Source organism: Equus quagga, chromosome 5, assembly GCF_021613505.1.
Source record: "Equus quagga isolate Etosha38 chromosome 5, UCLA_HA_Equagga_1.0, whole genome shotgun sequence".
Classification (NCBI taxonomy): domain Eukaryota; kingdom Metazoa; phylum Chordata; class Mammalia; order Perissodactyla; family Equidae; genus Equus; species Equus quagga.
The window spans coordinates 15,246,221-15,318,309 of NC_060271.1; the positions used below are offsets into that span (position 1 = coordinate 15,246,221).

The 72,089-nt window shown below is 40.3% G+C and overlaps 1 protein-coding gene and 1 pseudogene across 1 annotated transcript; one reads left to right on the forward strand and one right to left on the reverse strand.

The window, feature by feature from the left end:
• The first annotated feature begins 11,066 nt into the window (after positions 1 to 11,066).
• Positions 11,067 to 12,005, forward strand: LOC124238908 (olfactory receptor 2D2-like). The gene has a single exon (XM_046660134.1). The coding sequence runs from the start codon at positions 11,067 to 11,069 to the stop codon at positions 12,003 to 12,005; it is 939 nt and encodes a 312-aa protein (XP_046516090.1).
• Positions 12,006 to 25,950: 13,945 nt separating this feature from the next.
• On the reverse strand, positions 25,951 to 26,944 carry LOC124239220 (olfactory receptor 2A12-like; annotated as a pseudogene).
• Positions 26,945 to 72,089: the final 45,145 nt, after the last annotated feature.

The following is a 72,089-nucleotide window of genomic DNA, read 5'->3' on the forward strand; positions in this document are numbered from 1 at the left end:
ATGGTTAACTCTCGCTCTGCTGAATCTCGGGTCTGCAGTCGATATCATGGGGTCCACTCTCTCACGTGATTCTTGGCAGGAGTCTGTTCCTCAAGGGCTGTTGGACCGATGGTCTCAGTTCCTCACTGCCTGTTGCCCAGTGGTCACTCTCAGTTCCTTGCCACATGGGCTTCTGCATAGGGCAGCTCACAACAAGGCAATGTACTTCATCAGAGGCAGTAATTGATAAGAGCCAGAGAGACAGTTCAAGGAAAATGGAAGTCCACAGTGTTTTATAACCAAATCTCAGAAGTGATACCCAATCACAGTTGTCCCATTCTAGTCATTAAAAGGAAAATAGCAGGTCCAGCCCACATTCGAGGCTGGGGAATACACACAGGTGTCACTACCAGGAGCAGGATCGTTGGGGTCCCTCTTAGAAAGCTGCCAGCCTAGGAGGCACGTGAATGGAGATCAGGCAGAAAACGGCAAGTTGGTAATCATGAGCATGTGTGGATGGTAGGTGAAGTGATAATATGTGATGACCTTTCCCAAAGGAAGTACACACTCATTGACCTCTAGGTTCTTGATCTCATTCTCACAATAACCCTGTCCAATACATTAAATTACCTGTATTTTATAAATGAGGCAGAAAGAGCTAAACTGACTTGTTTCCCACCCAGCAAGTGTCAAAACAAGACTCAGACGTCTCTGTCCAGTCTCAAAGCTTGTGTTCCCTTTTCCATTGTACATGACTACCTGTCATTGCTGTCCTTGGACCTCGTTCTTCTCCTCTTCCAAAGTTTGATATTTGCCAGGATGGCTGGCAAACTTTTTGGCTTGGTTTTCAGTTTCCTCATCTGTAAAATAGGGACAGCAACTCCTGCTCAACATTGTAAAAAAAACATATTTCAAGTGTACCCTGTGGATATTTGCTTGCTGTTGGTCCCATCTTGTCTTATCTTCCCTATTTCTCCTAAGTTTTCTGGGACAGCACTGATTTGGGTAATCTTATTCTTATTGATACAGATATTTTGTTACATGCACACTATAATGAACTTTGCATATTTTTGTAAAATATTTCCTATTTTTATTTGCTTGTTCACATTCTGCCTTCTTTCAAAAAGGAGTTGAGGCAGCTGTTTTCCATATAAATAACTTGGCTTATCAGAAAAAAATTATCATTTGTCGAGTCATTTCTCTGGGATTTTGGGTAGGAAATCATGTTTGCCACCTTTATGGGGTTTGGAAGGGAGTCACCCTTGGGGAGCAAGTTACAAGGCTGAGTACAGATGTCTAGGAATGGGCTATGGACCTGAGCCATTACTGGTGCCCACAGGAGGGCCACTGCACAGCTGCAGGTGTCCTCAGGGACTGGAGATCTAACTGGGAGCCCTCAGTTTAGCCAAACCTAAAATTCAAAACTGTTCCTCTGATGCCTACCTTCTCTCCGCCCCCTCACTAGGATGCCTTGCCCCATGCATAACATCTCTCAAGCTCTGTTCACACTGGACACAGTGACAGAACTTTCCGCCCTCCAAATGTACCATTTGGTCATTTAATCACTTAATACTTTTTGATGGCTCCTCTGTGTCAGGTTCTGTACTAGACACTAGAAATACAGACAAAAATGACACTATCACTACCCTCACATGACCGGAAGGGGGGAATTCACGGCCATCTTCCTTCCTTCATCTGTATCTTTGCACACACTCTGGATACCCTGGATAGCCCTTCTCTGCCTTCGCGATCTATCAAACTCCTATTCTTTCTATTCTTTTGAGACCCAACTCAAATATTGCCTCTTCTGTGAACACTCTCCTGCATCCTTCAGAGAAAAAAGTCAGCAGGACCCTCCTGTATGTTTGTACGTAATTGTTTGTGTACCATTCCCCATGCACTAAGGACACTTGCTTCCATCTCCATCTCCTCAAGCAGTCCACAGGCCAGCATGGGCAGGGTGAGGGCCAAGTCTTGTTCCTAATTTTGTCTTCAGTGACCAGCAACATCTGATACACTATCAGCACCTTTGAGTGTTTGCCAAATCAATCAGTCAATCAATGAAATCATGGCACAAATAGAGAGGAACAGAATGAGCAAAGGACTGTTCCCATGAAGAAAGAGCTGACAGGTAGGCATGAGAGTGTCAGGGAGGAGCTGTGAAGGGCATGGGAGTGGGTGTTTTCCAGGGAGCAGGCTGTGGCAGCATCCTACGCTGAGGCAGCAGCATGAGGAGCAGCTTGTCTGGGGATCTATGGGTGGTTCAGACTGCCTGGAGTGCAAGGTGTGAGTCAAAGGACTGCAGGAGGGGAGGCTGGAGAGATGGCGGGAGTCAGCTCAGGAAGGGCTTTGGCTGCTGGACAGAGGATCTGAGTCTGAATTCCACAGATGGGAACTGTTGGCCAATTATGAAGTAGACTCTGATAGACTTAAACGAAAAGAAGTTTATTTGGAGTATGTTAGGACTGCAGCCCCGAAACACAGATTCAGGTAGCATTTGAATCATGTTCTGGCCCTTGAAGGGAGAGGGAAGGGCTTACAGTCATGGCTAATAAAGACAAACAAAAAAAGAGGAAGGAATTGATGCTGAGCAAGGGCTCGATCTGCTCGCTGTGGGACAAAAGTTAGTCCGTCAAGATGCGAAGCAGTGGAGAGAGAAAACTTTATTGAGCAATGAGCTAGCTATCAAACGATGGCAGACTAACGTCCTAAAAAAAATAAGCCAACTTAAAGGGGAACTGATTTGGAAATGACTTAACACAAGGCAAACAGGGTTGGGGCGAGGGCTCCGGAGTGTCAGGTGTTGGATGACCGCAGAATGCTGGGTGCCTCTCTGTATACAAAAGTTTCGGATCCACTGAATGTGACATTCCTGAGGAATGTAAGAAAACATTAGTTATTTTCTTATGAGAGAGAAGAAACAGTTTGGGCAGAGGACTTAAATATTCTGCTAACAAGTCATTCTCTCTCCTGGTTACTGATTAGCTTGCTTACATGTAGTTCTAAGCATTTCGCTGAAGCACTCTGTGAGAATAAGACAAGAGTGTGGTTTAGACATGGAGTCTCTCATGCCAACTCGGTCTCAGAACGTCTTTTAACAAATTCCAGGTGCAAGGTAGTCATAGGGAGTGTCAGTTGAAACAAGCCATTAAAACTTAGGAATGTAGAAGATGACCCTGACAGGAATGAGATCTCTATCCCGATAATGTCATCTTCTTTGAAAAGACCTGCAGATGCATTTCAGGCATCTAATGAGTTCAAGAGTTCATCCTGAAGGAGGAATTTGTTCCTCTCTTCTTCATGTCCACCTGGCTCCATTTCAGTTCCTTAACATGAGAGACTCCATCTTCTTCAAGTCCACAGAACCAAGGAAGGTTCTGAGCAGGGGAGGAAGAAAGTCAGAGCAGCAGGTTAGAAAGACGATGCCAGCAGCCGTGTGAAAGCTTATTGCCTATAGAGCCAGTGTGATAGTGTGTGATGTTATGATTTATAACAAGGAATATATATTTGGTCTTCGTCTTGCTTCTGGCACAAGGCTCCTAAAACCCTTGGAATTTCCTGAGTGATGAGAACCATAAACATGTCTTTTGTTATGTCAGTGAGGTGACTTTCCGAAAGTCCCTAGGTAACCTAAGGATGGGGGCTGGTCACCAGTGGAGCCAACCCTGTGATTAAAGGGTGGGAACTTTCAGTCTCAACACATAGTGCCCCCACTACCCCCACCACCACCTCTTGGGAGAGGAGAGGGGCTGGAGATTGAGTTCAATTGCCAATGGCTAATGATTTAATCAATCACGCCTATGTAATGAAGCCTACATAAAAACCCAAAAGGATGGGTTTGGAGAGCTTCTGGGTTGGTGAACATGTGGAGATGGGGGGAGAGTGGTGCACTTGGAGAGCGCATGGAAGCCCCACCCACCTCCCCACATACCTTGCCCTATGCATCTCTTTCATCTGGCTGTTCCTAAGTTACATCCTTTTCTAATAAAATGGTAATCTAGTAGGTGAAATGTTTCTCAGTTCTGTGAGCTGCTGTAGTAAATTAATTGAACTCGCGGAGGGGGTTGTTGGAAGCTCCAATCTATAGCTGGTGGGTCAGAAGCATGGGTGACAACCTGGACTCCTGATTGGTGTCTGAAGGGCTGGGAGGAGGGACGGTCTTGTAGGACTGAGCCCTTCACCTGTGGGATCTGACACTATCCCCAGGTAGATTGAGTTGACTTGTAGGACACCCAGCTGGTGTCAGATAATTGCTTGGTGGTAGGGAAAAAAGCCCACATTGGAATTTGCTGTCAGAATCGTTAACCTGGTTGTTGAACTCAGGCCCTGCCGCCTGAGAAGGGAGGTGGATCACAGACCTAGAGTCCCTGAGTCTCAGGGTAAGCAGCCAGGGAGAGGGCGTTCCAGGCTGAGCCAGGGAAATGCTGGAAAAGAAACAGCCCCCCCAGAGATGTGAGGAGGCCCCTGGGATGGGAGCTTCCCTGTGGGGCAGGAAAAGAACTCTAGCCTTGAGGGTCTTAGACGGAGCCGAAGTCAGAGTTATCTGGATGTGGACACCACCAAATCCTGAGCTCCCCTCGAGTGGAGGACGAGGCCTCTGTGGGTCGGTCAGTGCTGCAGGGGACTCAGTGCTGGGGTCAGGATCAAGAGGGCAGGAAACAGGAGATAGACCTGTCACCGAGGAGGAAGTGCCCAGCCCTCAGGTGGCCAGAGGAGTGGCCAGCAAGGAGGAGAGACATGGGCCTTCACCCATGGAGTGTAGGGCGCAATGAGGCTCCAGGGGCCCCAGCTCCATCTTCCCACCACCTACCACACCCAGGAGCCAGGCTTGACTGAGCCCGGGTGGCCCAGCCTAAGGAGCCCTCCCATCCCAGAGGCCAGGCTCTTGGGCTCAGCTCTCATCAGCCCGTCCCCTGTGTGGCTCCCGACTTTGCCCAAGCCCCAGTGTTGCTCTTGCAGGCACATGTTGGGCCAAGTTCCAACTGAGCCATCTGTGAGCAAGTGGCCTTGTGGTGCTCAGAAAGGATGGAGCCGCAAGTTTCCTTTGCCCTCCAGGCAGACTGGACTCCTCCCAGCCTTTGGACAGAGGCATCCAAGGAGAGGCCTCCAAGGTCTTCTGCCTTCCTCTGTCTCAAACCTGCAGGATGCATGTTCTTTCTGTTTCCTGTCTTAAGTCCTCAGAGCTGCAGTTCTGGGAACGTCTCTCCATGAGAAGAGAAAAGGTCCTCACCAAGTGATCTGAAATGCCAGAACACTCTCTCCAGGGGCTGAGACCTGAGAGCCACTGGGCAGGTTAAGACCTCCATGGGCACTGTACTTTATAAGATACATTAAAATGCACCCACACCCCACGTTACATACGATTAATACATCACTTACTATATAACTATGTGAGAGCTTAATGAGTTGCAGTTGACTAATAAAATGTTACATTTAATAGTCATTTAAACATTTGCTAACTTTTATTTTTCAGAATTCCTAGTTTTGAGCCAATAATCTTTTCTTTCAGGTCTCCAAGCTGTCTGTAGACTATGAAAGCTCAAGGACCTCAGACATTTGCTTATAGCGCCTACGGAAAGAAACAGCCCTGGGGATGCCACCTGGCAGGAGGAGAGGACAATTTCTTGGCCTTCATCACCCTTGACTTCCCAGGATGCCTCATTCTTGTTGTTCCTGGGAAAGGAGGAGCACCTGAGAAAAGACCAGCCCTTACAGCCCTGTGGGAGCGCCAGCACACACCCTCCCCCGCATCCGCACTCCTGTCCCCAGGCTCAGACACCCCCAGCCCAACCTCCAGAGGGCAAGGCCTGAGCATCCTTGGGGAGCGAGGTGCCTCCTTGGGAGCCTGGTGCTTCCTCCCTGGGCAGGAAGGCGGCTACAGCAACTGTCCTGCTAGGACCCTGGAGCCACGTGCCACACAGGAGTGGCCCCTTGAGTCTGAGGGAGCCCTGCCCACAATTCCCTTTCTGGCAGGGTTATAAGCTCAGGGTTATAAACTCAGGAGTGCCCCCAACTATTCTGGGGAGCAAGCGAGGCTCCTGGCTCCCCCAGGCCCAGCCTCACAGGGAGCTCTAGGTAGGAGCCCAGCTGGGTCCACACTTCCCACTCACTGGCTGCCTGTCTGTCTCTGCTCTGTCCCTTTCCCCATGTCTGTGTGAGGGTGCTCATGGCTGCCTGTCTCTGCCTCTCTCTCTCTCTCTTTCTGTGTCCATCCGCTCCTTTTCTTCCTCTGGTCTGTTATTATCTCCCTTTCTCTTTCTTGCTTTCCATCCTTCTCCATCTGCCTCTTTCTGCCTCTGTTTCTGTTTTCTGCTCTGTGTTCTGCCTCCAAAGTTTGTGTCGCATCTCTCCCTCCTCTTTCTGTGTCTCTGGCTCTGAGGTTCTCTGACCAGGTCTTCAGCCCACTCTTTCCTTTCTTTCCCTTTTGACTTCTCTGAGTCAAGACTTGACTTCGCTCTGCTCCTGGATTTGCCTGCAGCGTGGTCCCTCTCTTCCATCCCTGATTTTCCCCTCTTCTCCTCAGCCTGTTGCTGTCCCTTGGATTCGCAAGGATTTCTGCCTTGCAGCATTTCTCTGGGTCTCCGCCTTGAACCTGGTTCCCTGCCCATCCCTCCTCCACTGTTGCCAATCCCCTTTCCCCTCCCACTCCCTCAGACTCCACTGCTCCGTCCTGCTCTACCTTGTCTACAGTCACCCTATTTTCTTGATCTTGGACTTTCTTCCATCTCTTCTCTAGCTCCAGGAGACTGGATTTGCCCTGCCTCACTGCACCTCCCCTGATTGCCTCTGTCTCTCTCTGTCTGGTCTCTTCAGCTCTTCGTGGGACCCGTTGCCCCTTCTTAGCTCTCCTGTGTCCCTTTCTCACAGCCCTGGCTCACACCCCACCTCCCCAGCATCTCAGGCATTCTTTCCTGTCTCCTTTGTCTCCCCGCCTCAGTCTGCTTTTGTGCCTTCACCTTCTCCGTCCCGCTGACTCCCTGCCATTGGGTCTCCACATCTCTATGCCACTTTCCTTTCATCTTTTTTCCTCTCCTTACACAAAAAGAAGAATAAATATTCTTCCTCCTGAGCCCCAATCCTCTTCCTCCTGTTGATGTCAATTGTGCTCCCAGCATCTGCTCTTCTCTCTTCTTGCCTGTGTCCCCAGATTCTTCTTCTCTGTGCCCCTCTCTGCCTCCTTGTCGCTTGAGTTTGTGCCTCTCTCTTCCTTCTGGGGCATCTCTATCTTCTTCCATCCTTCTCTCTACTTTTCTTGCTTTCTAGTTTTACTGTTTCTCTGGATCATTCTTAGCCCCTGCTGGTCTGTGCTGACACTGGGGAGTGTGTGTGTGTGGGTGATAAGACAGAGGGTGGGAGAAAGAGGAAGGGAGGAAAAAACATATATTTTCAGAATCTGACAGAATCAGATGTCATTGCAATCAACCTCCTGTTTTTGCAGATAAGACACAATTACCTTCTCACAGTCAAGGCAGTAAAGAGCCAAAGGGGAAATTCAGAACCATCCTGAGTCTTTCATCTTCTAGCCTGTGCTGCAGGTGAGTATATATGAGAGGAGGAGATAAAGATGAAGGCCCAAAGTGAAAAAGCAAACAATATTTCTCTGCTTCCTGTTACATCCTAACAAGGGTCCAAGGCTGGCACCCCAGCCCCCAGCTCTGGCCAACGTGGAGACTAGAGGCTGACCCCCTACCAGGACCTTGCAATCACACAACCCGTTTCTGTCTCCTTCTTGGTAACAGGGTATCATCAAACCTGGCTGTGGCAGGGTCAGAACCCGAGGTTCAGAGACGCCAAGCAACTGGCCATAAGACACACAGCCAGCCAGCCAAGGAAAGTGAGAGTGGAAACCAGTCCCAAGGCTCCGCTCTGAACAAAGACACAAACCCATCAAAAGGCAAGGAGTCCTGGGGGTCAGAGGCCTGTCACCCGCGTCTTCTCTGCTTCCTCTGCCCTCAGCCTACGGGTACAAGCTGGAGGTAAGAACTGGCTGCCTCTCGTCACCATGGCCCTTGTATAAGGGCCTCCATCTCTCAGGAGCTGGGCACAGAATGTGGTTGGCAGCATCAGGTTCCCTGCGTCCCTAAGTCCCATTTCCTGGCTCACGGCTCATCTCTGAGATCAGCAACTGGCAGTGTAAGAGCCTAGACTAGGTGTCAAGCCACTTGGGTGCTCACTCCACTTCAGACACTCTTGCTGTGTGACCTTAGGGCAGTTACTTCCCTCTCTGGGCTTTGATAAAATGAGTGGTTATCAAACTGAGCTTTAAGGAGCCTTTAACTAGCAAGAGGAGCCTCGGGGAGCCACACGTGCCTCAGTGAGGAGGGTGTGAGTGGAGTGGGTTCTGAGCTCCTGCAGAAGTCTGCCTTTGACAAAAAGGTTCAAGGGTTTTTAAAAACCTGACAATGTATAACTCTGAAACTGTAAGACTCCATTCTTGCTCTCCAACACCCACCCAGTCCAACGCCCATTTCCAGTTCTCTTCTCAGGGAGCAGGCCGTCTAGAGGATGGTGTCCCCTCAGACATGCACGCCTCCTCTACTATTTCAGCCTTGAAAGTCCTCCTTGGAGGACGTGTAACCACGGTCTAGCCCAGGCACCTAGGGAGGGATGGGACTGGGGACACTGTCACCCGTTGCTCTATGTCTGCAGCCCCACCCCTGACCCCATTCACCTCCAAATCTAGGCATAAATAGAAAAGTGTTGAATGTCCATCCTAGAGGAGCCATTACAGATTATCTACCACCCTCGTTTGATGGATGAGATCACAAGGGCAAGGAGGCTGAGTGACTTCCCAAAGCCATAGAGCAAACTAGTGCTCCCATGAGCACAGGCCTGGCTCTTATAGGACGTAGAGGGGCAATGGCCAGGTAAGTTGGTCGGTCCCAAGGGTGACGGCCTTATATGTACATTAGGAATTCTGGTCTCTTTTATTATTAATAATGATAAATGACCTTCCTGCCCTAGCTGGATGGCAGGTGGGCGTGTGGGAGAGGGTGGGATGTAAGCTGGGAGTAGTAGACAGTCTCCTTCTGGTCTTGTGCCCACTGGCTTGAAGACCTGCAGCTGGGGGCAGGGCATCTTGCGAGGGAGCCTGTGTGTGCCTCTATGGGGCCCAAGCCAGGGTGAGCAGCCAGAGCTCAGAGCAGGCCTGGGCTCTCTCTGCCCGTGTCCACCCATCCCTGTGCGTTGACTTCCTCCTCTCATCGGCTCCAGCACTCTTTGGGCTCATCATAGCATGAGGCAGCATGCGAGGCAGACAGAGCCCTGGAAGTGGAGTCGAGCACACCTGGGCTCCAGGAGCAGCTTTGATGTTCTTGGTGTATAACCCATGCAAATCACATCACCTCTCCGAACCTGAGCGTCCTCCTCTGTCCAGTGGAAACTCTACAGGGTGATTTCTTTTCTATATTTCCAAAAATATTCATCCATTCCTTTACTGTTTCTTTGTTTTTATGCTTATGTGAAAGCAAAAAAATATTGGCATTGAGGAAAAAAATTAAGGGGGAAAACTAAGCAGGTTGGACATAATATGGACACAGAGAAATTGAGAGAAAGCCAACTTTCTCTGCACAGTTGAGCAGATCACTGGTTCTCAAAGTGTGGTCCCAAAGGCAGGCAGCATCTGCATTACCTGGGAACTTGTTAGAAGCGCAAATTCTCAGATTCCACTCCAGACCTACTGAAGGAGAACTCTGGGTGTGAGGCGCAGCAGCATGCGACAAGACCTCCAGGTGATTCTGATACAGGATGAAGCTTGAAATTACTGAGAGAGAGGAAGTGGGGTTGGTGGCTGGCTGCCCAAGTGAGAGGAATAAGGAGTCTTAGGGAAGGGAGACAAGGGGAGATGGGAGGAGGGTCCAGGAGGGAGAGCAGACACCAGTAACATGACAGCTGGCTGGGAACCAGAGAGGAAACACTGCTGCAGAGATAGCTTAGAGACTTGACAATATTAAACACTCGGTTTTCATGGTGTTCTGTTCTGCACTGCCCTGTGAGTCATCATGCCTATAGGAAGTCTTACAAATGACAGCCTTGTTTTGGGGAGGTTTGGGGCATAAACGAGAAAGAGAATAGGGATGAACCATTGAAGAGGTCAGTCCCCTCAAAGGTAAGGCAATGAGCAAGGTCAAGGATTCAATGAGAGCAGGGATTTTAGAGGAAAGTGACCAGGATGCACAAGGACCCTCCAAACTATTGGGGAAACTATTGGACTTGTTACAGCAGATGGAATGAGGAACTATGTTACTTTATTTGCATATTAAAGGCAAAGGTGTCATCACCATGAGGCTGAAGGATTTGAGGTTTGCATAAAAGGCCTTTCTTAATCCAATCATAAAATAAATTCACCCATATATTTTCTCCTAGGCTGCATTATAGTTTTATTTTTTGCATTTAACTCTAACATATTTAGAATTTATCTCGGTAAACAGCATGAAATCACTTTTTCCACCCAGATTATTTATAACTCTTTGTTGCCCCCCTGGTTTATAATAAATAGCAAACATTTGGTAAAAATATTTTGAATGAATGTCTTTGTTGATGAATATGAGTGAAGTCTCATTCATCAGAAAAAGCTAAGTCTTAAATATTAAGTCTAACTTTTATCCTACGTAGCATTGCTTTAATCCCCAATCTAACCTTAATCCTAATCCTAACAGTGGTAAAAACCTGAACCCAAATAATGAGTATAACCACCCTAACCCTGATCCTAATCTTAAATGAAGACATAGCAACGTCTGTTGTCCCAAGAGAAAACAGAAAATAGGGTAAGTAATAGAGAGAAAAGCGAGGCTGTGTTAGGAGGAGGAATAGGCACCTACAGGCCAGGATGGAACGCAGCACACAGCGCTTCCCTGACTCGGCCTTCCCCACTTCCATCACTGTGACCCTCCACTAAATCCTGAACCAAACCCCAATACCACTCAAACTACCATGGAAACAAATCCAGTGGTACCTCCATCTGCCAATCCAAACTTCCTGTTAGGAAATATAAAGGAAACAATGGGTGTGAAAATTCCTTACATGCCCTTGTCACAGACACTCAGTAAATTACATATCCCCAAAACTCTTTAAACAGGCAGATCACAATGAAGGAACTCAACCAGTCCACTGTGACAGAATTCATTCTCTTGGGCTTCGCCCCCAACCCCAGGGCCAATCCTCTGCTCTTCACCTTCTTTCTAGTCTTTTACCTGATGATCCTTGTGAGCAACAGCCTCCTCATCACCCTCATCCACCAGGACTCGCGCCTCCACACGCCCATGTACTTTTTCATCAGTGTCCTCTCTGTGCTGGATGTGTGCTACACCACCACTACTGTGCCTCAGATGCTCGTGCATATTCTCAGCAAGAAGAGGGCCATCTCTTTTGCTAGGTGTGTAGCCCAGATGTACATCTTCCTCCTCTTTGAGATCACCGAGTCCTGGCTTTTCTCCATCATGTCCGTGGACAGGTACATGGCCATCTGCCACCCTCTCCGATATAAGGTCATCCTGAGCCGCTGGGCGTGCCTCCTCATGGTGGGCATCTGTGCAGCATATGGTGTGGTGGGTGGCCTGTGTGATACCTTCTTTGCTATGCGCTTGCCCTATTGTGGTCCTAATGAAATTGACCACTACTTTTGTGAGGTTCCTGCCATCCTGAAGCTGGCCTGTGCAGACACATCCCTCAATGACTTGGTAGACTTCATCGTAGGGTTCAATGTCATTGTGGTCCCACTCTCCCTAGTTGTCATTGTCTATGCCAACATCTCTGCCACCATCATGAAGATCCGCTCAGTCCAGGGGCAGATCAAGGCCTTCTCCACCTGTGCCTCCCACATCACCGTGGTCACCATCTTCGCCATTCCCTGCATCATCATGTACATGAGCCCTGGCTCTGACTCCTTGTCAAACAGTGGCAAGAAAATGGCCCTTTTCTATAACGTCGCCACAGCCTTCCTCAACCCTGTCATCTACAGTCTGAGGAACAAGGATGTCAAAAAGGCTTTCCTCAAATTGATGGGATGGGGCAGAGTGAGATTTTAAAGCTGAAGACCTGGGGAGCTGAACAAAGCAGGACTCACCCTCACCAACTCCCTGAGGTGTTGATTCCATAAAGCTGGAAGAGCTGATTCCATAATGCCTACTCTTCACCCTCGCCCCATGGGAGGCAACAGGGTCCTCGGACCACTGCAGTGTCTCTGGTGATGTGGTTGGAACAGAGACAATTGTGAAGATCCAGCACACTGGTCAAGAGGCTGGATTTAGTGCCAGACAGAACAGGAGGAGAGACTTGCTTTTTCCAATTACTAGAAACTGTGAATTTCTGCAAGTCATTTTACTACTTTCAGGAGTAAAGTACTTTAAGTATCTCTTCCTCACAAGGAAGTTGTAGGGATTAAATATGACAATATATGAAAAGTGCTTAATACAGAGCCTGGCATGTAGTAATTTTTCAACAAATGTTAGTTTTAATTTTTAAAATTTACTACTGAGGGATGAACTATCCACTGGGAGTCAGCCATGATCCTCCTGGGCTGTGGAAGTGACAGGAGCCCTAGAGAGTAAAGGAGAAAAAGGGAGGGAAGGTGGAAGAAGTAGAGACTCAAAACTGAAAAGTGGAGAATCTCAGGGTGAGAAAGAGACTTGAGAAGGAGGAAATGAACCTGTATCCACCCATCTGGCAACTGTGTCAGTTAGAGCCCCTGAGGTTGATTGAAATTATCTTGGGAAGGGGAAGAATACTGTTTTATGACCATTCATTTCTGTTCTTTTGTATTTTTATACCTCTTGATTTCCCTTTTCTCCTTGTTTCTAATAAAGTTCATTTTGGAAAACTATATCCTGTCTTGGCTGATCTCAAGAAAAGGAGACTCTGTCCACTTAAGGACAAGCGAAATTAGAGAGGGACAGTGGGCTTAATGTTACCCCAGATGCAAAATTTAGGGACTCCAGAGAGAAGTTAAAAACTCAATGGGGGTTTTTTTGCTCTGTTCCCTCTTGCTTGAAAATCTGCTTATTCCTCATAGAATCTTTACAGACATAAATTGTTTTTTCCCAGGCTTCTCCAATCTGCGCGGTCATGTTACTTAGCATCACTCATATTTACTGGCTTTTGCCTCTGCTTGCTGCCGCAGAAACTCCAGCACCCAACAAAGCAATCCCATTAGGTTCTAGAGACACGTTCCACAAGCTAGCATGCAGCCCTCTTGGGTTCTTCTTTCAGCCCCTTTGCTGATGTACATTGCTTGTGAAACTCCTTGCAAAAAACTCAGCTAGGCTCGGCGGAAAATTTTAACAGGAATGCCTGTGCCCTCCCTGAGAGGCCAGGGTGCAGGTTCACAATGTCCTCAAAGGTGTTACCTTGCCCCACCACCCAGGAGACAGAGTGTTGCATAAATAATGAATGAAAATTAAAGGCAAATAACAAAACAGGGCATATAATTGCAACATACTTACAGACACGTGGATAACATCATTGACATAGAAAGAGCTCTTGCAAATTGGTAAGAAAAATACAAACATGCCAGCAAACTGGCAACAGATATGAACGATTCCCAAAAAGAAATCCAGACCATCAGTAAACATTTGGGAAAATCTCCTCCCAGTAGCTACCAAAGAAACGCAAATATCAGAGATATCACTTTTCTTCCTTTGAAACTGGCTAACAGCTTTTTAGACAATAGAGTTGGAGGTGGCCAGAATACAAAGAAACGTGGCCTTTCATACGTGCTAGTGTGAGTGTAAATTGATCTTTTTGCAAGATGATTTGACTTGATGTATCAAGAACCTTAAATATGTTCATAGCCTTCAACCCAGTATTTCCACTTTTAGGACACTTTAGGAAATAGACATTAGAAATGCTGGAAAAGTAACATTATAACATTGCCATAACAATTCTCATTGTGCCACATATGATAGGAGCAAATTGGAACCAATTGACAACACTACTGAAATAGTGAGTGATTTAAACATATTACGGTAGGGTCACATAATGGTCTACTGTATAGATGTGACCAGGGAACCAGGCAAAGAAAGGATTACCCAGAATCTGGTTAAAACAAACAATCTGTCCAGTGTTTTTCAAGCAAGAAGAAACTATGTGGTTTGTTTGCAGAAACGGATGTCCCCGTTTTGCAGATGTTGCTGTTTTGCAGAGAAATCAAACCACAGCTGTTCCAACATCACACTTTCTAAAGTTACCTTAATTCATTAGCTTCTTAAATTCTCCTTCTCTGGGAGGGTCCTGATAAGCATTTTTAGATCATGTGATGTATGTAACAACACGTATACATGCTATGTATGGGCCTTAGAAGAACACAGTTGTTACACAGTTGTTACGCAAATAAACCCAGATCTTCTGCTCTCTTTAAAGTCTCCACCGGTTGCACTGAGCTGGGGGAGACTGCTTTGGGAGTTATCCCTGGTGATCCCCGTTGCTTGCGCAAGCAATAAACCGTTCTTCACCTATTTCTGCCTTGGTTGTGCTCTTCGGCTCCGCACTCACCAAGAGACGATCCCATTGCATTTGGTTACATAGCCACTTAAAATGTATTTTATAAGGATATTTAATGGTGTAAATGCTTACAACTTGACGCTAGGTGAATAAAAGCAAGAAACAGCTGGTGAACAGCATGTTGTTACCAAACCATTAACTCTTGTAAATGCCTTTTCACCCCTGAAATCAGACACTAAAGCTTAGAATATGGGAGAATTAATCAACTAATTTAGGCAACCGACCTTATGTGTACTTTCACACTCATTCACTTGCTCCTCTCTCTCACTCCAATTTAATTTTACCTCCAATCACAATATATCCAGACATCTGGAAATTAGGAGCTTCCAACAATCCAATCCACTCTGTGAACCTCTTCTCTTAAATTCACACTGCAGGGCTGAAATCATGCCAGGACTCCCAGGAAATTCCAGTAAACCCAGAGACACAAGTCTGCTTTGATAATCTCTGGCATTGTTACAAACACTTCATTTTTTTCCAAAAAGGGCAAACCTGTTCAATCTCTGGAACAAGTCTTCTCCACTGAGCGATCTCTGTCAGTTCCATCAAGAGTATTTCAAATTTCTCTATCCTGATATCTTTGGGTTTTTTTTAAAGATTTTATTTTTCCTTTTTCTCCCCAAAGCCCTCCGGTACATAGTTGTATACTTTTAGTTGTGGGTCCTTCTAGTTGTGGCATGTGGGACGCCACCTCAGCATGGCCTGATGAGAGGTGCCATGTCCGCGCCCAGGATCCGAACCGGTGAAATCGTGGGCCGCCAAAGCTGGAGCGCGCGAACTTAACCACTTGGTGGGGCCGGCCCCAATCCTGACATCTTACTATGTCTATCCACTGTGACACGGAAACTAACCCCTCATCCAAATAGCTTCAGGTTACTGTTTATTTCTAATTTCTACTTCTATGTTAGTCAATGCTGGCAATTTACATTTTTCTTGAAAACTTTTCATTTTATCTTGGTTTTCAAATTTACTGGCATCAAGCATTTTATAATGTGCAGTACACGTAGTTCTGTACCTTCTTTTGATTCTTCATACGTATTTGTTTCTTCTCTCTTTATTCTTTGATCAGTCTTGCCAAAGGGCCATCTATTTTTGTATTTTCAAAGTTAGAAATTGGCTTTGTTGATGAACCCTCTGCTACATTGATTTTTGCTTTTGTCTTTATTACTTTCTTCCTCCTATTTTCTTTAAGTTTAGTCTATCCCCTTGAGTTGAATGACTAGCTCATTTTTCAGTCTTTCTCATTTTGTAATACATATAAAGCTATAAATTTCCATCTAAACACCATTTTCACTGCATCCTACAAAGTTTTGCTATGTAGTGGTTGCACTGTCATTCAGTTCTAATTGTAGTCTGTTCTGCTACAATGCGTATAACCATAACTGAAATTAGCCCAAATCAACTAATAAATAGGGGAATAAAGTCATTGTAAGTGACAGATCTCATTGGCTCATATACACTTTTATCCAACATATTCATGTTTTGCACAACCAAGTAGTAATCAGCCCAGGTCCTGATTATATGACAATCAGAACTTTCCCAAGGCCCAGCCTGTGGCCAGAGCATTGCAGGGAAAAATATTTATTTCTATGCAGCCAACCATGTTCACATTCCAGGTTTTCACATCCCAGTCTGAACATGTGGTCAAATGGGACATAAGTCAACTGAAAGCAGGAAAACCAGTAAAGAGGATTTCAACTCAGTCCCCGGAAGTACTCATACTTGGCAGCAGGTTGCCAAATGAGGTAGCAGAAGTAGGCATTCACTCTAAGCCTGGTCATCAAGGCTGTGGAAGACCTCTGATACTGCTTCCAGTTCTGAGGAGCATGATTACAAGAAATTTGCGGAGCAGCGGTACCAGGCACATCACCCCTTCCTACGTTACTTCCCTCTTGCAGGGGGTTCTGATGAAATGTTCTGCCTCTAGCTTTTCCCAGGGTGGTTGGTATCTACCAGACTTAGTGGTTCTTACAGAGTCCTCAGCGTCTCTAACGGGGTACATATGGATCTTCTGGCTGCTAGGAGCTGATGGGGGTGGGGACCACAGAAGTGTTGAGCTCTACTTCCCATGGACACAAAGGATCCTGTGTCTACACCAAAGTGCCACTAGTCCTGAGTAAGTGGTATCTCATGGCCAGGCTCCAGTGACCCGCAAGGAGCTCGCAACCAGCTCCTCCAACTCACAGTCACAGCAGCTTTGTAGGATCAGAAGCACTATACTTTTCATTAGATCCAGTTGTTTAAGGCCTCCACCAGGTAGAAGAAGTGGATGCTCTAGGGCCATGCTGGACAGGCTAGCCCTGAACCAGCTCGCTATTTGTAGCAGTCATAGTTCACTCAAGGAAGAGAGCTCTGCACATGTTACAGATAAGGGATTTACTTTAGAAATTAGACCGTACACGATCGTAGCAAGAACTGGGAAAGTAAATATCTGAAAAAGGCATTGGCATTGAATATGGCATTGAAAAACCATAACAACCACGAAGAGGAGCACAGATTTGGAATTTTCTCTAGTCCCCCAGTGACATCAAGTTTTGAGGACAACAATATTTAGATCTGGTTTCCCCATCCAAGATCTGGAAGGATTTGTCTTCAAGCAGTTGGAAGGTCCCTTTGTTAGCTACCCTAGCAGCCAGTTTGACCTTCTGGGAGTCAGTGTTCTCAGGTCACGTTCTTGGTTCAGAGGATGCATTGGAGACCACAATTCCCACAGTGGCCCAAGTCACTAGCCTTGCCCCTAGTTGGGTCTTCTAAAGCTGTTCAATGAGCAGGAAAGGTTTTCTAGAAAGAGAACATCTCAGCCAATCACAGTACCAAAAGAGACTCTGTTACCATGGGGGTCTTAGGAAACTTCAGCTCTTGGGTCAAGGAGGCTTGCATCCAGCCTAGAATATATTGGTCCCAGTGGTCCTCGGTGGTTCTCCCTACATAGTGGAAGTTAGGGGCTGTGCACTCTTCTGAATGTGTGGGGATGGTGGAAACACCCATCCTCCAATCTGCCTCCCGTCTCTCCAGAGCAGTCGTGTGGGATGGTACAATGACTCACTGTCAGGGCACAGCATACTTTTGGGCCACATTTCCAGAGGGCCACAAGCAAAAGGAAGCTGGATCTAAGGCTTGCTGGGCAGAAGTGGATAGTTATGAGTAGTGCTATATTTAGTGTTTTGTATATCACTCTCACATATACAACGCTGTACCTGTAGTGAACAATAATGTATCACACCCTTAAAATTTGTTGAGATAGATCTCATGTTAAGAGTTCTTACCACAATAAAATAAAAAAAAGGATGTCTACAAAAAACTTTCTGCTAATGTCATACATAATGGTGAAGGACTAAGTGTTTTTTCTAACATCGGGAATAAGACAAGGAACTTGCTCTCACCACTCCTGTTCAAAACAGTACTGGAAGTCCTAGCCAGTGCAATAAGGCCAAAAAACAAAAGATTTAAAGGGAGAATTAAAACTGCCTCTGTTTTCTTATTTTCAGCTGACATGATTGTCTATGTAGAAATCCCCAAAACTTCTACACAAAAAAACTTCTTAGAACTAATTAATGAATTTGCCAATGTTGCAGGATACAAGGTTAAATAGATCACATTTCTATACACCAGCAATAACAATCAGAGATCAAAATTAAAATGTAATACAATTTCAATAGCTCCATAAAAATTGATATGTGCAGATATAGCTTAACAAAATGTGATGAAAGAAATCAAATAAACCTAAATAAATGGAAAGACATACCATGTTTATGGATCAGAAGACACAAATAAAAGTCAGTTGTCAATTCTCCCCAAATTTATCTGTAATGTAATTCCCCCAAAAATTGCTACAGCACTTTTTGTTGATGTGGACAAGTTGATTGTAAAATTTATCTGGAAAGATAAAGGACTAGAATAACTGAAAGACATTTGAAAAGAAGATGGAAGAATCACACTATTCCATATAAGACTAATCATTTAGCTTCAATAATCATGACAATGTGGTATTGGTAAATGGATAGACTTATAGATCCAGGAAACAGACTAGAGAGTCCAGAATTAGACCCACACAAGTGTAGTCAACTCATATTTTATGAAAGCTCAAAAGCAACTTAGCAGTGGAAGAGCAGAGAGTTTTTCAACAGACAGTGTTTAAACAGTTGGACATCTAGAGGAGAAAAAAAGAACCTCAATCTAAATCTCACGCTTTATACAAAAAGTAACTAAAACGGATTATAGACTGAAGTGTAAAATGTAAGGCTTTTTTTTTTTTTTTTAGCAAAAAAGGAGAAAATCTTCATGACCTAGGTTTGGGCAAAGATTTCTTAGACATTTAGACCAAAACATAATCCATAAAATCAAAACTTGATAAACTGAACTTCACCAAAATTGAAAACTTTGCTCTGTGAAAGACCCTGTTAAGAGGATGAAAAGACAGGCCACAGATTGGGAGGAAATATTTGCAAATCGGATATCTGACAAAGAACTTGTATCCAGAATATATATAATACTCTCTAAATTCAGCTGTAAGAAAACAAATAATCCAATTAGCAAATAGATATATTTGAACAGACTGCTCAACAGCGGATGTTTGGATGGCAAATAAATGTATGAAATGATGTTCAGCACAGAAACTATTAATCAAATGCAAATTACAGCTATAAGGAGGTATCACTACACTATTACATTGCAGGCTATTACAAGCTAAAATAAAAAATATTGACAACACACAATGCTGGAAAGTATGCAGAGCAACTGGATTTCTCATACATTACTAGTGGAATGTAAAATTGTGCAGTCTCTCTGGAAAACTGTTTGGTATATGTCTTTTAAACAAAATAGCTTTATTAAGATATAATTGACATACCATAAAATTTACCCACTTAAAGTGTGCAATTCAATGGTGTTTATTATGTTCACAGAGCTGTGTAAGCCTCACCACAATGTAATTTTAGAACATTTTCAGCACCCCGAAAACAAACTCCATACCTATTAGCAATCACTCTTCGTACCCCCATCTTATCCCCAGGTCTACTCAACTGGTACTAGTGTACTTTCTATCTCTATAGATTTGCCTATTTGGGACATTTCGTGTAAATGGAAATATGTGGACTTTTCTCACTGGCTTCTTTGCTGATTTCAGGGATCATCTACGTTGTAGCATGTGACAGTATTCCATCCTTTTATTGCAAAATAATATTCCCCTGTATGGATATACCATTTTTTATTTTTCCATTCAGTTGATGGACATTTGAGTTAATTCCACTTTTTGGCTATTATGATAATGATGTTAGGAACATGCATGCACAAGCTTTTTGTGCAAACATATTTGTATTCATTTCTCTTAGATGTATATCTAGAAGTGGAATTGATGGGTCATATGATAACTCTATTTTTAACATTTTGAAGAACTGTCAGGCTGTTTTCCAAGGCAGCAGCACCATTCTACATTCCTACCAGCAGTGTATGAGGGTTCCAATTTCTCCACATTCTCACCAATACTTGTTATTGTAAGTCTTTTTATTTATAGCCATCCTAGTAGGTATGAAGTAGATCTCATTCTGGTTTTGATTGGAATATTATTATAAGCATCGCATATTATATGACCCAGCCATCACATTCCTGGGAATTAATTCTAGAGAAAAAGAGAAAAATAACTTTTTTTCCAAAAATCTTTACTTAAATATTCATTGCAGATTTATTTGTAATAGTCAAGAACTGGGAACAACCTAAATGTGCTACAACAGGTGAGTGGATAAACAAACTTTGGTACCTCCCTACAATAGAATACTACTCAGCAGTATAAAGGAACAAACTGTTGATATGTGGCAACAACTTGGATAATCTCAAAGGCATTAGGTTGTTTTAAAATAATTTAGCCTCAAAAAGTTACCTACTGCATGATTCCATTTATGTAACATTCTCAAAATGGCAAAATTAAAGTAATGGAGAACAAATCAGTGGCAATCAGTGCCAGGTTAGAGTTATGGGATTATAGATAATGTTTCTTTCCAGTGATCGAACAGTTTTGTATCCTTATTGTGGTTACATGAACCTGTGCATGTAATAAAATTTCCGAAACCATATACAGAAAAAAAATGAGTATATGTGATAAATGGTGAAACCCTAATAAGGTCTGTAGTTTAGTTAATAGCATTGTGCCAATGTCAATTTACTGCATATGATAATATACTATAGTTACGGAATATGTTAATTATCGGTGGGAGCTGCATAAAGGGTGGTACTTGAGAACTCAATTTACTGTTCTTGCAACTTCTTGTGAGTCTTAAATTATTTCAAAATAAAATGTTGGGTTTTTTAATAGCTACTGTGCCCCGGTAGAGACTGAAAACGTAAGTATGGGTCACCACATGTCTTGGTAAACACCCTGACCAAGGCTGAGTTGGCCCTTGCCACTGCTCTAAGCCAAACGCCGGTAGCAGAGATATTGAGTTGAGCCTTTGACGTGGTATAAGTCCCTGGGGAGACCAGTCAGTTACCTGGTGACAAATAAATTATATTAGATCCTTTCCATAGTGAAGGGGCAGTAAGTCCTCCTAAGGATAGGCGCATATTCAGGTTTGCCTTTCCTGCATGCAGTATTTCTGATAATGCTTGATTAATGGTCTTATAGAGTATCTTATCCATTGCCATAATATCCCGTGCAGTGTCATCTCCAACTAGGGACACACTTTACCTCAAAAATAAACCATGATGGTCTCCTCACAGTCACAGAATTCAGTGGCTTCCCATTGTGCCTTGACACCCAGAAACATCTGGATCTGATAGGATGGTGGAATTATGTATTGAAGTTTCAGTTATCGTGTCATTTGGGAGACAGCGTTTTGCAAGATTATTGTGCCGTCCTATAGAATGCAGTTTATGACTTATACAAGTAGTCACTATATGGCTGCATCTTCTTCTGGAAGAGAAGGCACAGATCCAGGAACCAAGAGGTGTAATGGGAGTGGTCCTTCTCGCTAATATATGAAATATGCTCCAGAGAAATTTTTTCTCTTCTTATCCCTGCAACTTTGGGCTTGTGCTCAAAGGAGGAATTTGTTCATTAGGGAAGAGATCTACAGGTCTGATGAATCAGAAGCTGGATTGCTTGCGGGCCACTATTGCTAAACCAACAGGTAGAGGAGGGTACCGGCTGCAGTAATTGATCCTTATTACCAGGGGAAAATTGGTTTGCAAAGGAGGGCCGGTGGGACTATGTATCTTGTACTCCCTTGACAATTAGAAATTGTAGTAAATAAGTAGTAAATAAGCCCTGGAGATCTAATGCACCCTATAGTGAATATAGACATCAATATTGTATTATAATAATCAAACTTACTAAGAGACTAGATCTTAATTATTCCAACCACAAAAAAGAAATGATAATTATGTGATGTGATAGACGTGTCAACTACCATTACAATGGCAATCATATTACAATATATAAATGTATCAAGTCAACACCTTACACATTTTAAATTTATACATTATATATCAAATATATTTCAATTAAAAATACATAATGAAATAAAAATACTTCTCTTGAAAAGAGAGAAAAAAGAATAGGGCTTTAGTACTCAGATCTTAGAAGAATGCAGGTTTGAGACATCAAATGAAGCACCCCATCCAGATGAGGTGTTGGCCAAAGGTAACAAGAACATGGAATGGATGTTGGAAGAACAAAGTCATGATTATCAACTAAGGCGCTAAGCTGAGCTACAGAAGTACAGACTAAGGCAGCTATGCTTTATTATAATTATTTATCCCCGATCCATGTTTTTCCCTTGTTACCTTATGTGAAGAACACTGGTGGTAGCTAAAATTTTAGGTTTTAGGTTGAAATATGACGAAATTGTCATTTTCCCAACCTAGTATGGAAGCTGAAGGGAATGAATTTTGTGCTGGTGAGAGGAATTTTTATTCCATACAATGTACACAGGTGGATATGTAAGGACAAAAGAGGAGAACTGTGCTGAATACCTACTGTCTGATCCATTCTCATCCTTCTGCATCCTATTATGCACTCTGGGAAGCTGCCCATACAGACAACAGCAATGGACTCTCTTGCCCTCTTGCTTTCATTTGAGTGTGGCCAATGAGAAGAAATTGTAAAAGACAGAGGACATAAGGAGAGTAAGGGAGGAGGATTATGCCCCTGGCTGCCTCCCCTGCAGGTTTCTGTCCCCCTCTACTGAAGGTGATAACTCCTTTCAGGTAACACTCTCAATACATCTTGCTCTCTCTCTCTCTCTCTCTTTTTGCCTCTCTCTCTCCATCTGCGTGTGTGTCTCTTTCAATAACTATCTCTTTCTGGTTTTTTTTTCTTTTTTTTTTCACTGAGGAAGATTGTCCCTGAGCTAACATCTGTGTCCAATCTTCCTCTATTTCATATGTGGGATGATGCCACAGCATGGTTTGATGAGCGGTGTGTAGGTCCAAGCCTGAGATCCAAACTCATGAACCCCGAGCTGCGGAAGTGGAGCACGTGAACCTAACCACTATGCCACGGGGCTGGCCCCATCCATCCCTTTCTCTTACTCCTTCAAAGGTAGGAGTGGTAATGGACCCCTGCAGTTACCGCCCTGAGGTACTGTACCATTCCTTGGTGCTTTCATTAAACACTGCCCACACTTTAATAAGTAGTCTCTTTATTAAATGTGACTCATATTACCCAAATTAAGTGTTCTGTTTTTTTGCCAGGATCCTGATAATTACAAAGTAAATTTGAGATTCTACTATACATCCTGGTGGAGATGTTGAATAGTTAATTAGATATACTTATATCTGTATTTGTGTCTGTATCTAAAGATAAGTAGATATATCTCCAGGAGAGCTATCCAGGCTGAAGATAAAATTGGATAGTCAAAAGCATATAGATGGTTTTTAAAGCCACAAGACTAGATAAGGTCAACAAGGGAATGAACGTACAAAGAAAGGAAAAGAGGGACAAAGACTGAAACTGGGCATTTAAAAATTAAGAGGTCAAGGGGCCAGCCCGGTGGCATAGTGGTTAAGTTCACACTCTCTGCTTTAGTAGCCCAGGGTTCGCAGGTTCAGATCCCAGGCATGGACCTACACACCTTTCATCAAGCCACACAGTGGCAGCATCCCACATAAAATAGAGGAAGATTGGCACAGATTTTAGCTCAGTGACAATCTTCCTCACATACACACACACACACACAAACACACAGATACACAATAAGAGGTCAAGGAGAAGAGAAACCAGCAAAAAGAGACCAAGAAGGACTGGCCATTGAGTAGGGAGTGTGGAGTCCTTGAAGCAAGTGAAATGAGTACTTCGAGTACGAAAGAGCGATCAAACATGTCAAATGCTGCTGATGGTCAAATACAAGGACTGAGAAGTGACTGCTGCAGTTGGCGACACATAGGTCATTAGTTACCTTCACATGAAGTAGTGGTGAAGGAAGGGTTAGTAGTGTAATGAGGGTGAAACCTGACTGGTGTTTTTCAGAGAATATTGTAGGACAGGTACTGGAGACAGAAATACCAACAACCCTTTCTAGAGGAGAGCAAAGAAATGGGTGGTAGCTGGCAGGGAAAATGAGGACAAAAAAGAGCTATTTTTCTTTGAGATAATATAATGAAGTATTAGTATTTTCTTCCCTTTTTCTTTCTGCCAATTCAAGATAACTGCGTGATTCTCTTTTTCATTCTCCTCAACAAAATAAAGTGAGAGTTTACTAACAAGGAGGCCAAAAGTCAAGTTCCAGTTTTCCTGAAGATAATCACAGACAGTGTCAGACAGGAGACTCACTGCAGACGGCAAATGAGGTCACAGAGACAAGAGAATCTGATGTCAGTCTCACCTGAAACCCTAGAGCCAACCCTGTGTCAAAGAAGTTTGGGTTTCTCCTCTTGATTTTTCTAAAAGTTGTATTCACTACTGAACTTAATAAAAAAAATTTTAATTAAAAAAGCCTGGAGTTTATGCTACAGATCCACTGACACAACGTGGTGTGATATTGTCCATGCGTTGTTGGCTAAATCATGGTCCTCAAACTTAAAAGTACATAAGAATCACCTATAGAATCTTTCAAATGCAAATTGAAATGCCAAGATTCTACATTTCTTAACAATTCCAAGATCATGCTGGTGATGCCTATCTACAGGCCCCTCCTTGAGCTCAAAGCGAGAGTCTAAATCACAAGGGAGAAGATTTGCATGAACCAGTGACCCCTGCAGAATAATATTCACACCCTTGGGTAATCCCCTCCCCTTGAGTTTGGGCTGGACCTAGAAGTTCCCATCTCGTGAATACCTCAAAAGTGGTGGGAAGTCACTTTCAAGATCAGGTTAGAAAAGATCCTGGCTTCTGCATTGCTTGCAATGGCTCTATTACTCTCTTGCTTGCTCCCTCTGAGGAATCCAACTGCCATGTGGCAAACTGCTCTAGAGAGAGGCCCACATGTAAGGAACTGATGGATGCTCTGTATAACAGTCAGGAAGGAAATGAGACCCTCAGTCCAATAGCCTACCAGGAATTAGATCCTGGCAACAATCAAGTGTGCTTGAAAGCAGATCCTTCCCCAGTCGAGCCTTAGGATATCTTCAGCTCCACCTGGTACCTTCATTGCTGTCTATTCCAGAGGACCCAGCTAATCTTCACCCACATTCTTGACTCACAGAAACTGCAAAAAAAAAAAATCTTTGTTGTTTTAAGCCAGAAAATTTGGGAGGTAATTTGTTACACAGCAATATATAACGAATACAGAGGAATTGCAAAGAATCACAAGGAAACTTTTGAGGATGTTATAATGATCTTGATTATGATGGCAGTATATAAACATTTCATAACTCATCAAATTGTGTACTTTAAATGTCTACAGTTTATTGTATGTCAATGTACTTCAATAAAGTTGAAAATGCATTATGAAAGTGTCTGAGTTGGGGGAGATTTTCACCCCATTACTAGGAGATTGTGCTGCCCGCTACAAATATCACTTCACTAAAACAGAGCTCCTTTCTTTAGTGGCATGAGGGTTTATATCCCCTAAATTCATACTCTTCTAGTAGTACTGGAGGAAAACTGACCTGTATTACTTCCCTAAACTCTATTTTATATGATCACTATTAAATTTTCTTAAACTGTCCTGTTTTCAGAACTTGTCAAATCCTTGATTGAGCTATGGTTGGGTCACTGATCTGAGAGTCTGGAAGTCATCTTGTGCCCATCAGTTGGAACTTATTTCGTGGATCCAGAGCTCAAGCACTCAGTCTCATGTTCATTTAGTAATAGGAAAGATGAATATTGATACCAGTTCATTGTCAGGGCTTGTTAACTGGTAATACAGAGATGAATCAAATATGGGATTTGCCTTCATGGAGTCGAGTGTCTGGTGTCTTCATGCTTGAAGGAGACCCCCTCCCACAGCCTTCTGGGTCTTCTCATACATAATCTCACTGGATCTAACCCATTAATATATCACGTGTGCCCACTAGATATTGGAAAGAATTTGGATGGAGAAGTCATGTAGGCTGTGTCCCAGATTTAGTTGGTGGTGCCCATACTCCTGCGACTTCATTCTGGCCTTTGCCCCAGCCTATCACCTTGAGGGCAGCCTTCTTCATATCTCTGTTCCTAAGGCTATAGATGATGGAGTTGAGGAAGGCAGAAATGATGTCATAAAATAGAGCCAACTTCTTGTAGTCTTCGGTAGAGGCCTCAGAGCCAAGTCTCATGTACATAGCTATACATGGAATAGAGAACATAGTGGCCATGGTGATATGGGAGGCACAGGTGGAACAGGCCTTGAGTTGCCCTTGAGCTGAGCAGATCCTCAAGATGGCAGCAAAGATATTGATGTAGACAATGATGATGAGGGAGATCGGGACCAACAGAAGGATGAAGCCCAAGATGAAGTCCACCTGGTCATTGAGAGATGTGTCTGCACAGGCCAGCTTCAAAACTGCAGGTACTTCACAGAAGTGGTTTATCTCATTGGGGCCTCAATAAGGAAGAATCATAGCAGAGACGGTGTAGATCAGGGCACAGCTGATACCCCAGAATCCACAGAAGGTCACCATTAACCCACACAACAAAAGGCTCATGATGACTTTATACCTCGGGGGATGGCAAATGGCCACATAACTCTCATAAGGTATGACTGTGAAAAACCAAGACTCAGTTATTCCTAGCATCAGGAAGATGTGCATCTGGGCCACACATCCAATGTAGGAGATGGTCTATTTCTGCAAACCACATGCACCAGCATCTGGGGCACTGTGCTGGTGACATAGCCCGTATCCAGAATGGGTAGGACACTGAGGAAAAAATACATGGGTGTGTGGAGGGGGAGTCGATGTGTATCAAGGTGATAATGAGCCCATTGCCCAGAAGGGCGATGAGATAGAGGAAGAGAAAGACCTTGAGTAAAATGATTTTTATCTCTGCATTACGAGAGAATCCTAGAAGAATGAACTCGGTAAGAGAGCTGTGATTTCCCCAGAGAAAGTCCTGCATCCTTCTCCTGTGTGGAGAAAGAACAGAGCCATCATTCATCAGGTGAAATCTCCAGATTCAAATCCTGCTGCTACTCATATATTACGAGTTCTAGACACCAGTAGCAAAGTAAATGCATACTAGGACACCCACAAAGCTAGGGACCAAAAGTTTGAAAAGAATTTCTATTTGATATGAAAGAGCATGTTAATATTGTACTATTTAATCCCAGTTTATCATGAGATCCCGAATAATAAATTCCACATTTCAAAATGTAGAACATGCAAAAGGAGGATCCAAAACTATGTCTTACACTTCATAAACATGATAGTTCATGCCGCTTATGAAAGATTTCAAAGTTGTCAAAGAAAGAATTGGATATTGAGGCTACAACATTTGCTGCGAATTTCATACTAAATTGGGTTGTCTGGCCCTCCTTTGAAGCTTCTCCCAAAATGAGCTTCAGTGGAAGTATTTGAATAGCTTGACGGCTACTCTGCAACTTCAGAGACACAGTTATTAGATATCTGACTCAAGCCCATAGCAGCAAAAGATCAACTATTATTTGAAAATAAATGATACTTTTTGAAGACTCAAGATCTTGTATTTCCATGCTCAAGAGATGGGTGCTGCTTGTGGGGAGGAAGGATGAAAAGAAAAAAGAAGAAACAAAAAGGAAAGAAGAGAACGAAGAAAATAAGGAAGGAAGAAGGAGAGAAGAAAGCAGAAAAGCAGGCAGGGAGGCAGGGAAGGAAGGAAACTACCAAGCTAGGACACTGTACTTAATGAATATATTCTTCAGAAATGAAAATCATTTTCTCTCAAAAACAGATACTTGATTACCAAAAGGCTCAGAGTAAAAGAAATATTAAAGAACTTCTCTAGGCTGAAGGAAAATGATCCCTGATGGAAACGTGGAATTGAAAAAAAGAATGAACACCAGAAATAGAAAATGTATAGATTATTTAAAGCAACAAAAATAACAATATCATGAGAGCCTTTAAATATATAGGTAGAACTAGAATTTGTGACAAAAATATCCCAAAGAATAGGAGAAGAAGACGGAATTAAACTGTTGTAAGATTTTTGCATTGTTTGGGAATGGTAAAGTACTAATTTAAGTGAGACTATAATAAGTCAAAGATGTATATTTTAGTCTCCAGATTAGGTATTAGCACACTTTCTCTATAAGGGGCCAGACAGTAAATATTTTAGGCTTTGCAAGCAATATACAGTCACTATAGCATATTTCTATTGGCTTTTTAAACTTTTTTAAAAAAGTAAGGCTTATCAACCCCTGCTCTAGAATAACAATCAAAAGAATATTACCCAATAGTAAGACTCAAAATATAATACAGACTATAAAGGGATTAATTGAAAGTTCTCAATTATAGTAGCTCCCCACTGCTAGCCCTGGTTTTGCTTTCTGCAGTTTCAGTTACCTGCAGTCAACTGCAATCCGAAAACAATGCTACATCACAATGCCTACTCATTCACCTCACTTCATGTCATCAGGTAGGCATTGTACCATCTCACCTCATCATCATAAGATGAGTGAGACAATCCAGCTATCTCACTACTGGGTATTTATCCAAAGAACATGAAATCAATGATCCAAAGAGATTTATGTACCCCTGTGTTCATTGCAGCATTATTCACAATAGCCAAGATGTGGAAGCAACCCAAGTGCCCTTCTATGGCTGAATAGACAAAGAAGATGTGGTATATATATATACAATGGGATACTACTCAGCCATAAAAAACAACAAAATCATCCTTCTGCAACAACATGGATGGACCTTGAGGGTAGGATAAGTGACATAAGCCAGAAAGAGAAAGACAAATTACTGCATGATTTCACTCACATGTGGAAGATAACAAATACACAAGAAAGAGTACAGGCTGGTGGTTACCAGAGGGGAAGGGGGTTGGAGTGTGGGTGAAAGGGGTATAGGGGCACATAAGCGGTGGGCACAATGGAGTCTATTCAGAAATTGATAAACAATAATGTGCACCAAAAATTACACAATGTTATAAACCAATGTGATCTCAATAAAATTACTGGAGAAAAAAAAAAAAAGAAGAGTGAGTGCAGTACAAGATATTTTGACAGAGAGACTACATTCACATAACTTTTATTACAGTATATTGTTATAATAGTTCCATTTTATTATTAGTTATTATTGATAATCTCTTACTGTGCCAATTTTGTAAATTAAACTTTACCATAGGTATGTATGTATAGGAAAAAAGTAGTATATATAGGGTTCAGTACTATCCACTGGGGGTCTTGGAATATATCCCCCTTGGATAAATGGGGACTACTGTAATTCAAAAGAAAGCAGGAAAAGTGGAATAAAGAAAGAAGGAACTCTTGGGACAAACAGAAAGCAAGTAGTAAGATGATAGACTTAAACCTAATTACAATAGCAATGACATTAAATGTAAATGTACTAACCAAGCTAACTGAAAGACAAAGATTATCAGACTGGATTTTTAAAAACTAATAACAATGAGAGAATACAATGAGAGGTTACATAAGTGAAGGGATCATCTTTAAATACCAGAGAATAACAGGAAGCACAATTTCTAGATTTTCAAGGAAGTACCAGTCAACTCAGGATTTTCTTGCCCCTTATGTCATCTCTCTCTTCCTTCTAGCCTGGCACTGATGAAACCACAGGGAATTGGGATGAGGGATTGACAAACTAAAGGATGAGGAAATGTACTTCGCTCCTTTTATTACAGGCAGCTATCTACAGCAAGCCTAACTCAATTTGAGGAGTTAAGGAAAATATCCTGCAGGAGGTAAGAGTCAAGGTGGTCTTTGAAGAGTGGGTAGATGCTGACTACAGGGGAAGTGCAGAAAAGGATATGCCATGCAGATGGAGCATCATGTGTGAATTAGAAAGCATGAGCTAAGCCAGAGAGTGGTAGGAGATGGGGCTGGAGAGGTAGGCAAGGACATGGGGGACCTATTGTGCCCTGACGAAGAGGTTAAAGAAAGTGGATTTTATTGAAAGGAAGATAAGGATCCACTAAATAGGCACGACATCAGTTTTATATCTAGGAACAATCACTCTGGCTGTAGTGTGGAGACTAAATTGGAGGAGGAGGATGCCAACTACTGTGATTATTTAGGAAGGAAAAGATGAGAGTGGGAACTAAGGCAGTGATTATTGATATTAAAGGTAAATATTTGACAAGAGTCTAGAGGAGGTGGGATCTGTGAGTCTAGGTAAGTGATTTTGGAGTGGTGAGAAAGAAAGAGGAGTCAAGGATGAATTCCAGGTTTGGGTAAATGGATGGGTGATAATGGCATTCAAGGAGATGGGGAACATGGGATGCGAAATGTGGGGAAGGAGGTCAGGAGGGCACACGGTGAGTCTGGTTTTGGACCCAGGGAGCTTGTGGAACTCCTAGTCTCTGTTGGGTTGATGGGCTAAGAGCTGAGGAGAAGCTCTAGAGATAGGAATCTGAATGTCGTCAGCACTTCTGTGGGAAATGAAGCTACCGTAAAGAATGAGATCATCCAGTGAGAGTGTGTAGAGGGAGAACGGAGCTGAAAACAAAACTCTGAAAGGCTACAACATTGAAGGGTTGGCTTCAAGGATACAATCTGGAGAAGATGCTATTGAGTGGCCAAAGATGGATGACACGTGACACAGAAACCCAAGGAGAGAAAATGTCTTCAAGGAGAAGGTGGTCTTTGTGGTGAAATGTGCATAGGCATAAAGTATGACATAGACCAAAAGCTGACTACCACTTTTAGCAACAAGGAGGCTTTGGGAGAATAGTTTAATCAGATGTTTACCTGAAGTAAGTTAAAAGAAGTAAGCATAGGCTGCATTTCTAAGACATTTGTACCAGGTAGAAAGAAGTATAGGTCAGGAGCTAGATGGTGATGGAAATATAGTTTTTTATGACACGAGAATTTTGATTTGCTTATCTGGTGAAGGAAATAGTCAATTAATAGGGAGGGGGAAATTGCAGGATTAGGACAGAGTAAATCATTTGATGAAGCAGGAAAGGGTGGGATCCAGGCTATAAAAGGAGGAATTGGGCTCAAATCAGAGAAAGGGCTCCCTTCCACTGTGGCTGATGTGAATGAGGTAAGAATTGGACTGGATGCAGAATATCTGAAATATCAACATGCAGCAGAAATTCTGAAGTATATCTGGGTCAAATCTATTGGACAACTCTGAGGTTTCTTTTTCCCCTTTAACATCTGTTATACACAATGTAAGGAGAACAATATAATATGCTGAGCAACAGAATCAAGACAGAAAGACATCTCACCCAACAAGAAAAACTGTTTGAAAACAGCCAGTTTCATGGCTTAAATACACCTTCATACTTATATCTCTTGCCCAGACCCTCCCTCTGAAATCCATGTGTTCAACTACCTACTTGAACTTGGCCCTCGGATCTTTAATATGCACCTCAAACTCATCATGTCTAAAACTGAGCTCTGAACTTTCACTGCGTGATCTAGCCCTTGGATCTTATCTCCCATTGCTGTCTTCTTTGCTCACTCCACAAAAACCACATTGTTTCCTTTCTAGTCCATCAGCTCCCAACTAGGCTTTCACCTAAGGACCTTTGCCACACTATCCAGTACTTATGCTCTCTTTCACCAGATATCTTCAGGGTCAGTTCTTTCACTTCCTTCGGATTTCTACCCAATTGTCATTTCATCAGTGAGCCACTTTTCTTCATTGTACTTCTCACTTCTTAAAAAGCTTATCTACTTATCTGCTTATTGTTTGTCACCCCCAACTAGATTGTAAAGGCAAGGACTTTGTTTCGTTCCCTAGTGTCAGTCATTGTGCCTGGCATATGGTAGTAATTCCAATAATATTTGTTAAATTATTAAAGCAAGGATGCTAGTCATGGACTCTGTCCTAGAAGCTATGTCATCAGGTCAAGGAGGGGTGATTGATACCTATCCTCTCCAGTGGGGCAAACACATTCGGCATGTAGAATTTACACCCGTGACGCATGTCTTAGAGGGGTATGTGGACAAGTTGCAGCCTGTAGGAAAATGTATTGTGATGGTGAAAAAAATAACCTAAGCAACTGGTGATGTTTTCTCTGCAGAAATTTAAGCTAGGAAGGATGCTGATGTTTGTCTACAGAAGTATCTAAAGAGTTGTGTTAGGGGAGATGGATAAGAATCGCTCTTCATAGACATCAATTTAGAATTAAGTGTAAATTTTACCAGGGTGACAAGCTTCAGAGTGACCACAGAAAATGTTCTGACACTCAGAGCTGTTCATAGACGGAAGGATTGTCCTGAGAAGCAATGAGCTCCCTGTTTCTGTTGAGAGGATCAGGTTGAATCTGGCTGACCATAGATCAGGATGCATTGGGATCAACCCGGATTAGAGAGAGGTGTGGCAGGAGGACTGCTGAGGTCCATTTCACCTGGAAGAATTAAGGATTTTCTCTTATTCTCTGTCCTCTTTATTATCTAACTTTATCTGTACCTAATTCCTTATGCCTGGAGCATTGCAGCAACCTCTCACTTACAACTCCAATCCCCCAGTTCTATAGCATTTGCTAGGAGCAATCTTAATAAAGAGCTTTTTCGCTGTGACCTCTGTCTATTCATGTATCTATAATATGGTGTAGAATGTACATGTTACCCCACAAAATTGGAGTTCACTTGCCTATGTGCATAAACAAGCCAATTAATTATGGCATCAGCCTTTGGGAGAGAAATCAGCTTTATTCTGTGAGATCTGTCTGCAGGGAGGATGGGGGGCAGGGGCGTGTGCCCTCAGATCTGTCTCCCCAATTGGGGGGAAATTTAAGAGGTTAGGGAGAACAGGCTGGCACACAGAAATGCTGGTGGGACAGGTTTTGATTGGTGGGCTTCAAGCATTTACGGTAAGGTTTTAAACATTTATGACTGGGTTCTAAACATTTATGATGGGGTTCTAAACGTTTATGAGAGAGTTCTAAACTTGTTTTTTTTCAAGATTGGCACCTGCGCTAATAACTGTTGCCAATCTTTTTTTTTCTTTCTTCTTCTTCTCCTCAAAGCCCCCCAGTACATAGTTGTATATATTCTAGTTGTCAGTGCCTCTGGTTGTGTTATGTGGGATGCTGCCTCATGATGGCTTGATGAGTGGTGCCATGTCTGTGCCCAGGATCTGAACTGGTGAAACCCCGGGCCGCTGAAGCAGAGCGGGTGAACTTAACCACTCGGCCATGGGGCCGGCCCTGGTTTTAAACATTTTTGATGAGGTGGGGAAGGAATTTTCACACCGAATCTTCCCTAATGAGGAACCTCTCTCTTCTGATGAGTCCGATTTTCAAGTTCCAATCGTGTCCCAGTCCTTGGGCTCTGTGGGAAGGAGGATCTTTGTTTCCATAGTCATTTCAGGTCAAGATTTCTTCTTTTGCACATACTCTAGCTATGTGACTTCGCAGATTTTCTGAAAGGCAATTCTTAAGCACTCTGTTGATAAGAGATGGGGTCAGTTAAACTAGTTCTAGAGGGTCCACAGTTACATATGTAGGAAAGAGCATGGGGTGCTTAGAGGAGAAGAAGCAGAAGGAATGGAAATGAGGGATAGGTGAGCAGGCTCCAAAAGCACACTCAGCCTCACCGTTCCTGGTGACTATAACAGGGAACATCTTTGGACTGCAGGTATCTTGGTGGAAGGCATCTGCCTTCTTGCCGCCTTCTCAATAAGAGATCCTTAGAGCAATTCCCAATTTCAAGGTGGTCCCCCAAACTCCTGCCTCCCCTGAGATCTCCATACAGCCCCCTCCTCCTCTCCCACAGCCTAGCGCTGTCCTATCAACCTTCCCACCTCCCATCTGTCATCCCCTTGTCTCACCCACTTCCGAGGGTTCCACTGGTTAGAATGGGGACATGGGGCAGCCCAACTGCTTCAGCCTCCCCAAGAACAGCCCTTCCTCCATTGGCAACTGAAGGCCAGATGCCTTAAGGGAGATGTGCACGGTAAGTCCGATAAACATAGAGAGGGAAAGAAAGGCAGATGGACAGAAAGAAGTAAACAAAAAAGCAAGTCAGAGACACAGGGAAGAAAAAGTGAACAGAGAAGCACAGTACAGAGTTAGAAGCACAGGCATGAAGGGACATCCAGATGTGAAGATTTGTAGACAGTAGGAGAGCCAGGGCAGGCATAAGAAGGGATGCCTCAGATGAGAAGACTCCTGAGCCTCAGGCCACCTGCCTCCAACCCTGTCTTCCAGCTTTCTGTCTTCCAGCACACATTTTGTATCTTTCCTCTGGGCCAGATCTTGTACTGAAGAAAGGAAATGTAGAGCCAAGGGGAGTTTTTCCTTCTAAATAAGCACTTACAAATCAATGATTTCAGGGCATTTGGTGAGGAATGCAGCAATTTCAGGGGCTCTGAAGAGGCAGCAGCTAAGTTTGCTCAGGGGAATTACACTTAAATTGGACCCCTAGCATGTAACGAAATATTCAGGAATGAAGTAAGGGACATAAATATTCAGGAATAAAATAGGGGCAAAAATACTGATCTTACAAAAATAAAAAGAATCATAAGGGAATATTATGAATAATTGTATGCTGACAAAGTAGATAACTTATATGAAATAGAGAAATTTCTAGAAAGATACAAACTACTGAAATTGACTCAAGAAGAAATAGAAAATATAAATAGACCTGTAACAAGTAAAGAAATGGAATTGGTAATCAAAAAAAACTTCCCAAAAAGAAAAGCCCAGGCTCAGATGGCTTTATTGGTGAATTCTAAAAAACATTTAAAGAATTAATACCAATCTTTCACAAACTCTTCCAAAAAATGGACACTTCCCAACTCATCCTATAAGACCAGGATTTCCCTGATACCAACCACAAGAAAACTGCACACCAATATCCATTTTGAATATAGACACAAAATTCTAAAAAAAACACATGATCAAATCATATCTGACAACATATAAAAAGTTATATATCATGACCTAATGAGACTCATCCCATCAATGCAAGGTTAGTTCAAAATACAGAAATCAGTCAATGTAATATACCACATTAATAGGATAAAGGACAGGAATCACAGGGTCATCTCAATAGATGCAGAAAATGCATTTGACAAAATCCAACACCCTTTAATTATAAAAAAACCATCAACAAACTAAGAGTAGAAGGGAACTTCTTCAACCTGATGAAGGGTATCTACAAAAACTCCACTGCTAACATCATACTTAATGATGAAAAGATTCCCCCTAAGATTAGGAACAAGAAAAAGATGTCCACTCTTACCACTTTGCTCAACATTGTACTAGAGGTTCTAACCTGGGCAATTGAAAAAAAAATAAAAGACATCATGTTGGGAAGGAATAAGTAAAACTAAATCTATTTACAGAAGACAATTTCTGGTATATAGAAAAATCTAAGCAATACACACACACACACAACCCTTAGAGCCAATAAATGAATTCAGCAAGATCATAGGCTACAAGACCAATATACAAAAATTGATTGTATTTCTCTACACTAGTAATGAATAATCTGAAAATGAAATTAATAAAACAATTCCATTTATAATAGTATCAAAAAGAGTAAAACGGGAAAAATTTTAACAAAGGTAGTGGAAGACTTGCACATTGAAAACTACAAAACATCATTGAAAGAAATTAAAGCATACCTAAATAAATGGAAAGGCATCCCATGTTCATGGATTGGAAGACATAATGTTTTTAAGATGACAGTACTCCCAAATTAATCCCATATTCAGTGTAACCCCTATCAAAATCTCAGCTGGCATTTTTTAACAAATTAACAAGGTGATCCTGATATTCATTTGGAAATGCAAGGAAACAGAATAGCCAAAACAATCTCAAAAAGGAAGAACAGAACTGAAGAATTCACACTTCCCAGTTATAAAATTGACTACAAACCTTCAGTAATCAAGACTGTGTGGTACTAGCATAAAGACAGACATAAAAATCAATGGAATAGAACTGAGAATTAATAGGTAAACTCTTTCATTTTTGACATGTTTATTTTTTAAAGATTGGCACCTGAGCTAACATCTTTTGCCAGTCTTTTTTTCTTCTTCTTCTCCCCAAAGCACCCCCAGTACACAGTTGCATATTCTAGTTGTAGGTCCTTCTGGCGCTGCTATGTGAGACACTGCCTCAGCGTGGCTTGATGAGTGGTGCTAGGTCCATGCCTAGGATCTGAACCAGCGAAACCCTGGGCCACCAAAGCAAGGTGCACAAATTTAACTAATTGGCCACAGGACCGGCCCTGATGTGTTTACTTTTTCATAAGGGTGCCAAGACAATTCAATAGGGAAAGAAGAGTCTTTTCAACAAGTGATGCTGGGACAACCAAATATCCACATGCAAAAGAATGAAATTGGACCCCTAACTCTCAACATGTACAAAAAAAATGGATCAAAGACCTAAATGTAAGAGCTAAAACCATAAAACTCTTAGAAAAGGGGGCCTGCCCCATGGCCCAGTGGTTAACGTTCTGCACATTCTGCTTCGGCAGCCTGAGTTTGGGGATTCAGATCCTGGGTGGGACCTGCTCCATTCGTCAGTGACCATGCTGTGGGGGCATCTCCCACACAAAAATAGAGGAAGACTGACACAGATGTTAGCTCAGGGCAAATATTCCTCAAGTGAAACAAAGGGAGGATTGCCAACAGATGTTAGCACAGGGTGAATCTTCCCCACAAAAACAAAAACTAAAACAAAACTCTTAGAAGAAAACATAAGTGTATATCTTCATGACTTTGGTTCAGGCAAGAAAGCCCTTGAAGCCCAAGCAATAAACAAAAAAATAGATAAATTGGACTTCAAAATTAAAAACTTTTGTGCTTCAAAGGACACTATCAAGAAACTCAAAAGCCAATCCACAAAATGGGAGCAAATATTTGCAAACTGCATGCCTGATAAAGAACTTGTATCTAGAATATTTAAGAACACTCGTAACAGAATAAAAAGACAAGTAATCCCATTTTTTAAATGGGCAAATGATTTGAATAGACATTTCTCCAAAGAAAATATACAAATGGCCAATACGCACATGAGAAGATATTCAAAATCATTAGTCATTAGGAACTACAACTCTAAACCACAATGAGATACCACTTCACACCACTAGGATGTCCACAATCAAAAAGACAAAAACAGGAAGTGTTGGTGAGGATGTGGAGGAACTGGAAGCCTTATATACGCTGGTTGGAATGTGAACATCCAACGATTCGGATCCTGGGTGCGGACATGGCACTGCTCATCAAGCCGTGCTGTGGCAGGCGTCCCACATATCAAGTAGAGGAAGATGGGCATGGATGTTAGCTCAGGGCCCGTCTTCCTCAGCAAAAAGAGGAGGATTGGTAGCAGATGTTAGCTCAGGGCTGATCTTCCTCAAGAAGATTTTTTCCTTGAAAAAAAGTTTGGCAGTACCTCAAAAAACTAAACATAGACTTTTCATATGATCAGACAATTCCACTCCTAGGTAGATACCCAAGATAAATGAAACCATATGTTCATGCAAAAACTTGCACACAAGTGTTCACAGCAGAATTATTCGTAATAGCCAAAAATTACAAGCAGCCCAAATATCCATCAACTGATAAATGAATAAACAAACTGTGATATATCCACACAGTGGAATGTGTTTTGGGGATTAAAAAAAAGTAAAAAAGAATGGAGCACTGATACGTGCTACAGCATAAAAAACCTTGAAAATCTGCTGAGTGAAGGAAGCCAAACACAAAAGGTCACATATAGTATGATTCTGCTTATATGAAATGTACAAATTAGACAGAGCAATAGAAACTGAAAGTAGATCAGTGGTCCCAGGATCTGGGGAAGGAGGGAATGAGCAGTGACTACTAGTGGGTAAAGGTTTCTTTTTGCAGTGATAAAAAATGTTCTGGGGAGCTGGTCAGGTGGCGTAGTGGTTAAGTTTGTGCACCTCCCTTTGGCAGCCTGGGGTTTGCCGGTTTGAATCCCAGGTACGGACCTATGCACTGTTTATCAAGCTATGCTGTGGCAGGCGTCCCACATACAAAGTAGAGGAAGATGGGCACAGATGTTAGCTCAGGGCCAGTCTTCCTCAGCAAAAAGAGGAGGATTAGTGGCAGATGTTAGCTCAGAGCTAATCTTCCTCAAAAAAAAAAAAGCTCTGGAACTGACAGTGGTGACTGCATAACTTCGCGAATATATTAAAAATCACTTGAAGTGTGCACTTTGAAAAAATGTCAAACTTCAAATTTCCAAAGGTTTTTTAAAAAATTCCAAAGGTTGAAAAAAATTATATATTATCAAATGTAATGTATGTTAAGTTTTATCCAATGCCTTTATAATATCTGTAATATATCAAGGTGAATAGGCTTTTTGATCTGTTAACATAGCAAAAGGGGGACCCGCCTGGTGGCACAGCGGTTAAGTGCACACGTTCCGCTTTGGTGGCCTGGGGTTCAATGATTCGGATCCCGGGTGCGGACATGGCACTGCTCATCAAGCTGTGCTGCGGCAGGCGTCCCACATATCAAGTAGAGGAAGATGGGCATGGATGTTAGCTCAGGGCCAGTCTTCCTCAGCAAAAAGAGGAGGATTGGCAGCAGATGTTAGCTCAGGGCTGATCTTCCTCGAAAAAAACCCCACATAGCAAAAGGAAATGCACATGTAAAAATTTAATTTTAATTAAAAATTAATAAATGAATGTGATAATAAATTAAAACACTACAGAAAGTAAAATGCTTCCAAACCTCTTCTGCCAAATGTCCTGGGATTAACCCACTTGTTTCTTCTCATTGACTGGTTTGCTCCTCCCGACAGAGTGGTGAGATAACTAGAATTTGACTGTGGGATTAGGGAGAAAGGGGCAAAAGCTTTAGTTCTAGGCCTGCCTCCAGTGTGGACAAAGAGTCCTCTATGCGGTGGAGCCTAATTCATTAATATTTCATGGCCATTTCCTTTGTGCAAATATCTTCATAGATCTCTCTTTGGTGCAAATAACTCTTGTGAACCAGGTGGAGGGAGTTGAGGAAGGAGAGTGCTATGCAGTTCAGGCCAAGGTCAAGATTAGAAGATTTGAAATCCTCAGTCTTGGACATTTAAAAACATTTATCAATCTCCAGACACTGTGTATAGGCCCTCTCTCGGTACTTGGGACAGAGAAATAAATGACAGCTCCTGCCCTGGAGGAACTTGAAGTCTAAAGAGAGAGATGGCCATATAAACAAATAACTAAAATAATTCATTAATGGAGGCTAGCACAGGGCACTGTAGGATAGAAGAGGGAGGAATTGTGTCTGAGAAAGGTCAGGAAGGGCTTCCTGGAAGAAGAAACATTAGGCTGGGTATTGAAGGATGAGTAGGAGTTTTCTATGTGAAGAAATGAATGCATATTTCATTTAGCAGGAGCAGAATCTGCAGAAGTGTGATATATGCCCTGCTAACCTGATCTAATCAGACTCCAACTGCCCACCAGCCCATAAATTCCAGGGGTGTGCAGTATTTTTGGCTGTTGTGCAGGCCCCCAGCCCCAACTTGTTCCTCACCTGCTCTTACTCAGATGCCATCTTCATCCAGCTTCCAGGTCTTGCCTGTATGATCTTTATCTGTGTTTAGCCCTCTGGACCCAAATTGTTCTTGGCCTTCTCTGATACTGGAACTGTGGTCCCTAGGACATCCAAGTTGGTTTGCCCCTCAGATCTCTGCCACTTGTGTTGCTGAGGACAAGACATCCCACCCTAGATGCTCGAGCAATTACCCAGCCAGGCCAGTCCTGATCATACTAAGGCATGAAAGAGAAGAGAATGTTTAGGGGAGAATTATTAGCCCCTTACATTTGAGAAGTGGCATGCAGGGGAAGTGAGGGACATGTCTGGAGAAGCCTTCCAGTCATTCAAGGCCTTGCTAACCAAGGAGGGAGATCATGTGGCAGAGAATGAAGAGACCTGTGACTGGAATTAGGCACCTGAATAAAGTCTTGGTTCTGACACTGGGCTTCCATTGCTTCAATGATAAAGTCCAAATTACTTAGCCTGATACTTACAGCTTTTCATTATCTGATATTAACACATCTATCCTGGATTTTCTTTTGGTTATTCAACCCACACACCTTTTATTCCAGCTACCTTGGGCAACTTGACTATCTGCAGATATATTTTGTTCTTTCACATTTCTATGTCTTGGAACCTTTCTCTGCATGTGTCACCAGCATTTTCCCCTCCTAGACTTTTGAAACCCAACTTCTATACCAATTTAAAAGATTACTTCCCACTGAAACTTTTTGAATTCCCCTGCATATTTCCTCTTAACAAGTTTAGCAGCTCCCTCTTCCATACCTCTATTATACCTCATCTGTCCTCTGACTTACCCACAAAGCTATGCATTCTTCAAGGATAGGAGACATATATTTTTGTAATATCCAGGTTTCACTGCTATGCTTACACATAAAGGACTCTTAAAATGTTCATTGAATAAAGTACAAACTATCATATATGTGAGAATAAAAGTAAAACATTTTCAGACATCATGGGAATACAGAAATTTCACTGCCTATATAAATACTCTGGAAAAAAAATACTAGAAGACAAACTACAGCAAACCAAAATTGAAAGTGAATCCAAGAGAAGGCCATTTACCAAAAACTGATCATGTATTAAGCCGTGATGAAAAGCTTTTTTAAAATTTCCCCCAAAAGACACTACACAGGCAACATTCATTGAGTACAGTGCAATGAAATTAGAAATTAACAACTAAGATGCAGCAAAACAAAATATATGCTTAAAAATTTTAAAGCAATATTCTAAGTTACTCTTGGGTTAAAGAGGAAATTAAAAAGGAAATTACAAACTATATGTCAATGAATAACAAAAAGACTATTATATCAAAACAGGTAGAACACAGCCAAAGAAATACTGTGGGAAATTTTATAGACCTTAACGCATTTACTAGAAAAAGATTTTTGTAATTAAAATAAATGCAGTAAGCTTCAACTTAATAAAAATGATTTAAAAAGCAATTAGAGAGTGATTTCAACAAGATGAAGGAATAGCAGTTTTCTACCATTGTCTTTCCCAGAAGTATCAATTTTGACAACCACCCACCAATGAGAGTACCTTTCGGGAGTTCAGAAGTCCAGTGGAGAAGTTCCAGCACACTGTTGGAGAAAACTCCCTGAGAATGGACGCATTAAAGAAGATAAGAAGAACAATTCCGCTTTACTTGTGTCACTGTTTACTGAATGTGTCACAGCTTAGTGCCAAGAGAGACCCCATTGGCCTGTACTTTGGCCAAAAGAGCCAAGTGAGTGAGCCCCTGGCCTCCTCAGCCATGCAGTATGCTGTTCAAATGGCCAATTTCTTTCTCACTCCAACCAAAATACAGAAAGGATTCGCATAGCTGAGTGGTTGGGAGAGTCTGGGAGCAGAGAAGAGAGGCAGGAACTCACAGCAGCCAGGGCTTGGAAGTCAACAAAAGGCCACAGATCCTACTAACCTCTTTGCAGACTCCATTGGGAAGCCCACCCAAGTGCCACTTTGGACACCTTGCCTGCAGAACCCCCAAGTGGTTCACAGGCAACCCTAATGCTCCATGAGCCTCAGACACTCCATCCCTCCGTGGCCAACTTCCCATATGTGCCCCTGCAGGTGGAGAGTACAAGTCTCTGCAGTTTGCAAATATATGCAGACAGCCAGCTCAAATCTATGGGATTTGGAGAAATCATATGAATATGAGCATTTCAGGACACTTCTCTAGGGAAAGTAAATGGGAGGCTCTCAGCACACACTCTCTGGCTTTGCAGGATCAAGAGAAGGCATACAATCTTAAGAATTCCCAATCCCAAGAGGGAACAAGAGTTGTGGAGCAGGCACATCCATAGAAAAGGTCTGGAAGAGCCTCGGAATCCCTAGCCAGGCTGACTACTGAAGCTGTTTCTCTCCCAAAACCAGTCAGTAAAAACTGGAAGAGGGGATTGCTTCTTCAAATGTGAAGACAAAAAAAATAGATCTTTTAATGTGAAGATGGCAATGCAAGACTGTAAGAAGCATGAAAAATCAAGAAAACCTGATACCACCAAAACCAAAAACCTTTCCAGAAACTGACCTCAAAGAAATAGCCACCTATTAACTGCCTGCAAGTATTTGAAATAATTGTTTTAAGGAAACTCAGTGAGCTACAAGACAATACAGATAGACAACTCAAGGATATCAGGAAAATAATACATGAGCAAAGCAAGAATTTCAACCAGAGAGAGAAATCATTAAAAAGAATCAAACAGAAATTCTAAAGCTGAAGAATACAATGAATGAAATGAAAAATGCAATAGAGAACATCAACTGCAGACTTGATTAACAGCAGAAAGAATCTGTGAACTCAAAAAGAGCTCGTTTGAAATTATCCAATCAGAGATGAAAAAAAGAAAGAAGAATGAAAAGCAATAAAGAAAATATACAGGGTTTGTGAGACACTCTCAAGACAACTAATATATGCATTATTGGAGTTCCAGAAGAAAAGATAGAGAGAGGGGGAGGGAGAGAGAGACAGACAGACAGAGAAACAAAGAGAAAGAGAAAGGAGCAGAAAGCGTATTTAAATAAATAATGGCTGAAAACTTCCCCAATCTTGGGAGGGATTTGGACATCCAGGTTCAGTAAGCTCAGAAGTCCCCAAACAGGACCCACTCAAAGAGGACTTCACCAAGACACAATATAATTAAAGCGTCAAAAATCAAAGAGAAAGAGAGAATTTTAAAAGTACCAAAAAAAGGTAACTCATATAAAAGAACTCCCATGAGGTGTATTTCTCAGATGAAACCTTGCAGGCCAGGAGAGAGTGGGATGACATATCTAAACTGCTGAAAGAAAAACTACCGACCAAGAACAATTTACCTGGCAAAGCTATCCTTCAAAAATAGGAGATAGAAAGACTTTCTCAGACAAACAAAGCTGAAAGAGTTCATCACCACTAGACCTGCCTTACAAGAAATACTAAAGAGAATTCTTCAAGCCGAAATGAAAGGATGCTAATTAGTAACATGAAAACATATGAAAATAGAAAACTCATTGGTAAATGTCAGTATATGGTCAAATTCAGAATAGTCTAATACTGTAATGGTGGTGTGTAAATCACTTTTAAGTCTAATATAAATGTTAAAAGACGAAAATAAAAATAACTATAGCTGCAATATTTGTTAATGAACACACAGTGTAATAAGGTGTAAATTGTGACAACAAAAGCTTAAAATGTGAGGGAGTGGTAAAATGTAGAGTTTTGTACACAATTGAAGTTAAGTAGTTATCCGTTTAAAACAGATTGTTATAACTATAAGATGTTTTATGTAAGCCTCATGATAACCACAAAACAAAAACCTATAGTAGATACACAAAAGATAAGGAGAAAGGAGTCAAAGCATACCATTGTAAAAAATCATCAAATCACAAAAGAAGATAGCAAGACAGGAAGAAAGGAACAGAGGAATGACAAAATTATCCCTAAAAACCCCTAAAAATTGGTAATAGTAAGTCCTTACCTGTCAATAATTACTTTAAACATAAATGGATTAAATTCTCCAATCAGAAGAAAAAGAGTGACTGAATAAATTTTAAAAACAACACTCAAATATACACTGCCTACAAGAGACTCACTTCCTTTCAGGGCACACGTAGGCTGAAAGTGAAGTGATGCAAAGAGATATTCCATGCAAACAAAAACCAAAAGAGAGGAGCAGTAGCTGTATTTATAACAGACAAAATAAACTTAAAGTTAAAAACTGTAACGAGATAAAAAATAGGTAATTACACAATGAATAAGGGGAAAATCCATCAAGAGAATATAACAATTGTTAAATATATAATGCACTCAACATCAGAGCACCTAAATATGTAAAGCAAATATTAAAAGATCTGAAGGGAGAGGGGCTGGCCCAGTGGTGCGGTGGTTAAGTTTTCACATTCCGCTTTGGCGGCCTGGGGTTTGACGATTCGGATCCCGGGTGCAGACATGGCACTGCTTGGCAAGCCATGTTGTGGCAGGTGTCCCACATATAAAGTAGAGGAAGGTGGGCACGGATGTTAGCTCAGGGCCAGTCTTCCTCAGCAAAAAGAGGAGGATTGGCAGCAGATGTTAGCTCAAGGCTAATCTTCCTCAAAAAGAAAAAAAAGATCTAAAGGGAGAAATAGAGACAATACAATAATCATAAGAGACTTCAATACACCACTTTCAACAGTGGCTAGAACATCCAGGCAGAAAACCAATGAGGAAACATTGGACTAGAACTACATTTTAGAACAAATGGACATAACAGACATTTATAGAACATTGCATTCAACAGCAGCAGAACACACATTCTTCTCAAGCACACAGGGGATGTTCTCTAGGATAGATCCTAGAGGTTAGGTAACAAAACAGGTCTCAACAAATTTAACAAGATTGACAAGATACCAAGTATCTTTCCAATCACAATTGTATGAAACTAGAAATCAATAACAGGTGGGAAGCTGGAAATTCACAATATGTGGAAATTAAACAACACACTCCTGAGCAACCAATGAGTCAAAGAATAAATCAAGTGGGAAATAAAAAAAAAATCTTGAAACAAATGAAAATGGACGAAGCACACCAAAACCTATGGGATGCAACAAAAGCAGTTCTAAGAGGAAAGCTTATAGCAATAAATGCCTACATTAAGAAAAATTAAAGATCTCAAATAAACAACCTAACTTTCCATTTCAGGGAACTAGAGAAAGAAGAACAAATGAAAGCCGGAGATAGCAGAGGAAAGGAAATTACAAAGATCAGAGCAGAAATAAATGCAATAGAGACCAGAGAAACAATAGAAAAGATTAACAAAACTAAGAGCTGGTATTTGGAAAAGATAAACAAAATTGACAAAACTTTAGCTAGATTAGCTAAAGACAAAGAGAGAAGATTCAAATAAATAAAATCAGAAATAAAAGAAGAGACATTACAACTGATAGCACAGGTATAGAAAGGATCACAAGAGACTACTATAAACGATTAGATGCCAACAGCCTGGATAGCCTAGAAGAAATGGATAAATTCCTAGAAACATACAACCTACCAGACTGAATCATGAAGGAATAGAAAATCTGGACAGACCAATAACAAGTAAAGAGATTAAAACAGTAATTAAACATCTCCAAACAAAGAAACTCCCAAGACCAGATGGCTTCATGGATGAATAATGCCAAATATCTAAAGAAGAATTAATACCAATCCTTCTCAAACTCTTCCAAAAAGTTGAAGAGGAGAAAATACTTCCAAACTCACCTTACAGGCAACAGTTACTCTGATACCAAAGCCAGATAAGGACACTACATGAAAAGAAAACTATAGGCCAATGTCCTGGTGAACACAGATGCAAAAATTCTCAACAAAATACTAGCAAACCAAATTCAACAGTACATTTAAAGGATTGTGAACCATGACCAAGTGGGATTTATCCCTGGATGGAAGGATGGTTCAACATATTCAAATTAATAAATGTCATATATCACATTAACAGAATGAAGGATACAAGTCATGATCATCTCAATAGAAGCAGAAAAAGCATTTTATGAAATTTAGCATCTTTCATGACAAAAATTCTTAACAAATTAGGTATGGAAGGAATATACCTCAACATAATAAAGACTATACCTGACAAGTCCACAGCTAGCATCATACTCAATGGTGAAAAACTGAAAGCTTTTCCTCTAAGATCAGGAACAAGACAAAAGTGCCCACCGTCATCACTCTTATTCATCATAGTACTAAAAGGCCTAGCCAGTGCAATTAGGCAAGAAAAAGAAATAAAGGTATTCGAATCAGAAAGAAAGAAGTAAAATTGTCTCTGTTTGCAGATGACATGATACATATATAGAGAAAATCCTAAAGACTCCACCAAAAATTGCTGGAATTAACAAATGAATTCAGTAAAGTTGAAGGATACAAAATCAATATATAAAAATCAGTTGCATTTCTATATGCTAGAAACAAACTATTGGAAAGAGAAGTTAAGAAAACAATGCCATTTACAATAGCATCAAAAAGAATAAAATACTCAGGAATAAATTTAACCAAGGAGGTGAAAGATCTGTACACTGAAAACTGTAAAACATCCATGAAAGAAATCGAAGAAGACACAAATGGAAATATATCCTGTGTTCATGGATTGGAAGAATCAATATTGTTAAGATGTTCACACTACCTAAAGTGATCTGTAGACTCAATGCAAATCCTATAAAAATTCTAAAGGCATTTTTCAAAGAAATAGAAAAAAAAATCCTAAAATTCATATGGAACCAGAAAAGACCTCAATAGTTAAAGCAATCTTGAGCAAGAAGAACAAAGCCAGAGGCATCACACTTCCTGATTTTAAACTATATTACAAAGCTATACTAATCAAAACATTATGATACCAACATAAAAACAAACACATAGACCAATGGAACAGAATAGAGAGCCCATAAATAAACCCACACGTATACAATCAGCTAATCTTCCTCATAGCCACCAAGATACGCAATGGGGAAAGGATAGTCTCTTCAACAAATGATGTTGGTAAAACTGGAAAGTCACATGCAAAAGAATGAAATTGGACCCTTATCTTGCAGACCCTACACAGAAAACAACTCAAAATGGATTAAAGACATAAAAGTAAAACCTGAAACTATAAAACTCCCAGAAGAAAATATAGGGATTAAGCTCCTTGACATTGGTCTTTGTAAAGATTTTTGGAATTTGACATGAAAAGCAAAGGCAACAAAACACAAATATGCAAGTGGTACTACATCAAACTAAAAAGATTCTACACAGGAAAGAAAACAATCAACAAAATTAAAGGACAACTTACAGAATGGGAGAAATATTGCAACTCTTATATTTGACAAGGGATTAATATCCAAAATATATAAGGAACTCACACAATTCAATAGCAAAAAACAAATAACAACCCAAGCCAAAAATGAGTAAAGGGCCTGAATAGACATTTTTCCAAAGAAGATACACAAGTTGCCAACAGATGCATGAGAAGTTGCATAACATCACTAATTATCAGGGAAATGCTAATCAAAACCATAATGAGATATTACCTCACACTGATTAGCATTGGTAGTATAAAAAAATCCAAAAGATAACAAGTGTTGATGAGAATGTAGAGAAAAGGGTACCCTTACACATTGTTGGTGAGAGTGTAAATTGGTACAACCATTAGGGAAAACAATATAGGGGTTCCTCAAAGAATTAAAAACAGACCTATCATATGATCCAGCAATTCCCCTTCTGGGTATGTATATCCACAGGATAGAAAATCACTATCTCAAAGAGATATCTGCATCTGCGCTCCAATGTTTATTGCAGCATTATTCACAATAGCCAAGATATGGAAACAACTTAAGTGCCCATAGACAGATGAATAGATAAAGAAAACATGGTGTATATATATACAATTGAATATTATTCAGTCTTAAACAACAAAATCCTGTCATTTGTAACAACATGGATGAACCTGGAGGACATTACGCTAAACAAAATAATCCAGAGGGAACAAGACAAATACTGCATGATCTCACTTACATATAGAATCTAAAGAAGCTAAACTCATAAAAACAGTAGAGTGGTGGTCACCAGGAGCCAGGAGCTGGGGGAAAGGTGGTAGACGTTGGTCAAATGGTACAAAATTTCAATTATAAAATGAACAAGTTCTGAAGATCTAATGTACAGCATGGTGAGTATAGTCAGTAATACTGTATTGTATACCTCAATTTTGCCAATAGGGTAAATTTTAAGTGTTCTCACCACACACAAAAAAAATAATAACTATATGAGGTGATGGATATGTTAATTTGATTGATTGTAGTAACCATTTCACAATGTATGCATCTATGAAGACATCACATTGTATACCTTAAATATATACAATTTTTATTTGTCAGTAATACTTCAATAAAGCTGGCAAAAAAGAAGTATTAACTTTTAGTAAATGCTTTGTCAGCCACTATTCAGGTGGCCATATAGTTTTTCATCTTTATTCCTTTAATATGTTTTTCAATTAATTTATCTAGTTCACCTAAATTGTCAAAATTCTTAAAATAAAATTAAAAATCTACCTTTAATGTGTATTTTGATGTCTGTAGATTTGAGATATATCCTCTTTTCTATTCCTGAGACTAATAATTTATGGTTTTTCTCTTTTTTCTTTATCATTCTTACTAAGGGTTTAGTAATAATTTCAACGAAAGAAAAATAAAAAGCAATTAAATAAATACTGATAAAGTAAGATGAATGAAATAATTTAAAAATGCATAAATTAATAAAATAGAAAAAATATTAGAAGTAAAATTTAAAAATATTTTTTGAAGTATGAATATATACAATGCTATAAATAATGGACAAACAATAAAGTACAGGAAGGGAAAAAATTACAAAAGCCAGATAATATGGGTATATTTTAAATTTTGAGAAAAATACTACATAAGACTTTATATCAGTAAATTTGAAAATATAGATTAAAGGTATAGTTTTTTAGAACAATTTAACTGACCAAATTTCCTTAAGAAGAAGTAGAAGCTCAGGGTAAACCAAGAAAAGAAGTTAACATGTTAGTCAAGTATCTATACTTTTTAAGAAAGTCTTTACAACATGTGTGTAATACACACAAGTGATAGACATACAAATAATATATAAAAAGATATACATAACTAAAAAAATCAAAACTAACAGAAAAAGTGGACCAGTTATATGACTAAATAATTCACACAAAATAAAAATTAGTACGGTTAATAAACATTTAAAAATATGTGCAATTTCCTTAGTAATTTGAAATTCAAATTAAATGAGATGTCAATCTCATCAGGTGAGACCCATCAGATGAGCCAAAAAAAATTTTTTTAAGTAAGTGCTGAGCAAGACAAGGGTGTCCACTCCCATCACTCCTATTCAACAAAGTGCTAAAAGTCCTAGCCATAGCAATCAGACAATAAAAGAAATAAAAGCCATCAGAACTGGAAAGGAAGAAGTAAAACTGTCTTTATTTGTAGATGACATGATTTTATACATAGAAAATCCTAAAGACTCCACCTAAAAGACCAGATCTAACCCACACACTCAGTAAAGCTGTGGGATACAAAATTAACATAAAAAAACAGTAACATTTCTATACACTAGTGATTAATTATCTGAAAAAGAATAAAGAAAATGATCCCATTTTCAATAGCATCTAAAACAATAAAATACTTAGGAATAAATTTAACCAAGGAGGTGAAAGAGTTCTACTTTGAAAGCTACATGATATTGGTGAAAGAAATTGAAGAAGACACAAGTAAATGGAAAAGTATCTTGTGTTCATGAATTGGAAGAATTAATGTTGATAAAATGTCAATACTACCAAAAGCTATCTATAGATTCAATGCAATCACTATCAAGATTCCAATGGCTTTTGATTTTATAAAAGTAGGAAAAGAATCATAAAATTTACATTAAACCACAAAATAGCCAAAGCAACCCTGAGAAAGAAGAACAAAGCGAGAAGCATCACACTTTCTGATTTCAGGCTAAATTATAAAGCTATAGTAATCAAAAAAGTGTGGTACTGACATAAAAATAGACACATAGACCAATGGAACAAAATAGACAGCCCAGAAATAAACTCATTCATATACAGTCAACTAATATTTGACAAGGGAGCCAAGAATACTCAATGGAGAAAAGACAGTCTCTTCAATAAATGGTACTGGGAAAATTGGATATTCATGTGTAAAAGAATGAAATGACCCCTATCTTACAGCACTCACAAAAATTAACTTGAAATGTATTAAATACTTAAATGTAGGTCCTGAAACCATAAAACTCCTAGAAGAAAACCAAAAAACTCCTTGACATGGGTCTTGGCAATGATTTTGTGGATATGACACCTAAAGCACAAGCAACACAATCAAAAATAAATAAGTGGGACTACATCAAACTAAAAAGCTTCTGCACAGCAAAAGAAATAATTGACAACATGAAGACAACCTATGGAATGGAAAAAAAATTTGTAAAACATATATCTGATAAGGAGTTAATATCCAAAATATAAATTATACAACTCAATAGCAAAAAAACAAATAATCCAATTAAAAAATGGGCAAAAGACTGAATAGAGTTTTTCCTAAGAAGATACACAAATGGCCAAAAGGTACATGCAAAAATGGTCAACATCACTAATCAATAGGGAAATGTAAATCAAAATCACAATGAGATATCACTTATGCTTGTTAGAATGGCTAGCATCAGAAAGACAGGAGATAACAAATGCTAGTGAGGATGTGGAGAAAAGGGAGCACTTGTGCGCTATTGGTGGGATTGTAAATTGGTACAACCACTATGTAAAGCAGTATGGAGTTTCCTTGAGAAGTTAAAAATAGAACTACTATACGATCCAGCACTTCCACTTCTGGGAATATATCTGAAGGAAACAAAAACACCATGTCAAAGAGATATCGGCACCTCCATGTCATAGCAGCATCATTTACAGTAGCCAAGACATGGAAACAACCTAAGTGTTCATCAACAGAATGAGTAAAGATGTGGTATACATATGATGGAATACTATTCAGACATAAATAGGGAGGAAATTCTGCCATTTGCAACAACATGGATAGATGTTGAGGGGATTATGCAAAGTAGAATAAGTCAGACAGAGAAAGACAAATGCTGTATGATCTCACTTATACATGGAATCTAAAACAAAAACAAACTTATGGAAAAAGATCAGATTTGTGGTTACCAGAGGTGGTGGGTGGGTGGAGGGGAAATTTGACAAAGGTGGTCAAAAGGTACGAATTTCCAGTTATAAGATAAATAAGTACGAGGGATGTAATGTACAACATGATGACTATCGTTAACACTGCTTTATGGTATATATGAAAGTTGTTAAGAGAGTAGATCCTAAGGGCTCTCATCACAAGAAAAAAATATTTTTTTCTTTTTTTTGTATCTATATGAGATTATGCATGTTAATTAAACTTATTGTGATAATCATTTCACAATACATGTAAGTCAAATCATTATGCTATATATCTTAAACTTACACAGTGCTGTACATCAATTATATCTCAATAAAACTCGAAAGAATAAAATAAAGTGCACAAGAAAGCAATTATTTTCCAGTGTTGGCAGTGATATGAGGAAATGAATACTTTCACAGATTCTGATAAGACTTTAAATTGAATGGTGCCCTTTTGGAAGTATGAAAAGTAAGTATATATAAAAGAACAAAGTCAGAAGTATCACACTTACTTTTCCAAACTACATTACAAAGCTATAATAATCAAAACAGTATGGTATTGGCATAAAAACAGACACATAGGTCAATGGAAGAGAATAGAAAGCCCAGAAATAAACCTATTCATACATGGTCAATTAACTTACAACCAAGGAGCCAAGAATATACAATGCAGAAAGGATTGTCTCTTCAAGAAGTGGTGTTGGGAAAACTGGACAGCCACAAGCAAAAGAATGAAACTGGACCACTATCTTACATCACACACAAAAATCAACTCAAAATGAATTAAAGAGTTGAAAGTAAAACCTGAAACCATAAAACTCCTAGAAGAAAATATAGGAGTTAAGCTCTTTAGCATTTGTCTTTGCAATGATTTTTTGGATTTGACCCAAAAAGCAAAGGCAACAAAAGCAAAAATAAACAAGAGAGACTACATCAAACTAAAGAACTTCTGCATAGCAAAGAAAACCAACAACAAAATGAAAAGACAACCTACCAAGTGGCAGAAAACATTTCAAATCACATTTCTGATAAGGGGTTAATATTCAAAATATATGAAGAACTCAGGCAATTCAATAGTAAAAAAACAAAATCCAACTAAAAGATGAGCAGAGGAACTAAACAGACATTTTTTCCAAAGAAGGTATACAAATGACCAACAGGTACATGAAAAGGTGCTCAGCATCACTAATCATCAGAGATATGCAAATCAAAACCACAATGAGATATCACTTCACACGTGTTAGAATGGCTATCACCAGAAAAATGAGACAAGTGTTGATGAGGATGTGGAGAAAAGGGAACCTTGCTGCACTGCTGGTGGGAGTGTACATTCATTGGTGCAGCCACTATGGAAAATAGTATGGAGATTTCTCAAAAAATCTAAAACTAGAACTACCATGTGACCCAGCAATCTCACTTTTGGGTATATACCCAAAGGAAATGAAAATAAGATATAAAAAAAATCTTCACACTCATATTCGTAGTAGCATCATTCACCATGGCCAACATATGGAAACAACCTAAATGTCCACCAACACTTGAACGAATAAAGAAGATGTAGTGTATATATACAATAGAATATTTTTCAGCCATGAGAAAGAAGGAAATCCTGCCATTTGTGACAACATGGATAGACATTGAGGGCATTATGCTCAGTGAAATAAGGCAAATACCACATGTGTGGAATTTTTTTTAAAGTCAAACTCATAGAAACGGAGAGTAGAAAAGTGGTTGCCAGGGTCTGAGGGGTGGGGGAAATAGGGAGAGGTTAGTAAAGGGTACAAACTTCCAACTATAAGATGAATAAAGTCTAAGGAGGTAAGGTAAAACATGTTGACTACAGTTGATAACACAGTATTGTATAATTGAAATTTGCTAAGAGGGTAGAACTTAAATGTTGTCACCAAAAAATAGAAAAAAGATAAATATGTGAGGTGATGGATGTGCTAATTAAGTAGATGAAGGGGATCCTTCTGCAATGTACACGCAAATCAAATCACCACAATGTACACTTTAAATATCTTACAATTTTATATGTCAATTATACCTCAATACAGTTAAAATAAAAAAGTAAATATATATACCTTTTGATCAAGGAATAAAAATAGTATGTCATTTATATCTTTACGCTATATTGTGAGGTTATGATATCATCATATCCCTCCACCTTAGAAAAAGAAACAGGACAAAGCTATATTTCTATTTGTTCATATATATACAAAAATATGTTAAAGCATATTTTTTAAAAATCTGGAAGCAGATTTAACCTGTAGTATGGAGCTTGGTATTGATGAGAAGATCAAAGGGAACTTTTACTTATCTGTATTGTTTGAATGTTTATAATGAGTGCATTAATGTTGACTTACAGAATTAGAGAATAATTAAAAGAATTTACAATTAATAGCAGTTAAAACACTTCAGGGGGTTCTGATGTAACCAGGCTATCACTGTCGCCTTTCAGGCTCCTAATAGCACTGATCTTCAGTAACTAACTTGCATGTCAACGCTAGCTCAAAGTGGAGAATAACTTCTCAGGCAGCATATGCCACCTGAAGTCAGGGGCCTGCCTTAGGATTGCAAAGTGGCTTCTTAAGCACAGTCAAAGGCTCCAGACTTTGAGCTACTGAGAATTCCTCACAAGCGCTGCATTAACTTGACACTTCCCAGGAGGATATAAGAGCTGTCAATTACACAGAGGCCTACAGTCTTCTAATCCCAATCAAGGTGGAAGTAATGGCTTGATCACTCTTCCTCTTTTTCCCTCCTGCTGTGAGTCTCTAACTTAATTCCTCAGTTACTCAGAGACGCTTCTGGGCCCCTCTGCCCCAGGAGGGCTGTGGCCCAGTTAAGCCACAGCTGAGTTGCTCTGAAGTGAGAAGTCCTGGGAGGCTCGTTAAGTTTGGTGCTTAAGAATATGGAAGGAACATCATTAAGAACTTCAGCTTATTAGACAGCTGGGCCAACAGCAGCAGCTCAGCAGGGAGAGCAGAAGTGACTCAGTGTCCCTCAGAGGCATCTGAAGAAACTTGTTTTAACTTTCACTTAACTTTATCCCAAGCGTGAACTCTAGAAACTAAGCACACCCAAGGCACCTTCACCTTAACCAACACCATCATCCTGTTATTTTCATCAATTTTACATCAAACCTCATCTCTCCGTTAGTATTCTCATCATCGCTTTCATCCACCATCATACCCAAAACATCATCCTTTCCCTATTGCATTATCATTCTCAATATTACCCCCCAATCATCAGCTCACCACTATCATCATCAGTATTATCATCATCCCCATTATCATTGCAAACACCACCATTCAGCTTCACCACTCCATCAATTAGTCATCACCATCACTCCCAGGACCATCACTGTAAGACATATCTGCAGCTCATGAGAAGAAAGCAGTGTCCTAAAGATTCAGAGAAGAAGTCTTTATTAAAAAAACAGGCAAGAAAAATATTTTTAAACAGCTGTTCTGTGATTTCAGTCAGGTACAAAAGGACAAAGCAGGCCATGAGAGAAGGTAATAGACTGAGATAAGAAGAATGCATTAAGTGCAATACAATATAACTTGACACAGCAGTCAAAATATAACCTGAACTGGAGACGTTGAATGGGACAATTGACTTTCCATAAAAATTTAAATACTCCCAGAATGCAAGGGAAAAGAAACAAAATTCTGATGATTACAGAATGGAAGATGAGTTGCATAGACCCAACCTACAAGGATTAAGGAATTTCTAGAGGAGAAAACAGTAAATGGATCAGAGGCAATATCCAAAGATATAATATAAGAAAACTTTCTGAATCTCAAAAGAAAACCTCTGAAGATCAAAATGTCCCACAATATTCCAGGGAAAATTAGTGAAAGAGTCTACAGCTGCATATATTCACCTGATAATCTGTTCTCCACACTGCAGCTAGAACGAGCCATTCAAAATATAAGTTTTACAACATCATCTCCAGCTTTAAATACTTTAATAACTTTTCAGTGCTCTTTAGATAAAGAGCAAAATTCCAAGGTGGCCCACAAGGCCCAAGGTTTGGCCCCGCAATATCTCCACATGCTCATTGCTTGCTTTCTGCCTAACTGGCCTCCTTTCTGTTCCTTGCACATGCCACACTCCCTCTGGCATTAGGAACTTGGTATATGTTATTTGCTCCCCCGGTACTGCTCTCAACTCTCCCCTCATCAATTTCCTCTAGTTAACTCCTACTTTAGGATCTCATACATCACTTCCACAATCACTTCCCAGACCTAACCAGAATAAATGTACCTATTACATGCCCTTGTAGCACCATGCACCGGTCCACATTAGTACTTCTAACAATTAGGTTTATGTTTATCTATACGATTATTTTACTACTATCTGCCTCTCCCTCAGGGTATAATAGCCACAAGGGCAGAGATCAAGGAGCCAAGTTCCAAAGCATTATCCAAACAAGCAGAGTGTACACTGCAGCATCCAGTTGGCTCACACATCCTTGAAACACTAAATGGGGAAGTGCCAGCAGCCCCAAAGCTGCCCTCTCTCCTCTTCCTGCCTTCAAGGGCCTCACCAGCCATTCTCTTACCTTCAGTATTCTCCAGGTAGGAAGAGGGCTCCAGTCTCACTCATCCCCAGAACTCCAGGGGTCATATATCAATTTCCCAGTCTCTCACAGTGAACCTCTCCAATTGCATTCTGGGGCAAGGGTAAAGAGGAGGACTAGCATTACTACAGCTCAGACAAATCTCTCTGACGCTCTCCTGAGGCTTCCTTCTCTTGACTTGCGAAGAGCAAAGGAGCCCCCATTCCCCTCCCTCACTGAAAGGGGAGCGTAAGAGTCAAATTACTGTCCCCTAGGACAAAGACTACACTAAACACTCCTATTTAATGAACCTCCCTTTCACATTTCAAGTCTTTTCTACAGTCTACCACTGCATGATGATGGGGCGGTGATCACAGGATTGATTCATGCCTAGCAACTCATTAAGTCTCTTTGAAAAAGTGGAGCTTTAGCTAAACTTTTGATATAACAAGAAAAGTCCAAGTCAACATCCTGTTATGACTATATTCCTCAAAGACTGGAAGATAGAAAATATGAAAAGGGAATTGACCGTAATCACACTTATCTAAAACCAATGGTATTTTCTTTTTAGTGTATTTTCTTCCATTATTTTATCAAGTACATATTTTTCATGTAAATTTGCATTCATTGTATACAGGTCATTTGGTAGACTGCTTTTTTCTACTTCGTGTCATGTCATATGCTTTGCTCCAAGTTGTTCCATGTTCAACATATCTATCACCTTAAATGAACGCATAATTACACTCACAGTTTGACAAAACTTTCTTTTATAAACAACACTGAAGTGAATATCTTTACACATGTAGAATTCTCCATTCTTGTACTAATTTCTTAGGAGTGATTGCTAAAATTGGTGTTATAGATTATGTTGGACATCTGATTTTTCTGGCCAGTATCCGTTCCTACTGCTTCCAGTAATAGTAGCCTGAAGCTTTTCTCCATAAAAGCTTTGAAAAGCCCATAAATTTCAACATACTGAGTAGATCCTGCCTAATTTTCTACACAAGTAATCATGTCATCAAAGAATAAAGACTGTTTTTCTTCTTTTTTCCAGTGAATGCCTTTTATTTCTTTTTCTTGCCTTATTGCACTGACTAGATCCTCCAGTACAACGTTGAATAGAAGCAGTGAGAGCAGACATCCTTTTCTTGTTCTTGATCTTAAATCAAGAAATCATTCAGGCTTTTCACTTTTAAGTAGAATTTTAGCTGTAGAATTTTCACAAATGCTCTTTATCAGGTTAGAGAAGTTCCCTCTATTCCTACTTAGCTGAGAGTTTTTATGAGAAATGGATGTTGGATTTTGTCAATGCTTTTTCTGCCTCTATTGAGTTGATCACACAGTTTTTAGTTTGTTAGTATGGTGAACTACAGTGATTGATTTTCTAATGTCAAATCAATCTTGTATCCCTACAGTAAATCCCACTTGTTCATGAAACATTATTCTTTTAATATATTGTTGGATTTGATTTGCTAAAATTTTGTCTGGAGTTTTTGCCTTTATGTTCACGAGAAACATTTACCGAAAGTTTTCTTTTCTTGTAATGTCTTTGTCTGGTTTTGATAGCAGAGTAATGCTGACCTCATAGAATGAGTTGGGAAGTATTCTCTTCTCTTCAATATTCTGGAAGAGTTTGTGTAGAATTGGTATTATTTCTTCCTTAAATGTTTGGTATAACTCACCAGTGAAGCTACCTCGGTTGCAGTTTTCTTTGTGAGAATTTTTTTAACTAAAAATTCAGTTTAATAAAGGGCTATTCAAGTTATCTATTTCTTCTTGAGTAAGCATTGATTCTTTGAAAACTATTCATTATTTTTCTGTTTTTATTGTTTCCTGTGTCATTGATTTCCACTCTAATTATTACTTCATTTCTTCTAGGCAGAAGACATTTTTATTTTGAGTTTAATCTGCTCTTCTTTTTCTAGTTTCTTAAGGTAGATGCTGAGGTCATTGATTTCAGACCTTTTTTATTTTCTATTATAGGCACTTAGTGCCATAAATTTCCTCTAAGTACTGCTTAAGCAACATCTCACAAATTTTGGTAAGTTGTATTTTTATCTTCATTCAGTTTAAAATACTTTCTAATTTTCCATGTTGATTTCTTCTTTGGCCCATGGGTTATTTAGAAACGTGTTAGTTTGTTTCCAAATATTTGTATATTTTCTAGGAATCTTTGTTATTGATTCCTAATTTAATTTCATTATGATCATGTAACCATGAGTTCACTACAGCCAGTTCAAACAGACCCCTTCTCTTATCGACAGAGTGATGAAGAATTGTTTTTCATAAAATTTGCAGTCATGTAGCCAAAGCATGTGCCAAAGAAGAAATTTTGACATGAAATGACCACAGAACAAAAGATTCTCCTTCCCATGGAACCAAAGTACCAGGGCATGACCAGAACTTGAAAGCTGGACTCTCATCAGAAGCAAGGGAGCTGTCATCCTGGAAGATCCAGTGTTAAAAAGTCCTTCCACACCTTACCATAAATGTTTAGAACCTCACCATAAACATTTAGAAGCTTATGATAAATGATTGAAGCCCACCCGTGAAAACCTGTCCCATCCGCATTTCCATGTGCCTACATGTTCTCCCTAACCTCTTAAATTTTGCTCCAAATCCTGAACTGGGGGGACAGGTCTGAGTGCACATGACCCCTGTCTCCTTGCAGATTGATCTCACAAAATAGAGCTGCTTTTCTTTTCCCAAAAGATGATGCTGTAATAATTGGCTTTTTTTAATGTGCATCGGGCAAGAGAACTCCAGTTTTGTGTGGTAACAATCAGAGAATACACTCTGTATGACTTGAACACTTTTCAATTATGGAGACTTGTTTTACAGCCCAGAATATAGACTATACTGGTCAAATGTTCCCTATGCATTTGAAAGAAATGTTTATTCTTCTGTTATTGGATGGTGTATTCCATAAATGTCAATTAGGTCTAGCTGTTTGATAGTGTTATTGAAGTCTGCTATAGCCCTGTGGATTTTCTATTTGTTCTATTGATTATTGAGAGAGGAGTATTGATATCTCTGACTATAATTGTGGATTTGTCTATTTTTCCTTGGAAATCTCTCAGTTTTTGCTTTACGTATTTTGAAGGTCCAAGTTACCAGAATGGCTTTCCAGGGCAATCTCGCCACCAGACCATCCACCCCTACCCAAAAGCCAACAACTGTGGGGGCAGTCAGGGTGCCACAGACCCTCTATGTATGCAATTAGGAGCACTCCTGGACCAGCCTGCCAGACTCCCAGCGCATTCCAAATTCCTTTGCTTCATATCTCCCAGGCAACCAGATTGGGGCGCCTTGGAAGATGGTGCCACAGGAATGGGCAGGGTGGGAAAGAGGCTCCTCCCCCACCTACAGTAGGTGTCACCTCAAGACGAGAGCCAAACCTAATGGAGGAGGTGGGAGCGGAAAGGCCAAACCTGAATGTCTCTGAGGAAATGCAAACTTCAGCAGGCCTGTGGGATCAGATTTTCACACCATCTTGAAGTTTGGCGGCATAAGATAGATGGAACCAACTCAGTTCCTCTGAGCGCTGTGATGGCCTCTTCTCTGAGGGATAGAGAGGACTTGTGATTCAGAGTACCTCAGGTGTCTCTGCATCACAACCAGATTGCCAAGGACTGCCAGATTCTCTCAGCATCCTGGGGAGGGGTGGGCAGTGAAGGTGACTGTTGAAAGGATTATGGGTTGGAGTGCTGTAGCTCTCCCACCCCTCCCCACCTCTGTGTCCCACTGCTTGTTTCCCCTGGGATCAAAGCAGTCAAAGGCCCTTAACAGCAAGGCCTTAAGACATGTGTAACACACAGAAGCTCTTCAAAGAGCATTTATCCAGAATGACAGAACTCTTACAAGACAGTGAAAGAGGCAGCCTAGGAATAGGTACTTAATAAAAAGGGTATGCAAATCATAAACAAACATATGAAAAGATAAGGAAGGCCCAGGTAGGGGTCTGGCCCTGAGAAATGACCCTAGGGTTCATTGCTCACTGTGTGTGCATCCACAGCCCTACCAGCCGGGCTTTCCACCCACAGCCCTTCACAAGGAAGGCTTTTCTCCTAGTAAGATGCTAAGCCTGGGAACAAGGATGGTAGGGCGATCATGGACTTGTTGTAACTATGTTTCTGGGGGAAAAGCCCAGTCCAGGGTTTGGGCTGTAATTCTGGGTCTGTTGTGTTTGCTGTGTTTTTGCCAATTACTTTTCCCTTTGGGCTTTTGCCTTCCTATTTATGCAAGAACAAGTGGGACTGGAGCAGATTTGGTTTTCAATCCATGAGTTCAACTTAATTTGGCCAGTACAGTGTTGTCGCTCTTGCTCTCTCTCCTGGCTTCTCTTGAAATATCAGGTGATTAGGCAACAATGGGCCTATATTTCCATGTTAAAACAATTGTTTATAACCGAATAGGAGGCAGCATCAGTAGACTGGACTATAACACTTGCCCAAGGACTACCCCAGCTGCCCACCTCAGGACAAAAGTATGGCCATGCAGAAACAATGTTACATGTTCATCCCATAGTTTCCCCCTCGAGGGCATCTCCCAGGCCTCTTGTGGTTAGTTTGGGACTGTGTGTGTCCTGAATCAGAGGATTAATGTTTTATCATTTCTGGAACAAACTCAGTTATTATCACTTTTAATATTTCCTCTTCCTCATTCTCTCTAGTTTCTCTTTCTTATATTCTTATTAGACATGCTAGAATTTTAAATTCTATTCTACATACCTCTCAACCTTTCTTTAATATTATGGTTCTGATCACCAAATTCCAGTGGGAGTGGGTCCTACCATCTGAGTGTCCTACCATTCAACTCAATTCTGACACTATCTACCTGGAGACAGCATCAGAATCCACAGGTTAAGAGTTCAGTCCCACAGGACCTCCCTCCACTTCAGATGCCAATTGCAAGTCCAGGTTATCACCTGTGCATCTGATAAAAGGGCTATATCAGAGGTTCCCATGACACCTCCTTGGGTTTGATTAATTTTCTAAAGCAGTTCACGGAACTCAGAGAAACATCTTACTTACTAGATTCCTGATTTATTATAAAAGGATATAACTCAAGAAGAACCAGATGTAAGAGATGTATAGGGTAAGGTATGTGGGAAGGCTACAGGAGCTTCCATGCCCTTTCCAGGCATACCTCTCTTCCAGCACCTCCACATGTTCTCCAACCCAGAAATTCTCCAAACTCAGTCCTTTTGAGGTTTTATGGAGGCTTTATTTCATAGGCATGATTGATTAAATCACTGACCATTAGTGACTGAGTCAACCTCCAGCCCCTGTCCCCTCCCCAAAGGTCAGGGGGTTGGGAGTGAAAGTTCCAACCCCCTAATCACATGGTTGGTTCCCCCTGGCAACAAGCCCCCATCCTTAGAAGCTTTCCAGAACTCACCTCATTAACATGAACCCTGTTGTGGTGGAAAGGGGCATGTTGAATAAAAAGACACTTGTTTCACTTTGATGGTTCTGAAGCAATTTCAGGAACTGAGGACAAGAGGCCAAATATCATAACAAAAGATAGCCCCGTTGTTCTAATTTCTCGGTAAATTCTAAGGGTTTTGGGAGCTGTGAGCTGAGAACTGTAGATGAAACCTAACATATATGAGTAGTATATTTTAGTAATCTGCATGACCCATGTCGACGAAAATAATCCATAACCAATCTATAAATGAAAATTTGGGTGAGTTTATTCTGAGCTTAAATTTTAGGATTATAACCCAGGAGAGTCATTCCACAAAGGAACAGAGCACTCCAAAGAAGTGGGGGTACACATGGTGGTTATATACCCTCAAGGAGGGTGTTTCACATATGATTGAAATGTCCCTCCCACAATAGTCACAAGATTGCCCTGTCGGCACAGCACTTGATGGACACAGCAGGTAGTGGGTCTGCTATCTTGGTGGGCGTAGCAGGAGGCAAGTCTATTGTCTCAAGCTGGGCAGTCACAGGTGAGCGCAGCAATCAGTTTCTAGCCTAAGGAAAGATATTTAATCCTTAAGGAGATGCCAACGTTGGGAGGGGGAGGAAAGTTGCACCTTTATCTCAAGGGCCTTTTGCTCTTGCCATAGGGAATCTCTAAAGCAGATATACAATGCATGCTGAACGGCCTCAGTCAAGCCCTTTTGGAAAGACAAGGTCAGGTCAAATTAGGTTTACACCAAATGGCTTCCTCATATATTCCAATATATCCTATTACTTGCCATTTTTATTTGTCACCCAGTATATATTTCTTGTAAATCACAATATCACACCTATTTTCCTTCTGCTCATCCTCTTGTGCTATCTCTTGATGATTCCCTCACATTTATCCTCTCTTTCTCTCCTCAATGGTTTCTAATACCTGTTTTACACTGTTCACTCAGGTTGTCAAATTACTATTTCAATGACCTTATGTTTCATTCCAGTATTAGAAAGTGGTGTCCAATTTGAAGTTTATCATGTCCACTGAGTTTTTTGTTTCAGTGATCATATTTTTCCTTCTGGATTTTTATTTGTCCATCTGTTCTTTAGTATCTTGGGGTGTTTTTTTTTTTTTTTTTTTTTTTTTTTAGGATTTCAAGTCCTTGTCTTATGCTGTTAATTATATGGAATTCTGTGTGAAGTATGTGTAAATATGCTCTTTGTTGTCTCTGCTGATGATGTCCCATGTGAATTGTTTGCTCCTGTGTTTTGTAATTTGGGATTGTGAGCTCATCTTCAGTGAGGAATTTCTAGGGAAGTCCTTGTGGCCTCAGTTATGGTAGGGTTCCCACAGAGTGATAAACTTTGCATCTTCCTAACACCTCAGAGGTAATGTGGACCTAACCTCAATTTAATTGTTGGCTGTTGGTTTCTACATCATGTAGTTTAAATTTTGGGCTCAAAAATAAGGCAAGAGGTAGGCACAGGGTTTCAATGTCTCAAAGGAACTTTTTTTAACTCGAATCCCAGAGACCTTGTCATCTCTCTGTGATGATATAGTTTTAGTTCTATCCAGATAGGCAGAAAAATCAAAGCACATAGCAATTATGTATTCAATAATCCACTCTCGATGGCATCCTATACTGTCATGGCATCACCTCAGGTACTTACCTCTCTTTATTTTTTTGCATGTGGAGATTTCCTTTTCAATTCAATGGTATGGCTGTACCACAATTTACCTAAATCCTTGTTATAAATAAAATGCTTATAAAGCACTTAGTTTGTTTTCAATTTTTTTACTCAAATAATATTTCCATGAACATTCTCATAGGTATTGAATACTGTGGGTATTTATTAGGATAGAATTGAGGTTAGACCATTAATTTAACATCATTTCAGATTGTATGAAATTTTTTCCAGCAGCATTCAGCAATACAGGGAAGTCAAATAGTTGAAATCAACCTGGTTGGGTTTTTCCCCCAAGAAAGTGCAATAAAAAGACACTATGACAAGAGAGTTTACAACACTGGTAAGAAAGTTACTGAAGTTATAAATCATAGACTCTAAAGTGGGTAAGGAGGGATAGAAAGGCAGTAGGGAATCAGAGTTGACAGAAAAAAAGAAAGTAAGAGCCAGTAGCTTGGAGGCCCCAGGAAGCAGCAGCAATTGAGTGATTACACTGTAAGAATAGGAAGTAGTGGTCAAAGAATAGAATGTCTGAATAAATGATTTCAGAAGTGGGATAATTCTTGAGTAATGGAAAAGACCAGATATGGCCAAAGGTAGCTGAAGTAGAACGTAGGTGGTGGACTTTAGTGATAAAGAAATAAAGGAAAGGAGAGGCCTGAGCATTGAATGGGGTCATCTCCATGAACATTCAAGTCACTCAGGATGATGGTCTCAAGGCTCAGACTTTGTGACAAGTGTCAAAGTTTTCACAGAAAAAGAGAGTATCCAGGAGACCTGAAGGTGACAGTGGCATGGAAATGGTGGTGGGTAGCACAAGCTTCTAAGGAGCAAGAGATTTTCTAACAGGAAGAGAGGAACAATGATTTGAAAGAAATCATAAGGCACAAGGAGAATATACCACATCCCTACTCTGAGGTATCTAAGAGTTTGAGAGAATGAGCAGTTTCTACATGAGACATATAGGAGGGCAGCAATGTCCTCAAGGAAAATGCAAGTTACAGTTAAAGCTAGGAGATGCAAGGAACAGTCAACGAAGAAGCAATCTAAGGAAATAATGAAGTTTTCTTGTCATGTAGCTGGGTTTCCAGAGAGTACAACTGAAAGATTTGTGAAGTATGGGAGGAAATGGATGTTGGGTCAAGGGAGAAAAAATCAGAATATTATAGTATTAAGAGTACATAAGAGAATAGGGAACCAAAGGTGCTTTTGATCTGGATGGTGATCAAAGAAACCAGGAATGTTAAGCAGAGAGAATTGCTACATCAGACAAAGGAAAGGGGGAGGGTGTGGTAGCCTCCTAAATCATCTGACATGGAGTTAGGTATCTTGGATATTGAGCAAGAAAGTCCAAATCTAGTCATCAGATGCTCAGGAGTCAGCAGCCATCATATGAGCTTTGGCCCTATGTTTCTGGTTCCAGTTAAGGGTCAGGCAACAAACCACAAACCACATGGACCAAGAGAAAAGCTATACTGTAAAGTTCTGCTCTGAATCACTCCTATAAGATCCTGTCCAGAAGCATGAGAAGGGGTCATGCTGACTGTGAGTGCTCTGTGCCATTTTGTGCTCCCTCCTATGTGCCCACTAATCCTCAATTTTTCACCCAAGTTCTAGTCCCACCTGCTGTGTCACTCACTGCCTGCCTATATAGTTCCCTCTCTGGCTTCAGCGTCCTCATTGGTAAAATAGACATCATATCTCTTCTCCGGTTACCTCCTATTCATGAGGTGATATAAAGATGTGAAAAGGCTTTGAAAAATGTAGTAAGTGGGAGTGACGTCAGCATCATGGCAGAGTGAGTTGTTCCCTTTGTCTCTCCCCTCTAATTTACAGTCAGACATCCAGTGACCAACAAAGGATTCCCTGCACAGCACACCAGAACGTCTGAGTGATCCATTCATCTATACGCCTGAAGATGGGTGGACGGGACCTCCAGGAGGCCATGGAACTAGGGGAGCAGTCCCTTTCCCCTCCCCTGGTGGTGGTTATCCAAAATGTGCATCCTCACACTGGCACTCATGCCAGGTACTACAGGTTATAAGGACAAACATGGCACTCTGGCTTTGCCTTACCCCCACCCCACCCAGTGGTGTGGGTGGTGCACACATCATAAGGATTCACACCACAGAATGAAGCCAGTGACGTGTTCCCCTTCTCTCCACCAGCAGTGGTGCTGGTCTTTGCAACAGTGGGGACAGCAGCCACATGTGAATTTCCTTTGCAGGGACAGAGTGCCCTGATCTGAAGTTTCAGTGCACACCACCTTCACCAGCACAAGCAACCAGGGCTGGTGGCCCTGCACCCCCTCCAATCAGTGACAAGTGGCACACACAAGCAGAGGCTTCAGTACACAGAGTGGAGCCAGTGACCCAGTCCCCTCCTTTTCCCCTGGCAGTGGTGCCAGTCTTTCTAGCAGTGGGGACAGAATCCAAGACATGAATTTCCTTCAAGGAGGCAGACTACCCTAATCCCAAGTTTCAGAGCACACCAGCATGTACCAGAGCCTGTGACCAGATGCTGTGGCCCCTGCCCCCCTCCAGCTGTGTCAGGTGTTGCACAGATTCTAGGCTTAAGGACACAGAGCAGAGTCTATAATCTGGCCCCCTCCTCCTCCCCTAGAAGTGGCACCAGTTATTCCAGCAGTGAGAACAACATCCAAGGCATGAATTTCCCTGACAGTAATGGGGTTCCCTGACTTGAGGCTTCAAAGCACACCAGCACACTGCCAACAACCAGAGACTGTGTGAACAGTGGAGACACTCACTTGTGGCTTGGGCCAAGCTCCCACAGCAGTGGCAGGTGGTGCCTACAACCTAAGGCTTCACAGAGTGAAGTCAGTGACCCAGCCTCCTTCTCCTCACCTGGAAGTGGTGCTGGTCTTTCCAGCAGTGGGGCAGCAACCAAAACACAGATTTCACCAGCAGGATTTCACTGCCCTGACCTGAGGTTTCAAAAAGCACCCTGGCATGGGCCAAGGATGAGAGACTGTAGAGCCAGCAACAACACTTGAGACTAAGCCCCTGCTTTTTCCCCAACAGTAACAAGAGAAACCTGCAACCTGAGGCTTCTGAAAACAAGGCAGAACTTCAGACTCAGCCACTCGTGGCAGCACCCCAACACAGCACGAAAGAAGGTGAATGACAGCTCTCCAGAGATCAAACTTGAAGTCACAGACTATTATAATCTGACTGACAGAGAATTCAAAGTAGCTTTCATAAAGGAAGTCAACAAGTTACAAGAATTCAGAAGGACAGTTCAATGGGCTCAGGAATACAATTAATGAGCTGAAGGAGTACTTTACCAAAGAGATTGAAACGCTAAAAAAACCAAAAACCAAACACAAATTATGGCGATGAAGAACACAATAAGTGAGAGGAAAAATGATATAGAAGGCATTAAAAATTAGGTGGACCATATGGAGGAGAGAATTAGTGAGCTCGAGGATAGAAATCTAGGAATGAGTCAGTGGAGGAGGAGAGAGAGCTAAGATTTTTTAAAAATGAAGGTATTCTTCAAGAAATATCTAAATTAAGAAAAGTAACATAAGGATTATAAGCATCACAGAAGGAGAAGAGAGGAAGAAAGGAGCAGAGAGCTTATTCAAAGAAATAATAGCTGAGAACTTCCCAAACCTAGGGAAGAACCTGGACATGCAAGTACATGAAGTTAATAGAACTCCTAATTATACCAATGCAAAAAGACCTTCTCCAAGGCATATAATATTAAAACTGGCAAAAGTCAATGACAAAGAAAAAATATAAAGAGCAGCAAGGCAGACGAAAATAACCTACAATGGAACCCCCATCAGGATTTCAGTGGATTTCTCAGCAGAAACCCCGCAGGCTAGGAGAGTGGAAAGACATATTCAAAATACTGAAAGATAAAAACTATCAGCCAAGAATACTCTATCCAGCAAAATTATCCTTCAGATATGACAGAGAAATAAAAGCTTTCCTTTCCAAGCAAAAGCTGAAGGATTTCATTGCCATTAGACCTGCCTTACAAAAAACATTGAAAGGAACCCTCAGATCTGAAACTAAAAAGCAAAGGTCTACAAAACCTTGACCAAGAATATAAATAGACTGACAGAATCAGAAAATTGCAGCTTTGTACCAGAATAGGTTAGTAAACACTTAATTATAACATAAGAGATAAAGGGAAAGAAAGCATCACCAATGATATAACCAATACAAATTTGGTTACAAACAGCACAAAAAAGAATTTGTGACAACAAAAATATAGAAGGGGAAAAGGAAAGGGACAGAACCTGCATAGGCTAATGGGGATAAGAGGCTACCAGAAAAAGGACTATCTCATCTATGAGATCTTTTATACAAACTTAATGGTAACCACAAAACAAAAAATCAGAGCAGAGTCACAAATCATAAATAAAGACAAATTTGAGAAAACCATTACAGAAAACCATCAAAGTGAAATGTCAGACAGAAATACAAGGTAAAAGGAACATTCGAAATATAAAACAACTGGAAAACAAAAGATAAAATGGCAATATTAAGCCCTTATATATCAATAATTACTCTCAATGTAAATGAATTGAATTCACCAATCAAAGGACATAGAGTGGCTGGAGGGATTAAAAAATGAACCCAACAATATATTGCCTCTGGGAAACATATCTCAGCTCTAAAGACAAACACAGGCTCAGAACAAAGGGATAGAGGATGATACTCCAGACAAATGGCAAGCAGAAAAAAGTGGATGTAACTATACTACATCAGAAAACACAGACATCAAGATTAAAAAGATAACAAGAGACAAAGATGGGCATTATATAATGATAAAAGGGACATTCCAACAAGAAGATATAAGAAGCATGAATATATATACACCTAACACAGGAGCACCAAAGTATTTAAAGCGTCCATTAACAGACCTAAACGGAGAAACTGACAGCAACACAATAATAATAGGGGACATTAACACCCACTTACATTTCCAAACAGAATGTCAACATGGAAACAGTAGACTTAAATGAAACACTAGACCAGATGGACTTAAAAGATATATATAGCACATTCCATCCAAAAACAGCAGAATACACATTCTTCTCCAGTGCACATGGAACATTCTCAAAGATGAACCATATGTTGGGAAACAAAGCAAGCCTCAATAAATTTAAGAAGATTGATATCATGTCAAGCAACTTTTCCAATCACAATGGTATGAAACTAGAAATAAACAGCAAGAATAAAGCCGGGAAAGTCACAAATATGTGGAGACTAAACAGCATGTTACTGAATTTCCATTAGATCAATAAAGAAATCAAGTAAAAATAAAAAAATACCTGGAGACAAATGAAAATGAAATAACAACATAGCGACTCTTATGGGATGCAGCAAAAGCAGAAATTTATAGCAAAATAGGCCTACCACAGGAACCTAGAAACATCTCAAATAAGCAATCTTACACTATATCTAAAAGAACTAGAAAAACAAGAATAAACAAAGCCCCAGATCAGTAGAAGGAAGGAAATAATAAAAATTAGAGCAGAAATAAATGAAATAGAGACTAAAACAAAACAATAGAAATGGTCAATGAAACTAAGAACTGATTCTTTGAGAAGATAAACAAAACTGACAAACCCTTAGCCAGACTCACTAAGGAAAAAAGAGAGAAGACTCAAATAAATGAAATCAGAAGCAAAAGAGGAGAAGTTATAACCAATACCACAGAAATACAAAGGATAATAAGAGAACACTATGAAAAGTTATATGCTGACAAACTGCATAACCTAGAAGAACTGGATAAATTCTTAGAATCATACAACCTTTCAAAACTGAATCAAGAAGAAATAGAGACTCTGAATAGACCAATCACAAGTAAAGAGATTGAAACAGTAATCAAAAACCTCCCAAAAAAGAAAAGTCCAGGACCAGATGGCTTCCCTGGTGAATTCTACTAATGATTCAAGGAAGATTCAATAAGTATCCTTCTCAAACTATCCCAAAATATTGAAGAGAATTGAAGAGGTTGCTTCCTAACTCATTCTCTGACATCAACATTACCCTGAAACCAAAGGCAGACAAGGACAACACAAAAACAAGGAAAATTACAGGTCAATATCACTGATGAACATAGATGCAAAAATCCTTGACAAAATATTGGCAAATTGAATACAGCAATACATGAAATGGATCATACACCATGATCGTGTGATTTACTCCAAGGATGCAAGAATGGTTCAACATTGGCAAATCAATCAACGTGATACACCACATTAACAAAATGAGGGATAAAAATCATGCAATCATCTCAATAGATGCAGAGAAAACATCTGACAAGACCCAACATCCATCTGTTTATGATAAAAACTCTCAATAAAATAGTATGGAAGGAAAATACCTCAACATAATAAAGGCCATATAAGACCAATCCACAGCTAACATCATACTTAATGGTGAAAAACTGAAAGCTATTTCTCTGAGAACAGGAACAAGAAAAGGATGCCCATTGTGGTCACTCTTATTTAATGTACTACTGGAAGTTGTTGCCAGAGCAATTAGGCAAGAAAAAGAAATAAAAGGGATCCAAATAGGAAAGGAAGAAGTAAAACCGTAACTATTTGTAGATGACATAATTATATATATATATATATATATATATAAAACCCTAAATAATCCACAAAAAAACTATTAGAAATGATCAACAAATACAGTAAAGTTTCAGGGTACAAAATCAACATAACACAATCACTTGCATTTCTATACACTGATAACGAACTGACTGGAAGAGAAATCAAGAATACAATCTTATTTAAAATGGCAAAAAACAATAAACTACCTAGGAATAAATTTAACCAATGAGATGAAAGGCCTATACACTGAAATCTAGAAGATATCATTGAAAGAAATTGAAGAAGACATAAAGAAATTGAAACAATCATGGAGTGGAAGAATAAATGTAGTTAAAATGTTCATGTAACCTAAGGGAATCTAAGGATTCAATGCAAATCCAATCAGAATCCCAGTGAGATTCTTCATGGAAAAGGAATGAAGAATCAAAATGGCATGATACTGGCAGAAAAACAGACACACAGATCATAGAACAAAATTGAAAGCTCAGAAAGAAAACCACACATCTATGGACAGCTAATCTTTGACAAAGGAGCCAAGAGCACACAATGGAGAAACGAAAGTCTCTTCAATAAATGGTGATAGGAAAACTGGATGGCCACGTGCAAAAGAGTGAAAGTAGACCATTATCTTACACCATATACAAAAATTAACTCAAAATTGATTAAAAACTTGAATGTAAGACCTGAAACCATACAACTCCTAGAAGAAAATATAGGCAGTACACTCTTTGACATCAGTCTTAGCAGCATGTTTTCAATACCATGTCTACTTGGGCAAGGGAAAGAAAATAAAAAGTAAACAAATGAGACTATGTCTGACTAAAACCTTCTTCAAGGTAAAGGAAATCATGAATAAAACGAAAAGACAACCTTCCAACTGGGACAAAATATTTGCCAATCTTATATCCAACAAGGTGTTAATTTCCAAAATACATAAAGAACTCATACAACTCAACAACAAAAAATGAACAACCCGATAAAAAAATGGGCAGAGGATCTGAACGGACATTTTTCCAAAGAAGATAATACAGATGGCCAACAGGTACATGAAAAGATGTTCAATATCACTAATTATTAGGGAAATGCAAGTCAAAACTGCAATTAGATTACCTCACACTCTTCAAAGTGGCTATAATTAACAAAACAAAAAATAACAAACATTGGAGAGGATTGGCGAAAAGGGAACCCTCATACACTGCTGGTAGGAATGCAAACTGGTGTGGCCACTATGGAAAACAGAATGGAGATTTTTCAAAATATTAAAAATAAAAATACCATATAATCCAGGTATCCCACTACTGGATATTTATCCAAAGAACAAGAAATCAATAACTGAAAAAGATATATGCACCCCCATGCTCACCACAGCATTATTCACAATAGGCAAGAGATGGAAATACTCCAAGTACCTATCAACAGATGCATGAATAAAGAAGATGTGGTATACATATATACAATGAAGCACTACTCAGCCATAAAAAGACAAAACTGTGCCATTTGTGATAACACAGGATGGACCTTGAAGGGATTATGCACAGCAAAATAAGTCAGACAGAGAAAGATAAACACCATATGATTTCATTCATTGTAGAAGATAAATACATGGATCAGGAGAACAGACGAGTGGTTATCAGAGGAGGAGGGATTGGGGGGAAGGTGAAAGGGATGAAGGGGCACATATGCATGGTGATGGATTAAAAACTGGACTGTTGGTGGTGAACACGATGCAGTCTCTACAGAAACCGAAATATAGTGATGTACATCTGAAATTTGCACAATGTTCTAAGCCAATATGACCGCAATAAAATAATTTTTTAAAAAAGAATGGGAAAGGGAAGCTGAATTAGGGTGGTTGCAGCAGAAAAGGAGAGGAGGTGGTAGGAATAAGAGGGAGAATCTATAAGACTTGGTACTTGAAAGGGTGTACAGTGTGAGAAAGCAGGATTTAATATGGGTGACTGGAATCATGATGGCTTTAACAGAAACAGAAAATAAGAGAACCTCTTGATTTGTGAGGAGAAGATAATTTTTATTTTGGAGACAGTGACTTTGAGATACCGATATCCAGGTAGCTAAACTGCAAGTCTCCTAGAAAGACATAATATTTAAGGTACACAGATCAGAACTATCCTGGGTTTAAGTGACTAAATCCTTGAGAGAACAATTAATTACAAAGCCACTGTTAGTGGACAGTGATTGTACTTCCTCGTTATGATCACTGCCGAATGTTCCACTTGCAGTTACATATGCACAATCCTGAGATAGCTATTTAGATATGGTAGGGTAGGAAAATTGATCTTAAGAGGCTACATATTATATTACAGGAAGAAATTCATTCACATTATTTTCAACAAGTAAATTCTTATGTAATGAACCTGTCTTCCATCTGGTACATTTTCCACTTAAGCCTCTGTATCTAAATCAAGCTCCCTAATGTGAATGAAATTTGAAAGAATAAGGAAAACAGATTATAAGCAAGTATAATAAATAAAAATTGTAAGTGGTTGAAGTCCTGTTCAGGACAGTTTTCTCCTACCATAGTTCCATTACAATGTTATTGACCTGAGTCCTAGCAGGTTATTGAAGTTCATCAATAGGGTTCTTGTGGCATTCAGATGGCTAATCTTTTGCACCTGGAGGGTGCTGAAGGACTACAGAGGACTAGATCACATCTCATTTTTTAGAAATTTAGTAATCAGTGAGAATCTTTTAAAAATTAAAGTCTTCCATGAAATAGCATTGAATTTCATATGGCAATTTGCATAAATAATATTTAAACACATTATTGAATTGACAATACAAACTCTCAGATGCAACAAAACTCTTCAAATAATATAAATACACTTACTTGGCCTTATGTTTATGTTACATGAATTACTGATAGTTCTAAATTCAGCTATGGAAGAAATAAAAAGGTACATTGGCTGTGATATTACCAAGAAATGAGAGCTCTATAGACCAGAAACTGCCTATTTCTAGGTTGGAACAAGATCAAAGTAAGTCAATTCAAGTAGTTTAGACTTTTAGTAAAAAAGAAAATACAGGTAGAAGTGAGGCCTAACATAAACAAAGATATTATTTACTTAGTCTTTAAATGTTTTGTAACAAATCCAAAAAACATTCAAATAAATAAGAAAAAAAGAAATAAGCGAATTCAGAAA

Bases quoted from the DNA above. Each gene is read 5' to 3' on its own strand.
- LOC124238908 (XM_046660134.1), top strand. From the start codon at position 11,067: ATGAAGGAACTCAACCAGTCCACTGTGACAGAATTCATTCTCTTGGGC.